The sequence below is a fragment of the Mustela putorius genome, unplaced genomic scaffold, assembly GCF_011764305.1.
Source record: "Mustela putorius furo isolate JIRA1106 unplaced genomic scaffold, ASM1176430v1.1 tig00000179_pilon_pilon_pilon, whole genome shotgun sequence".
NCBI lineage: Eukaryota > Metazoa > Chordata > Mammalia > Carnivora > Mustelidae > Mustela > Mustela putorius.
This window is the reverse complement of record NW_025421305.1, coordinates 9,283,320-9,344,267: the sequence shown is the minus strand read 5'-3', so window position 1 is coordinate 9,344,267 and position 60,948 is coordinate 9,283,320. Positions and strand designations below refer to the sequence as shown.

At 41.3% G+C, this 60,948-nt stretch overlaps 1 protein-coding gene across 1 annotated transcript; it reads right to left on the bottom strand.

Moving 5' to 3' along the window:
* Positions 1-2,897: 2,897 nt before the first annotated feature.
* TNFSF11 (TNF superfamily member 11) lies at positions 2,898-34,785 on the bottom strand. Its single transcript, XM_004759265.3, has 5 exons — positions 34,271-34,785; positions 27,246-27,413; positions 8,577-8,619; positions 8,398-8,496; positions 2,898-4,424 (listed from the first exon to the last, which is right to left on the bottom strand). Exons 1-5 carry the CDS (start codon positions 34,502-34,504, stop codon positions 4,003-4,005), a joined length of 966 nt encoding a protein of 321 aa, XP_004759322.1. The 5' UTR covers positions 34,505-34,785; the 3' UTR covers positions 2,898-4,002.
* Positions 34,786-60,948: the final 26,163 nt, after the last annotated feature.

Genomic DNA, 60,948 nt, shown 5'->3' with positions numbered 1-60,948 from the left:
AGGGGACACCTTCAAATTTTCAAAACAGAAGATTCTACAGGATTTCTCTGTAATCATTGAAAGCCAGGAGCAATAGAAATAATGAATAACTGGTTCATATCCGATAATATCAAAGAGATTGTCACCACAATGGCTGGAGTACTGGTCAAGAAGCTCCTGAAAAGAAAACAATCACAGCAAAGGAGAGGGGAGGTGGGAGTAAATGATTAGGAAATAGAATTTTTCAATTATAAGAGTAGAAGAGTTGAGGTATCATAAAAGTGTTACTAATCAAAAGGATAGATTTCTGTTTTATAGCTAAAATCTAACACGCACTGTGTACAAATTTTTTTATTGTAAAAAATGACACAAGCCTAAATCATCATAATGTGAATCAATAACTAATTAGCATTTATAAATGCAGCTTCTGGGAAACATATTTCAATTTCATAGCAAGGACATTAGAGAATCGATTCACAAAGCCAAAAGTGAAGCGAGCACATGCTTGGCATGCCCCAAATGACTCCACGGGCTAAATGTGCAACTGCAAGCTGAGTCAGAGGTGTGTCCCCAAAATGTACAGGTGGAACCCCATGCCACCTTTCTAAGCCAAATCAACAAGTAGACACAGAGAGACAGAATGAGCTATGAGGTGCTCAGGTTTCCACTAGGGTCCCTGGGGAAATGGGTCATCTTCCCTGGGAACTTTTCTACAATGGCCTGGTGGAAACAAATGAGACAAAAGGAAATAGGAGAGGGAGGAAAAAAACTCTACCGAACAGGAATTGCTGTACATGTAGTGTTTTAGAAAGATGCCAGTGTGCATGAATCTGATGTATTTGTAAAAGCTCAGGAAGACGGAGGACCTCAAATTTTGCATGCTTTCCTTCCTTCAGATTTGGCATGTGGTGGGAAGATGGAAAGGGGATGTTTACTAGGAGCAGACAATTCCATTTGCCAGAGCATCCAGTATGTGTTGGTTTCCTGACATGATCTAGTCACTCCTTTGCACATTCACTTAGTTGTTGCTGAGTGTTGACATATCTGGTTCTGTCTCAGTCAGACGCAGCAGCCTCCTTCTTCTTCAAAGGCCACCAGGAAAACAAAATGGTCCTCTTGAGACAAGGGCCAGGGATTCGGGGCAGGGGTGGGGGGGGCGGTGTGGGAAAAGGAATAGAAAAAAGAAAAAGACTAAAACCCATAAGAGTAGAAGTGGGAAAAGGGATGAATGAGAAGTAAAAGAAGTAGTGTGTGTGTGTAGTAATGTGTGAATGGGAAAGTCGGGTATTGAATCCTGCTTTTTCAATCCTTCTACTCAGATCCTGGAAAGCCTTGAGCATCACTAGAAAAGAAGCTTTTTCCATACCTCCATACCCTCGGCATGTCCACTTGTCACAGTTGACTCCTTTCAAACCCAGTTCATACCAACATTTCATTAAGTCATAGATTCATTCCAGCAAAGCTCTAAAAATGCCTCATCTACCAGGTTGCTAACTTATGCAAATTTAGTCAGGCTGAATTTTCAAGGTTTTCTATGGAGGGTTGCCCATAGCATGGCAGACCAACCACCATGGTAACTCCCGGGTCTGGCTGGTGCCACCATGTATTGTCTCACAAGATCCTGGGTTCTTTCCATCCCTAGACTTTGAATTTTAGCTCATCTTTGAGACATTGCAAGTTAGTTGCCTCTAAGTTGAAAAATAGTGATGGATATTCTACTCTATATCCACTTTGGGAGCCTTACACCCGACTCATATTCAGCCCAATTTAATTTCTAGAACTTCTGTGAGTCCCAAGGTTGGGTTCAATGACCCTCTCTCTGATGTCACAGCGTACTCTATGTACCTTGGAGCTTACCTACCACACCCTTAGGATGCTCCTCCCCACGAGAATGGAAACTCTTCAAGGTCAGGAAGAGTGCCCTAGGATCCCCAGGGCCTGATACGGTGCCTAGCACATAGTTGGTATTCAGTGAATAATGTGGAACAAATGAATGAATATCATTCACCTGCGGAAATGACAGAATCACATTATAGTAGCCAGGGCAGCTAATAAGTTTCTTTATATAACAAGATTTCGTGTCACACACATGAAATCTTGTTTTGTTTTGTTGGTTTTTTTCTTTTTTTTTTAAAGTTCTTTATAGAACAAGATTTCGTGTCAATGGAGAGTGGAGAAATTCTGATTGCATATAAAAATTCATTTTTCCTTAAGCCAAGGCTCAGCAATTGGAACATGCAATATTTTGTGCCAGTCTACCTCAGACTTACTTATAGGTTTAAAACAATAGGTGTATTTTGGACAATGATTGAGTCCTACAATCATAGCTTTGCTGTTTAAAATGTGTAATTTCTTCTTTAACATTTGCTGTTTCTTTCCTCCTTCCATTCTTCACAACCATCAAGAAACATTTATCCACAAATGTGAAGTGCCTTAAATTATGGCTTCCCGTGTCTTCGCAAGTTGCTTGTTTTCTGCTTTCTCCCTCACGTGAGTAACCAGCATGGGTTGGGACAGCTCCCCCACATAAATTCCCATGAGGTCGGGCATCTAGTCCGTTGTTAATGCTTCCCCACCATGGCAAGCTCTCAAAAGTTCAAGGGCTCCCACAGTTCAACTGTCCCACAGGACATTAGGAACTAGTGTACAGCACCGATAATTTCTCAAGAAAGATGCATAACATAAACTGTCTTTTTTGGAGTGAAGAAGCCTTTATTTCCTATCTGGCTCCATTCTTGCATACATATCCTTTGTAAATTATTTTTCAAATTTGGAGGTTCATTAATTTAATTGAATCTCTTCCGAATTTTTAATTAAATCTGCAGTTCTCCCAGTAACCTTTGGAAAGATGGAAGCCACAACAGCATATTGGAGAGAATGGGATCACAGAATAAGACAGACATGAAAGAGAAGCACAACATCACAAGGCAGGTCTTCATATAAATTTATTTTTGTACCAAAAAAATTAACATTCAAAGGCAATGTTTTTACTGTACAGTATAAAATATCATCTACCACATTAAAAATGGGATTTTTTTTGCTAGTAAGCCACTGATAACTTTTCCATAAAAAAAAACCCAACACAAAATTTACAATTTGCAGCACTTGTAGAAAAAAAACACCTGTTCAATAATTATATAAATACTCTTGACAGATTCCAGTAGCCCATTATGTATACTTTTTGGCAATGTCAGCTTTCTAAAGTCAATTAGCTTCTAAATTTGAAAGGCACCTGGTGGCCAACATCCTGCTTATTATTCAAGGCAGCCATTTTAATTTTTTTTTGCACAGACTTGACAAGTCTGAAAAATCTATTAAGTTAAAAAGAGTAAAGAAGTATAATACAGTTGATATTACCAAACAACATTTTTTTCCCCTTAGCTGCAAGTTTTCCCCAGGGGATTTACAAAGTGCACCAGTTAAATATGTATGTACATTTAAAACATTAAATATGTCAACAGCAAGACATTTTTAAATATTCTGAATCAAATACTATGGCACAAATATAATTTACAATACTTTGCACAGAAAACATTACATCTGAAATATAACTTTAGATATTATATAAAAATACATATATTTTCTCTCCTCGTTAGAAAAAGTATTTATTTGAAGGTTCCAGCATGATGTAACCATTCAAAGGAACTTAACCCTTCAGATGGTCATCAGTTGGCAATTAGACGACCCCCTCCCCACATGAAGCACATAACCACAGGCTAATCTGGTATAATTTTAGGAATTCATTACAAAATTTAAAAGCCATTATGTAAGAAAGTCTTTAGACTGTAACAATCTTTACTCCAACGTCTCCCATTGGCGGTAGATACACATGCTCGCGACAGAGTCAAAAGCATGGAAAGAGTCTCCTTGTACCATTGTGGGTCATACCCCTTAGTAGTCTCACATCTATATACATCTTTCTTGGCTTGTTTAGAACTTTTCCCCATACATCCTAGGAAATACAGAATAATGCTCCACAATATGGGACTCAATCTATATCTAGTCTTAGCCTTTTAATGGGACTCAATCTATATCTAGAACTTTAAAAGCCCCAAAGTATGTGGCATCTTGATCTGGATCCAATAGTGAAGGGTTGGATACCTCGATGCTTATTTCCTCACCAGATCGTAGCTTAAAAAATCCTCCAACATTTATGGAATAAAAATGGAATTCAGAGTTCCCTGACCAGTATTTGGTGCTACCTCCTTTCATCAGGGTATGAGAACTTGGGATTTTGATGCTGGTTTTAGTGACATACACCATCAGCTGAAGATACTCTGTGGCGAGGTCTCCTGAAGTTTCATGATGTCGAAAGCAGATGTTGGCATACAGGAAATAGAAGCCATCTTGGTTGACTATTAGTTTTCCATTGCTGAAAGTCATGTTGGAGATCTTGGCCCAACCTCGGTCATGGTACCAGGAGGACAAACTCACTTTGTGGGAACCTGAGGACAGGAAAGGCATATGATTTAAAATCCACCCCCTTCAATGAGAAGGACATCCTCACGATTCCATGAGGCTGAAGAAAAGCGTAACTGTTCTTGTTCCAAAGGTAGAATACTTTCTCAGAATTTATTTTCTAAAAGGGCAGAAATACATTAAGATGGCTTAGTGCTCTCTGCTAGGCCCCTGAGAGAGTACAAAGACAAAAACTTAGTTTTCCTTCCCTAAAGGTGCCTACAGTACATGACAAATGGGTATGGTATGTGTTCAGTTAAGAAGAAAGTCATGAACCTTGAAAATAAAGGTGCAGATAATTGCTATGAGTATTCAAAGGAAAGAGAGTTCTTCCCAGAAAAATCAAGAATGACCTTGTTGGATTGTTACGGAGCCTGAGAACTTGAAATGGAAATAGATACAGGATTCAGCCAACAGAATCAGAAAGATCATTTAAGGTTGAAGACAGAGAGTAAGCCGATGGCAGTTGATACAGAAAAGCGAGACAAGCATAGGAAGAGAACTTCCAGACTTTGCTTGATTCAAATATTCCCAAATCCTGTTCAAGGACGGTTTACTTCCTGAAGTCCAGAGGAGGTCACTAGAGCGAGCCTGAGAAGCCATTAAAGATACTGCGGCCTCCACGACCCACTTTTGCACACTTCTTTCTTTTTCATTGGAGGTCTCACCTCAGGTCATCCAGATGAAACCATCCAGAGTGTAAATATCCCCCCAAATGTAAATATCATTCCACATATAAATATCATCTCAGGGTTTCAAGTGAATCAAGAGGCGACTGCAAAATTATTCATCACAGTCCCACAAACACTAGTGAAGTAATTCCTCCAGACTGGTAAATAGCCACCTAATCCATTCACAGACCAAACAAAATTCAAGATGTTTCCCATCTAAAATTATCCCATGTTTCTCTTTTCTTACCTTCTTCCTGTATTCAGTCCTTCTCTCAACTCATGACTTGTCTTAGAGTTTATCTCCAATGATGACTCTTAACAGAGAGAAGCAGAATGACTAAGGTAAAGTCTGCCCTCTCAGTGGGTTGGATCTGTTAGTGTTAGACCAAGGGCTAAAAGGTGCAGATTGGACAGGCCAGAAAAGAATAGGCAACAGGGAGAGGAGAAAAGACAGGAACCTTGACCACATACCACTTCCACCATTAGCTAGTCAACTGGAAGGAGTCCATATTCCCTACTAAACACATCTTTATTTTTATTCATCCACTCATCCATTCACCAATTCATTTAGTTGATCAGTCATTCAGTAAATATCTGTGTGGGGGTTTCTATGGGGATTCACTCTACCCATAATTAAGAATTTTATCAAGCAGTATACCCTTGAGGCACTTAGCACTAATAGTGGAGAAAATAAGAAATAGGCATATTAATTGGAAAACATAGTATCTTCATTGCTGCATGTCCCACAGCACTTGGTTGAAGTTCAATTAGGCAACAGCTAAGTGGGCGTTGCAGAAATGAATGGAGACCAGGGGCACTGAGCCCAATGGGGGGACACTGGAGCCAGAGGATGGGGAGGACTTCAATTAAATGTGTATGAGCTGAGAAAAGGGAGAGAAGGTAGTGTCAGAGAGCAAAACTGTTGGAGCAAAAAATGGAAGGCACACGGCGTGCAGAGGGTTAAAGGGAGGAAAGCTATCAGTGCGAATGAATGTGAAAACTCAAGAACAGAGAAGAGTGGAAGACAAGGAAAGAGAAATACACTGTGATCCAGTTGAGTTTCCAAGACTCAAGCCTGGGTTTCCATGGCTAACAAGGTATGCTGACAACCTTGTACCCAAGCCCCTCATCCCCTATGATCAGTGTGATTAGGTGCTAGGGAAGAGGGGTGTCCAAATTTTTAGCCTGAGCCGCCCCCTTAAGAAAGCCTTGTAGTCTGGCTTTGCAAAATATTTCCCAATGCATTTTATTCAGGAAGATTTGCAAATCCATAAGCTAACAGTCAATAGAAGGCAGGCTCTGACTTTTTTCTTGTGTGTAAATAAATATAAAACAGAGGCCAAAAGAACATGCAAAATTAAAGCCACCTTCTTCTGAATAATCCAGTACTGGCCAGAAACTGGGAGATACATGGACTCAAGGAGCTGTTGGCTTAGCCAGAGGAGCAAACGTTATTTTCTTAAATGGAGCATACATGACTTCATTTCACTCACAAACTCAATAACCGTCGGAAAATAACTGGGAGTTTTGCCTTGTTTTTTGGCAATGACTTGATGCTAGGTGCCTGAAGAGAGAGCTTTATAACTAAAACACGCTTGCTATTGCCAAACAGACTTTGGCACACGGTGTAATGTAATATTTATCATATGCCATTTAAAATGAACTGAAAAGATAAATGCAGAGTACGTTCATAGCACAAACAGCTGATCGGTATTAATTTGATTGCATTTGCTAATATGCAAAACGGTTTTCACTCAGAAAATTAGTGTCACTTCAATGGACGGCGCACATCCACATGTGCAGAGAGAAAATCTGTTTATGAAGCAGATCTCTGGGGCAGGAGAGAGGGTGGAGGCAAATGTGCTACCAACCGAGTCGCTGGCTTCTCAATTTCCACGTCTGTAGTCAGGGAATATGGCTCCGCGACCCACACTATGAGAGTGATGGCGAAATCACTCTGAAAACTTGGGTCTTTTTTTTTTTTTTTAACTCCAAGAAAAACTAGCCTTAAACCGTTTTTGGAACAGAGTGGAATATGCATAACCATTTAATAAAACTCAAATAATAGTAACAAGTGGCATTCATGGAGTGCTTACTAGAGGCCAGCCTCCCCGTGCAAATGCTCCGACCTAGCCTTGTTGAATCTCCACGGCCATCCAGTGAATCTCCATCCCCGTCAAGAAACTGACACACAAATGATACTTGGAATCTGTATGAGGTCACACAGCCAGTATGTGGTGCGATAGGACCCCATACCCAGGCCGTCAGACTGCAAGCCCCTTCTATTAAGACTGCAGGAATTTACTTCTTACAAAAAAATAAGAACATAAGGGCTCTGAATTTTTTTCCCTCTGACAAAGCCAGCTGGCTACAGGGTAGGAATATGATGGCCTGTAGTGTAAAAACCATGGACTTGGGAATCAACTGGAGTGGAACTCAATTTCTAAACCTACCACCCCTGTGATCTTGAGTAGATAAATTATGTGGAACTCAGTTTCCTTGTCCACAAATCTGAATGATAATCACTTACCTTGCAGGGTTGTGGTAAGAGCAGAGGTAAGGAATACAGTGAAATGCCTGGTACATATTTTATGTTGAACAAATGGCACCATAATAATAATGATGACGTCAACTGACACTCTATTAAATAATGTTCTTTTAACCTTTTGGATGTTCACCTATCCCCACCTATCTGGTAGAGAGTCCCAGTGGGGATTGCATGGTGGGCTAGCTGGGACATTGGTTAGGACACAGCTGGACATCTGTAGGCACAGAGCTCTGGATTTCCTCATTTCTAAAAGATATTCAGCTCTCCAGTGCATTGAGCTAAATTCTTATCCAGAGAAAGTAATAAGCCCTTGGGGAAGGAGCGTGTCTCCTTTTCTAGAGGGCTACTGCCTCTTAAACATTACTCTGTTAAGACCCTACCTGGAATTCTGCAGGACATAAATCACACACTTCATAGGTTGGGGGTGGGGATGTACCAATGTTAGTTTGGGGAAATACAGATGAACATAACAAGGGACTGCCCTTCCCAGTTCTGCAATCTCAACCGGCACCCATTTCGATGATCTGAAAATGAAAAGCAATGACGTCCTTCCTGGCAGAGCTGACAATAACTGTTTCCACAATAGAGATCATCAACTCAGTACCAAACGATCCTTCTTCTGGTCAACAAGTTAAGGGCTCTCAAAATTTTAGTAACCAGCTAATAATAGTTTTGAGTATTTAATTGGACTGGTAAAGGACTCTTGAAATCTTTTTCAGGCTGGATGCAAACGGAACTTACCTGATGGGATGTCAGTGGCATTAATAGTGAGATGAGCAAAAGGCTGAGTATGAGGCTTGCCCCTCCTGGCCAGTTCTAACCATGAACCTTCCATCATAGCTGGAGAGGAGAGAAACCATATTAGCGCCAAGAACACTGACCCTATATGATTTCAAATATTCATGCAGAACCATGCTTACCTTTCTCTGCTCTGATGTGCTGTGATCTAATATGTTGTAACTCCTGAAATGAAAAGACAAAAATCTTTTTAAATATTCACTCTTCTAGTCAAGACATAAGAATTTAGGACTGTTGGACGTAATGATAAATTAATCTTTTTTCCTTCAATGCCAGGCATGTGTAGGCAGTGAAATTCTTTGGTGTTCTAGGTAACTATCAAGAAAAATTCAACCTGGGGTGCCTGGGTGTCCAACTCTTGGTTTCGGCTCAGGTCATGGTCTCAGGGTGGTGAGAAGACCTGTGTCAGGCTCCATGCTCAGTGGGGAGTCTGCTTGAGTTTCTCTCCCTCTGCCCCTCCCCCCACCTGTAGGCTCTCTCTCTCTAAAATAAATTTAAAAATCTTAAAAAAGAGATGTTCATCCCAAAGAGTTATGTCCGTATGCTTCACACACATACCATCTAACAAAATACTTTGGACAAAGAGGAAATAAAAGACAATGTACATGATAAAACCTAGAATAATTAAACATACTTAAGAATTTGTAGCAGATACATAAATGAAGTTAACTAGGAAAATAACAATTACCACAAAATATATGACCCTCTTAAATCTTTAGGGAAGCTCTTTTTATGTCTATTTCATTAGTGAATTCCTGCTACCACAATGAAGTTCAGTTCACAGGAAAGTGAATGATGCCTAGCTTCCAATGGTTAATTTTTTATTTAAAAAAAAAATCAGTGTATTTAAAGTACTGCACAGGAGACTAAGAGCTTTTACAGTATCAATAATTAAGTCAAAATACTTCCACCAACAGAGGTTTAGAAACTCAAACCAGGATGGGGTGTCTGGGTGGCTCAATCTGTTAAGCGTCTGCCTTTGGCTCAGGTCATGGTCCCAGGGTGCTGGGATTGAGCCCGGCCTCGGCTCCCTACTCAGCAGGAAGCCTGCTTCTCCCTCTACCTCTGCTCCACTACTTGGCTCCTGCTCTCTCTTTCAAATAAATAAATAAAATCTGAAAGAAAGAAAGAGAGAAATTAAGAAAGAAAGGAAAGAAAGAAAGAAAGAAAAAGAAAAAGAAAAATAGAAAGAAAGGAGGGAAGGAAAGAGGGAGGGAGAGAGGAAGGAAGAAAAGAGGGAAAGAAACTGAAACCAGAAAAAGAAAGAGCCCAAGTTTGAAAAGAGCACAGGTAATTGCATATCTCTATTTGAGCCCTGAGAATGAAGGATCTGATGTGTAAGTAACTGCATACCTGTTTGAATCCTGACCCCACCTACCACTAACTATTAAGATGGAGTGGGTGAAACGTCAGTTCTAACGTCAGTTCAAATCCCTATCAGCCACCTACCTGCACTAAATATATTAATAGAACCTCTATCATAAGGCAGGAGGTTAAGATTAAATGCATGTAGGCACTTAGCAGAGTGTCTGGTACTTCAAATACTTAGATACTAGAAACACTCTTGGGAGATTCCTAATTTCTCTGTTATTGGGATGGCCATCCATACTAACCATTTCCCACCCCCCTGCCCCCAGCCCCATCCTGGGATGTTTAAAAGATTAGCCATATAACCTAAGTTCTTTGAGTATCTCAAGAGAAGGGCTTTGAGATAGATGATAGATAGATTGATAGATAGATAATAGGTGAATAGATAGATGATGATAGATAGATAGGGGCAAACACAACTTCAACTGTTAACAACTGGAAGGATTCTAAAAACACCATTGATTTTTCTCCCTGCCTTCAGGACTCCCAAGAGAGCTAAGAATCTATTCTATTTTTTAAAAATTTTAAAAAAAAATTTTTATAAACATATAGTGTATTATTATCCCCAGGGGTACAGGTCTGTGAATCACCAGGTTTACACACTCCACAGCACTCACCATAGCACATACACTCCCCAATGTTCATAACCCCACCACCCTCTCCTTACACCCCTTCCCCTGTCCCCCCAAATCTATTCTATTTTTAAAGACCCTTGGAGGAGATAGCACAGCTGTTTTCTGTTACCTAAAGAAGTCACAGTGTGACTACCTTTTACATCCAGTGCTCATCCAGGGCTGCCTTCTGCCCTTGCCTTGGCCCAGGGTACTGCCCTACCAAACGCTGGAGCATTGCTTGTAGGAAATTCTAGGCAAATTGTGGCAGCCCTTTTTGAGTGGTGCCATGCAATGGCCCTTTCCAGGCCTTATTCTTCCCTCTCCATCCAAGATTTATTGTTCTCCGTAGCTGATCTCCAATCTCCCAACTCTCTTCTTGTGACTTCTAGATTTCCAGTGGTACTCTGATTTCTGGAATTTCCTGGTTTAGTCTCCCCTGTATTTATAACAGAGATTTGTAGATGCACAGTGTGTATTTATACATTGTGTGTATCCTTACATATTTGTATATACAGTGTATCTTTATATACCTGTATATCTTTACAGCTTTATATAAGTGTATGTATGTACATGTACAATGTATCTTTATTCATTATATATACATTTATAATAGAGATAAAAATTGTATATATATTTATACATTTACAGAATGTCTTTTTTTAAAAGATTTTTATTTATTCGACAGAGAGAGACACAGTGAGAGAGGGAACAGAAGCAGGGGGAGTGGAAGAGGGAAAGGAAGTTTCCCCCATAGAGCAGGGAGCCCCATGCAGGGCTTGATCCCAGAACCCTGGGATCATGACCTGAGCCGAAGGCAGACGCTTAACTACTGAGCCACCCAGGTGCACCTACAATATAGTATGTCTTTATACATACTGACTCTCTTATATATACAATGTTTCTTTACCTGATTATTATCTCTTAAAATTTTGAAATAGGATCCTTGATGACAGATTAATTCAGGAATATAAAGCTGCCCTTCATTTTTCCCTCTAGGCCTGATTTGTTTCATCAAAGGGAAGAGGGAGGAGTGGGGGAAGAAGCAAAGCTAAGTATGGTTTATGTCTCCCAATGTCTGCTTCGTGCTTTTCTATGGAGAAAAACACACCTTTTATTGAGAAACACAATGGGAAAGCTTATGTGCCAGCTCAGTAGTCCTCAGACTTGCATGCATCACAGTCTACCAGAAGGCAGGTTGAAACCGAGTTGCTAACTTAGTAGGTCTTGGGTAGGGCCTGAGATTCTGCATTTCTAGCAGGTGAGCTAGTGCTGGTGGCTTAGAGCCTCAATATGAGAACTGCAAAGCCTCTGACATCCCAGAAGATTTCAGAGATAGGCCAATCTGACACTGTGAAGGTTGAGACCCAGGCAAAAGCAGCAGCTGACTAAAGTCACTGACTAAACGAAACGGGCAAGCAAAGTTTGTTCTTTCCCACCTGATAAAAAAACTTCTCCTGCCCACTTAAGGAGTGACTCCTAGGTCAGAACTGTCACAGAAACTTTTCATTACAAGAAAATTCAATAACCAGGACCATTCAGAAGCACTTTCAATGACTGCTAAGAAAGAAAACAAACAAACAAAAAAAACCAAAACACAACAAAAAACCCAAATACCAAAAACAAAACAAAACAAACAAAACAAAAGAAACCCTAATGTGTCCTGATCAGGACAAATTAGAACTCTAACTAGAGACCCCATCATGTAATGCTGCTTTTGTGTTATACCCATTCTTAGGTACCCCAAAGTTGCAATCCCTCTCAAACTCTATAGAGAAGTTTCCTTGTGCAAAGGCAGTACATGGTATGTCTACGACCTGAGGCTACCAAAAATTGTACTCTTATTATCTGTTCCTGTATCCCTACCTCACTCCCAATTTTTTGAACTCAAAATGATATGCATAGATGTCAACCATAAACAGAACATTTTTCTAGGACTACATCTTGGGTGCCCAGGCCCCAACTCCACTTAGTCCAATTGTGACTTGGTATTTTTTTTTTTAAAGGAATCTCTCCAGGTGGTTCTAATATAGGGCCGGCATTGACAAACATTATTACTAATTGAGTTCTCCCATGAATGGCTGTTTGGTGATGTCTGTATTTGGCCATAGATTTATTATATTCTCCCAACTTATATATATATTCCACATATTCATGCTGAAAATTAAATAATCCCTTACACGCATAGCTAACAGAGTATTTTCCATTATATTAGCATATTTGATTCTTATTAGAATCAGAGGCTGGGTAATTATCACTACGCTGATTTTTCAGACTGGGAAATAGAGGCTCAGAGGACAAGGGCTCTCCCCATAAAGCTGGGACTTCAACCTCTGCCCCTGACTCCTCTTTCAGAGCTGTATGTCCCTGTCCCTTTACAAATGTCACCAAGCACATGCCTGAAAGCTGGCAGAAAAGTCTCAATGGTCCATCATGGGGCTCAGAACGTGCTACCCCAAAATATAAGGCCTCAGCCTATTGAATACTTAAAGCTGAAGGAATTTGAGGAATGGCAGGTGCAGGAAGGACCCTCTGACTCATCTTTCTCCTCTGAAGCAGGTCATAAGACCCTCGCATGAGAGGCGCTCTTCTCCTAACTAGTGGAAATGAGCATCCTTAGCTTCAAGATGGAAGGACACTAAGAAGAACTGGGAGAAACAGGCCTTGTTAAGATTTCCCCAGTTTACTAACCATAGCTCAGACTCTTCTGTCGAGTCACATTTTTCCCTGCACCTTTCCATTGTCCATCAAACCTAGTATAAAAACCAGTCAGGCTAACCATTTCCTCAGGTCTTCATTTCTTTAGGAAACATACATTCAATGCATGCATATGCTTTTCTTTCTTTTTTAAGATCTTATTTATGTATTTGACATAGAGATAGAGATTACAAGTAAGCAGATGGAGGGAGAGGGAGAAGCAGGCTCCCTGCTGAGCAAGGAGCCCAATGCGGGGCTTGATCCCAGGACCCCGAGACCATGACCTGAGCCGAAGGCAGAGGCTTAATCCACTTAGCCACACAGGCGTCCCTATGCTTTTCTTTTATTCATCTCTCTCTTGTCGGTCTAATTTATAAAGCTCCAACTGGAGAACCTAAGTGGGGAAAAGGGAAAAGATCTTTTTCCCCCTGGATGGCACCTGGATGGTTTAGTAGGTTAAGCGTCTGCCTTTGGCTCAGGTCATGATCCCAGGGTTTTGGGATCAAGTTCTGAACTGAGCCCCCTACTCAGGGGAAGAGTCTGCTTTTCCCTCTATCTCGCGTCCCTGGTTGTGATCTCTCTCATACTCTTTCTCTCTCTCTCTCTCTCAAAAAATTTATAAATAAAATCTTAAAAAAAAAAAGATCTTTTTTTTCTTCCCCTATGCCTGCCAAGAAATCCTTAGGGGTTTTTTTTCCTCCCTGAAGTAAAAAGTCTAAAAGGAGGCTTATCTTCACTGGAGATCTGACTGCCAAGTCCCTGCAGGTTGTCTGGAAAATCTGACAAAAAAGAGCCTTGACATCAGGAAATATGGACTCAGAATTTCCAGGGTCTTCAGAAAACAGGCTCAGAGCCCATGTTCAGGGTTTGGCTGCTGAAGTTCCCAAACCAGGGGCCTGCAGACCCCATGACGGGCGTCGATCTCCAACTGTGACTCTGCCGAGTCCACACCACAAGGCAGGAGCTACTCTGGTTTGTCATTTTCCTCAAAGAACAGATACTTGGCTATGTATATGCCAAGCATGGATCTTTCTTGAATGCCCCGTAATATTTTTAATTTTCAAGATTATAGGAAAACCCTTCTAAAGGAGAATTGCAACTTCACCCCAATTGACAATCCCATTTATTTTCTAAGCAGCACATTTGCATTTATTTTCATCCACTTTAGTCCTCCACTTCTGTCACACTAATTAGAGTATCTTAAAATGTACGGTTCTTTATTCCCAGATCTTATCATTCAGACATTGCTTCTGGTTTCTTTGAATTCAAAAAGTTCTGATCATCTAATCTGTGGAAAACACTACAAAGAATATCCCAACTTCTCTCCTCTGAATGAATTATTCAGATGAAAGAGATCTTTTTTTTAGAATATTATGTGTGTTTATCTTATTTTAAATCCAGTTGTAAGTTAAAAAAAAGTTCATCCTGTGCATATGTGGTCTACACGATCATAAGGAAGAACAGGTAGCTTTGCACACCTCCCAGCAAACAGCCTTTAGCAGGAGCCAGAAACAGTTTCCAAGGTGAAAAGCTGGGCAGAGTCCTCCTTGCAATTCTCTCGAAGGTCTTCGCTAAGAGCCACAAAAGAGAACCCGATAGTTGCTCCTCAGGAAGACCAGCGATCTGCCTTCTCAGAATACAGCATGCTTAGCAACTGTTACATGCAGGGGACAAAAAGAATTGCCCCCTCCTCCAGGTCGTAGGTTTCTATGACCTACCCCTGACAACTAGGATCATTACCTAGAAGTTACTAAGAAAACTCACATGAATGAATGAATTCATTTTATGGTCACACTGTAACAAGTAGTCTTCTCAGCAAAATTATGCATTTTCAGCAAAATTAAGCATAATTTGGACCTCAATTATGATGGCTTCATTTAACCCTTCAAAACAAAAAGGAAAAGCTAACTACTGATAGGCAGCCAAAGAAATTGCTGTCAATAAAATGGAAAAAGAAACCCTCTGACATATTGCCACCTAGTGGACACCGTCTAGCATTGACTAGCCTGGGATACCACAGCCCTCCTTTCCAGATTGGAAATTGCTATAGCCCCTACTCTAAAGTCTAAAAACAATAGAACTGAGGAAATTTCACAACGTTTAAAAAATCTTCTTATTGTGGTATTTTCCTATTTAAAGTGCACTAACTTTTCATCTTTGCTGTCAGAGTACATCTGAATAGACAAGAAAACAACCGATATAATTTTGTTTTTTATTTCGACTTTTATTTCACCCATAGAAAAATGTTGCGATTTCACAATTTCTCCGCCAGGAAAGAAAGCACACAAAAGATCGATGTGATTGTGTAACTGTGGTCTCTAGGATTGCTTCTTTTCAACTTCTCCCGAACTCAACATCCAAGCAGCCCAATGCCCAGAGTGTAGTAGGGTGAATTTGAAGAGTGCAGACCAGGTCTTCAGGCTATCGGCACAGGCTCTTTCGAACATCTTCTACAATGTTTTAGGGTCTTTCACCAAACATAGGGAGGTGGGAGACATCTCAGAACTGGCTCAATCTTGATAAATCAAAGGCACTTAGGAGAGATTGTACTCTATAAGAATAAATACAAACACCTATGAGTATTTTCAGCTCCTCTGGGGAGTTATGAAAATTTTGCTCCGGGTAATTTCAACATTGACAGCAAATGTTAAGCCTGCTTTTGCAAATTCAGTTGGACCACTGCCCCAAACCAGACTTCAATAGCATCCCGATTCAAGAGCGAATGTTATTAAAATGGCCTTATTTGCTTGATTGCTGTGTTTTATAATCTTACGAAATGACAGGAGTGGATTGAAGCTCCCACTGAGGACATTCCTGGCTGTAAAGATTCCCCGAAAAGGTCAAGTTGCTGGAGGTTGAGCTTCTGAGACTGAAAATCCCACTGGGTGTGGTGACGTGAATTGTGCGATCCAGGCGGTGCCTGTCAGTCGGAGCCTGTCAGTCAGAGCCTGGAAGAAGCAATTTGTACAGCCAGATGCTTCGGAAACCACTGGCACCCGCTCATGGCTGAGGTCTCAGGTAGCTGCCTCCCTCTGCAGATAGGCAGCTGCAGGGACATCTGGCTGGTTGAACAAGGTTTTAACACCCCGTTTGCCGGATATAATACAGGGTTCATTCACTTGTTAACATATGTAATGCATTCGTTTTAACATCTTAATGATACCCTTCATGTAATTCTTCTCCAACCAAGTTACAAGAATAGTGTATTCATCAGCCGAGTTAGCACATGAATGCCTCACAGGGGTTGTTGCTGAAGATGAATAGCCAGTTTCCCATTCTTGCAGAGAAGTCCTGCGGACTTGGACTTGCAGCACGTAAACAGCACAGAGAGCCTCCCCCCGACTTTCCACCAAGTGCAACTGCCTTCCTTCAAGCTAACAGGGTTTCTCATTAGGATCATGATAATAGCCTCCTCCCTCCTCTCCCAGTCTCTTGCTGGCCTCAAACGGACCCATTGCTGCTGGGGCACAAGGAGGGCATGGTCCTTCTCTGAAAATTCTGCAGGAGCTGCCCACAGGCCTCAGGAGCAAGTCCACATTCCTCCCTTGGGCTTCGAAGGCTTTGCAAGGTGTCTTGGTTTCTGCTTCAGGCTCCCTTGCTATCCCTCCCCGAGCCCCCAAACTCGACTCCTGAGGCCACTGTGGGGCACCCCATGTGCCGGCCACCCAGAGCTACTTATAGTCAGTCCCCACTGCAAGTATCCTGCCCTCCTCTTCATACCGACATGGTCTCCAAGTGCTCTCTCGGAGTCTTACTGTCTTATCGGTAGCTCGTCTTTATTTATAAAGTTTTTTATTTGCCTGGTATTCTTGGTCTGCAAGGGACAGAAAGCCTACCCACTCACAGAAAAGATACCCAGGTGTTGTGCAGCAGCTAAAGGGACAGCATTAATATAGATGTCTCGGCCCCTTACTTTTCTCCCTCCTTGTAATCCACAGGATGTGGGGGGACAGTTTATAGGCACCTGGATGAAGAGGGGACCACGTAGTTCCTCATGAACTGTCCGTGGTAACGGTTTAAAATAACCTCAAAGTGAAGAACTTCAAGAAGGGGATCCACTGAGCATGCTGTCAGCTGAACACATGTCAGGAAGGGTAGAGCAGAGCCTGCAACACTGTCCTCCAGGGCACCAGGACAGGAGAGGAGCAGTGGTGAGGTGGGGCGGCTCCTGAACATCACCCACCCCACCCCCCGGGGGGGGCGGTCAGGGAGAGGGAGAGGCAAGGGGAGGAGGACTGGCTCCAGGGGCCCAGCTAGCAGCAGGGGGAGGAGCCCACGGATGGGGCATTGGGTCCACTAATCCTGAAAGGAAGAGCCATCTTTGATTCATTTGCAACTCTACATTTTGATCCCTAAAATTCTTTATTTCTTAATATAAACTACTGATTCACAGAATTCACCCAGACTCAAAGTTTTCTCAACACAGATTCTATCCACAGCCCATAACCCCAGCACCCCACCTCTTAACCTCTTAATTTGTTTTCCTTCTTAACTAAATCAGCCACCACCAACCCATGACCACTTCTGGAAATTTCTCAGTGAAGAACTTTACCAAGACGTGCATTGGTGTCCTTCCACCCAGGCACAGTCAGCATGGGCTCGTTTCTCCCGGAAGAAGTCCACTGATTGGAAAAGACACACTTTTGCAAACAGAGAATGTACTCTCCCCTCCAAAGGGCTGAAGAAGAGCGTGCCCTTGTTTTCCTAGAACCGAGTGATGCTTTCCTGGCAGTGTGCTGGCTATGCTGGGAAGAGAAAATTAGTTTTTATTGTTTAACCTTCATGGTTTAAAAGAGAAACCTTCTGCCACAGTTAAGAGTCTCCTAGAGTTTTCGTAAAGTAGCCTTATGACAGCAGTATTAGTCTTCATAAAGAGCCCAATCTCAGAATGTCTTGCACTACAGTACTCGGTTACAAAGTTTAATCTAAGGGCCCGGTGGAGTGACTGCGGCGTGCGTCTTGCATGAGGTGTGCTATTTACCCTGTCTCTGATTTCTCCTGCCACTTAAACAGTAAAGCCCCCTTACACTGGCAGAGCTCTGACCTTCACAGAACCTTGTAGGCTCTGAAAAAGGCTCACAAACGCTCACAAACCCTCCCCAAAGTATTGAATTGCTGGGAATACGATGCTAAGGGGAACAGAGGTACCAGGCCAGCCTCTGTGGACAAATGAGGCCAGGAAGGAAGGGACAGGGTGGCCAGTTAGGGTCCTCTAACCTTAAGATCCTTTAATGCGTTCATGCCCCAAAGGCAGAAACTCACCCCTCCAAGAAGCAGGACAAGCATCACACTTGGGAGTGACCTCCAGCCCTCTGGGAATCTTTCTGGCAGTAGCAAACAGATAGCCATCGGACAGCACCAAGAGCAGGCATGAGCAGAGCTCACTACTCTTTAAACCGGTTCTTCAAACTTGCACTGAGCACCCACTGCATGCCTGTCACAGGAGAGAAAAACTAAACCTCTCCCAGTCCTGGAAGGCTCACATTTGAGTGCGTCAGCCCCACACCAGGCTCCTGCCATGGATGCCCTGTGTGACAGGACTGAATAAAGCTCTGAGCACACACAGGAGAAGCTTTTAACCCAAAGGTAGGCAGGCAGGCATCAGTGGGGTGGGGGTGGGGGTCTTCTTTAAGAAGTAATGCCTGAGCTGAATTTTGAAGACAGAGAATCAATGACATGGGAAAGGCCTAGAATAACATATAAAGGACCGCATGCAAATGCCCATTTTTCATTCACTCATCCATCCATTCCACAAAGTTTACTGATGGCTGCTGGGTGGGGGAGAGCAGGCATCCTACGGGGGGTGCTAAAGATGCTGTGTTTCCAGGAGAGATATCATCTTTGCCTTCACTGTGCTTTGGGTCCCAGCAGGGAAGCGGAGTGGGGAAGGGCGTAGACCGGTTAGAGAACTTCTAGCATTTTACCATGGTAGGGCCACTGGGCACAAGCTTGTTGTGTGATGGAATGGCACACAACATAATGAGCCTGGAGAGGCAGAGAGGCTGGAATGAGGGCTTCCAGAGCACAGAAGACTCTGCATTATATGTTCAGCAGCTCAGACTTTATCTTGTTGGTTACCAGGGTCCACCAAAGGATTATTATTAAGCAGGAAAGTAAGGGACATGTTCAGATTTACATTTTAGAAGTCACTCAGCTGTGCAGAGAATGGACTAGAGGTAGTGAGACCAAAGATGGGGTGGCCACCTGTAGTGACCCAGGCAACAAATGGTGCTAGTGACTCCTGCATTAAGGTGACAACAGTAGGGACTAGGTAGCAGGAGCTGGAGGTTCTGTGAGGAGGCAGAGTTCACAGGATGGGAGCCAAGTCAAGAGTTAGTGATGGAGAGTGTGAGATGATCTTCTAGCTTCTGGTTGGGGTGATGGAGATGATGGTATGGTCCTTCACCATGAAAGGTTCAAGCAGATAAGAAGCAGGCATAGGCACCGAGAGAAAGAGGTTCCAAGCCCACCAAAACTTTGGATGAATAGGAGTCCCCTGATTTATAGTCATCATTATCATATTTACCACCACTGCCACCAACACCACCAATACCACCACCACCTAGTGTCCTCGAAGGGCAAAGACTGGGGAGTAGGGCAGCAGCCTTATGATGAGGAAGCAAAGTGAGATCAGAACTCTCTCAGACCCTGAATCTCAAAAGGTTCAAACAAACATCTGTCTCATCATCTGAGCTGTAGACAGCTCTCTGCAACTTTCAAAACCCACTTTTCCATACCACAGCCTTGTGCCTACTCTTCCCATCCACCACTAAATTCACCAAAGGCTTCCCTGTACCCTGCTGGCTCTCACATCTTCTTAGGATGCTTCGTATACCTCCTTGGTCCCAGGGGCTCTCTCCTTCCCACCCTGAAGCCTTCCTTTAAAAACAGACTAGTCTTTCTCAGAGAGGGTTTCTGAAATCACAAAGTCTACTCCTGAATTACCAAAACTTTTGTGACCAATCTGGTTTATTTGCTTATTTTTTTAAGCAAGGTCCCCAAGGGATTCTTAAGATCAAGCAGGTTTGGGAAACACCATTCTAGGGAATATCACTCTCCAGTTCCACACGTTCTATCTCCCCTAAGATGAGCCACTCTGTGGGGAGCAATCCAATCTCACCTTTGCTACCTTCCCTTCCAGCCAAGGACCCTGAGTTTTATTCACTCCTAAAACTGTAGGTCAAGATCCCCAACCACACAATTAGATGCTCTCTTCCAGGTATGTCTTTCCTTATCTCTACCTCTTTAAGAATGTTGATCCAAAATATCTTTTCTTCCATCCTGGGATACTTCTAGCACACAGATAAGCCCGTCTCTGATGATGCCACTCACTGTTACTTTCCTCTTGCAAACCCTCCTACCTTTTGCCCTCGGTCTTCCTAAGATTGAGCATATCACAGCCAACAGCCTATTGTTGGGCCAAAGGCAGTAGTAGATGGCCTTGGTTTTGTAGGAAAATTCTGTGGGTCTTACTTCAGCTTTCCCATAAAGATAGTTTTCATAAATGCTAAATATGATTGGGGTTGATTGAATTGCAGTTTCCAAAACTGTTACGGCGCAGAAGAAATCCCATTGGAAAACCACTACATGACTAACATCTTGATTTGGGAACACCAGTGTCCCCAAACCCCAAGTTTCCTTGTGGGTTTACAAGAAACTTGCTTGGGCTACATATGCATATACAAAGGAAAAGTGATAATGAATGGGGTTTAATTTTCCCTCTTGTGTTTGTTATGTGTATATTTAACTAAAAAGCAAGTGAGAGATAATGGTATATAACAACTCTAGAGAAATGACGCTAATGATTACAATTCCATAAGCAGTTAAGATCTACTCAAATTTTAATTGATTTCTTATGTACTTCAGTTTTTAAAATGGGAATAGTGTCCTTGTAATAATTGACATGAGAATTCTAAAGGATCAGCTCTCTGTATGGAGAACACAAGCACTTCATCAGATAAACTTTTTGGCTTTAAATTAATGTTCTTGAATCCATAAAACCTACTAAAAACTGGGTAGGTGACAATCAAGTTTCATTCAGAGGTCCCATATGTGGATCTAAACAAACCCTTGAAAGCTCCTTCATAAAATGCATGCCGTTAAATCCACTTTTAAACTTCTCTCTCGCTCTCCTGGAATCCAAATAATCCTGAAGCACTTTAACCCTTAGAAAACAAAATCTTAGCCGGCCCAATTATTCATAGACTTATGTATTCATGGAGTTAACTCTGCTCGAATGGTGAGCCTGCTTTCCTGCCTAAACAGGGTTTAGTGAGTATTGGAGACTGGCCACTGTCCTCCAGAATGCAGCCTCTCCTCTTCCCAGTGAATGATGGGCAAGCCCCTTCCTCAAGCCTTGGTGCAAATGGCTCCTCAGCCCAGAGATAACATTTTGTTGCCCCCCTTACAGCCAGGTGTGGTCTTATGAGTTACTTCCAGCCAAGAGGATGCTACTAGTGGTATCTCAGCACCCAGGTAACCCTCTTGGCCTTTTCTATCCCTTGTCTCTGTCTGGAAATGGCAACAAATGGAAAAGCCAACTTGGGCCAAGAGATGGAAGGTAGGAAGGTACCAGCTGATAATAGAGGAGCCTCCCTGTTAGCCCTGGCCAGCTAACCCCCGGATTCTTGCACAGGAGAGGAAAAAACTCTGCCTAACTTAGTTCATGAATCAGGGTTCTCTTGTTACAGCAGGTAGACTGTGACTAATTCCTAAGGGATCAAAGCATTGAATATCTTTGGGCACACCATTCTTCATAGAAGGAGAGAGTTCTAATTTACACTGTCAATCCTGTAGGAGATGGGACCAAATATTTACTGGTCCCCAGAGATTAAAACAAGAATTCCAGGTAAGCATTAATTGTTCAATAACGATGGCTTTGGTTTTACTCCCCATTTTCCAGTAAGCCTTTGGAGGCTCGGAGGCTTCCTGAGTCCAGAAAATGATGAGTCAAGAATATGCCAACAAAAGATAGCTATTCGCAGTCATTATCATCTTTGGCTTTTCATATTCTATAGTGAAACTGCAGAGACCAGAGGAAAACGTGCCTAAAGGGAGAAGTCTGGATGGAGAAAACTTTCAACAAAAATCATCTGTACTTTTGTATCTATACTGAGGCCTAAGTGCCTCACGTTACAATATTAATTATAATCAATCATAACATTGGTGAAGGCATCAGATGAATGAGAACCAGGCTAGTGGTTGATTGACCCAGTCTTCTTTAAAAATAGAAGTTCACAGAGCTCCATAAGTCATCAATCATTTATTTGTTCTTTTCCTTCATTCTCGAGACTATGTTACGTGTGACATATTCAAGTGTGAGCACAATAGCTGTAGTTCTTGTCCTGATGGGAGTTTGCAGATTCATTCTGTGACCTCTGTGATTGTATGGTTCTTTCAGGAAAAAGTTGTAATGCTCCCAAGCATTTGTTACCACTAGATGGGTTTTGATCCTTCAATAATGATTGCGACCTCACATGTAATTTTGTTTTACGGGTTCACTCGATATCTATATTAACTGAAGTATTAAATAAGATATTCCTGTATATTAAGTACATTATAGAAGAGTCACAAAAATATTTTAAAAGCTAATATTAAAAAATCCACACACATGTAAATCTTTATGCTGCCTTCCCACATCCAGGGGGGCAATCTTGAGTATCCCCCACTAATCTCTCTCCTCCACATCATTCTTCAAAATACTTTTCATAGTAAGTTTCAGGAAGTTTTTCACCGACAGGTACTCCATGTGAAATCAACAAAACAGTATCATAAAATCACGCCGAGTCACAGCAAGGAGTGCTCAGAATGTATATTTAGTGCCTAAACACATGGTTTTTCACCGAGACTGGCCGAAAGATCTAAGGGTCAAGTACCCCTAGCTTGAGCCTGAGCTCACCACTCCACTCTTCAGGCTAGCAGAGGCCAGAGAGGCTGCCAAAGCTGGAAACAAGAATTGCTTTATAAATTGGACACCATATTTGTGCTAGTGTTTTCTTTATTGCCATAGACTGTTATGATAGACTTTGTAAATTGTGGTTGGTAGGACTGGATCACTAAGAGGCTTTCAGAGTTCTGTGCTAAAGTGGAAAAAAAAAAAACAAGAAAGCCTAGCCACAAACAAAAAAAAGGGGGAAACACAGCATTACTTGTCTGACCAAAGACAGGCTAAGTAAACAGCACTTTTGCACACATATAATGTAGTATTGTGCTTATGTCTAGCATTTGTTACCACTAGATGGGTTTGATCCTTCAATAATGATTGCGACCTCACATGTAATTTTGTTTTACGGGTTCACTCGATATCTATATTAGAACTAAAACTAAGATACAGACCTACTTATGAATGCCAGATACATCCATTCTATTTTCAGCATTGGCAAGAGAAATGTGAAATCTGATTATTTTGGCAAGATGTAGAGAATGTCATATTAACCGATAATTCTCATCAAAGGACAACACAGCTGGCAAATCACTATTTGGCGAGAGTAAGAGAAGAGTAAGTCCTTGGATATAGGAGAAGTTATGGCAACAGGCCTAGCACAGTAAGTGCGTTTAATAAACACGGCTTGATTCTAATGATAAGGTATGGGTAATATTCGTCTCCTTCCTAAAGATCCTCTTGTCTGGGGGAAAAAGTGACATCTTCTACCTCCAAAGACACATGGATATATCATGACAACTCCTTACTCCTGGAAAAGGATTGCCTGTATGTAATGTTATTACCAATGAATAATGGGTAAAATCTTATAGCTCAACAACAAAACAATGTGCTATTAGCAAAATAAAGTTCTCCTCATCCTATGAGTCATACTAATCTGTAAATAAATAATACGAATTATTATTAATAAACAATGCTAATCTGTAATTAAAACCGTGTGTCTTTGGGGCACCTGGGTGACTCAGTGGGTTAAAGCCTCTGCCTTCGGCTCAGGTCATGATCCCAGCGTCCTGGGATGGAGCCCCACATCAGGCTCTCTGCTCAGCAGGGAGTCTGTTTCCCTCTCTGCCTACTTGTGATTTCTGCCTATCAAATAAATAAATAAAAATTTAAAACAAAAACAAAAACTGTGTGCCTTTAATGAGAAGAGTTGATTATTCTTGTCTGCCCACAGATCTTTATCCTTTGTCTGGCCAGGTACTGAATCTCTTATAACGGTGTTGCTTATTTGGAACGAGGCACCAAATCTGCAACATGCTCCTAAAATAGTGAAAATTCTGCCGTTATTGCTCATTTTAAAGACAAACTGGTCTGTCATCCTATCTAGACAGTCACTTAGAAAGTGCATAGGAAATGGGACAAAGACCAGGTGTTAAGTTCTGATCAGGCAGGTAGGGGCAGAAACTGAGGCAAGAGAAGTGGCCCCAAATACTCTCTCTAGCTGGGCTTTGTCTTCACTTAGGACATGAGGTATGTCTGTTACTTCTTAAAAATGGTAAACAAATCCTTCCAGTGCCATATTTGAATCATTCAGACTATGCCCACTGATTTAACATAAGGTTATACTGTACTAAATTACATGCACACACACATTCACACCCTTTCCATAAAATCTACTCTGTGGTGTTTGGTCTCCCACAGATCAGGGCTTTGCATAGGTACGTCTTTACTTTGTAAATGTCTCTGTAGATTTTTTTAGTATTATCTCCATAAGCTTTTGCCTGTGCCTTGTTCAGTTTATTTTTAGGGCTGTTTAAAAAATATGAATGGAATTTTTCATTTGTTTTCCACTTGTTTGGAATGGGGACAGCTAGTGATTATTACTTACTAATTTTTACAAATGGATTGATGTTGCTTCCAGTCTTTTAGTTCTTTCGAGTTTACCCCAGTATACAAGGCAATCTTTGTATGCAAATCTTGTCTTCTCCATATATGTGTGTGTATATATACACATATTTTCTTATTTTATTTCCTTGTGTGATTACATTAGCTAGTATATTCTGAGCAATGTTAATGTGGGGGAACTAGGCATCTTTGTTGTGTCCCGACTTTAAGAAAATGTTTCTGTTTTTCATCATTAGCTAACTTTTTGTTTGGGATGTTTAGAAAAACATCAAGAATACATCCGGTTCTGTTTTCTAATGGATTTTAAACATCAGAAATAAATATGAAATCTTGTCATTCTCTTCTTTGGTATCTACGAGATGCTAATATTTTTCTCTCTTGACCTGTTCAGATGAATTACTTTTGTATTCCCCTAAATAAAAGTTGATGATATCTGTTTTTCTTAATATTTTTTTATTTTCAAATTATTTTGGCTGATTCTGCTTATCCAGAAGAAAACCTGGAGGATAATTTTTAAGAATGAGGACACTGGTGAAATTAACAACTTATCTCTTCATTGTAAGGAGGTACAATGTGGGACACAGAATATTAGGAGATGGTCATTTACTTAACCAGAATTACCTGAGTTAGGGGTTCAGTTTTTAACTACTAGATTATCTCTAGTATATCTAAATCATTGTTTATAGATAGATAACGCAGTATTTGGGAGATGGGATAAGAAAGTAGACCAATGAAAATGAAACATAAAAGAATAAAAATGAATAGATTAGCAGAGTTGCTGTTTAAATAGCTCAAATATTAAATAAATACATTAAATAAATAAAAAGATCAAATTAAGCCCACAGTTTAAAATATGTATTTGCTGCATAAAGCTAAGCACCTATATACTAAATTATAACAAAAATGTAATATTTATAACCAATATGCTCTTATAGATATTAGAGCAATATATATTTCTTGATTCTCTGATGCATTTTTTAATATTTTAGTAACTCTGAAATTAAGATGCAAACAGAATCTATGATGATCATGTTTAATATATTTTTTAAGATTTTATTTACTCATTCATTAGAGACAGAGAGACAGGCAGAGGGCGAGGGAGAAACAGACTCCACACTAAGCAGGGAGCTCGATGAGGGACTTGATTCCAGGACCCCAGGATCATGATCTGAGGCGAAGGCAGTCGCTTAACCCACTAAGTCACCCAGGCACTGCTGTGTTTAATATTTTTGTCAACTTTTCTTTCTTTTTTGTGATGCATGAAATACTAATGTAAGTTGAAAATTGGTGGTATCTTAGATTTGACAAAATACAGCAAATATCAACTTCATATACAAAACAGCTTCATCTCCCAATCTCTACCTCTGGCACATACCCTTTTAAAAAAAAAATGCTATTATTATCTGCAGATTTTTAAAAAATAAACTGAATTAACATGTAATTTAGATTTAACAAGTTTGACAACTTTAGGATTTACCCTAAGATGATCAGAGATAGCCCAGAGAGTTGCAAACTAGAGGCTGGGATAAAGGAGTCGATACAAGAATTCACACACAATGTGTGTGAGCAGACACGCACTGGAGTCACTGGGTTCTACCCAGCTTTTGGTGGAGTCAGTAAGGAAAATAATTCCACCGCTGCCAAATGCTCAAGTGATGTTATTCAGAAAAGCAGAACACACAGTTATTAATTGCAGTGTTTCTCACCTGGAGCTGTTGGTGTAGGAGGAGTCACAAGTGTCCCTCATCCCCACCTCCTCCCTTCTCACTCAGCTCCCATGGAAAATGAGAAGACGGACACAGAATCTCCCCTTGCCCACCACATCACTTCCTGCCCTGCTTGCTAACATCCTCACCACGGGCGATAACAATGCACCAGTTCCAATTATTCTGAACAGGGTCCTGGACCAACACATGTGGAATAGGAGATCCCACCTTTACAAAACCAAATGTCAAGGAAATAGCTATGAGTCTTGTAAACTGAGGGAATGGTTTCTAGGGCAGGCAATTCACACCAGCAAACTGACCCAGTGAATACCACCAACTATCGTTGTCCTCCTCCACTGTATGGATTTAAATGTCTCCTCTTAACAAAAAAGAAAAAGAAAAAAAATCTTCTGCCAAGAATATGTGCATGAAAGTCCCCGGTCCCCATAATAAGCCATTACCAACTTCAAAAGAATTCTACTAATCTCTTACAAAAATTCTCTGCAGCTCTCTTACAAATTATTAAAATGAAAAAGAACAGAGTCAACAACACTCAGCCAGTATTAATTTTCGTTATTAGCAGGGTCACTGCGGCCCTTGACTTATATTCCCATGTGGACTCACCTTTTGTACAGCTGCTCGGAAGGCCTGTTTAATGCTCTTACACGAATCAGGTATTAATTTTGTGTCTTGACTCTCCAGAGTTGTGTCTTGCAAATCTGGGTTTTCGTGGAGTTTGAAAATTCTATTAATGCAGTGAGTGTCATCTTCGGATATTCTATTAGGATCCATCTGAGGAAAAAAAAAAGTCACAACGTAGAGTAATTATCATTGATCATTCCGTTCTTTAATAAAGCGTGACCAACTTAAGGACAAAAAAATTCTTTCTTGCAAGAGTCTTTATGTCCTCAACAATTAATAGTGAGTACAATTACCCTCACGTTGGTGAAACATTGACTTCTAATTCATTTTGATGAAGAGCGATGATTCACAACACAAGTGTATATGTGTGAATTGTGAGGAAATGATCAAAATTGTCTGCCAATGTGTAATTCTCATTGGGGGAGGGTTGAGGATAATCACATGGGGCCAGTGCAGGTAGAGTAAGCTTTTTCTCTTTAAGTCATACCCAGCATGCTAGATAGGGTGATGAAACTCACTTGGATACTCAAAGCATGAAGCCTAAAAAACAGGTGAAATAAACACCATCGTTAGCCACCATGTTTGTCTGGCTTTTTTTTTTTTTAAACTAAATATTTTATTTATTTATTTGACAGAGAGCGAGTTCACAAGTAAGCAGAGAAGCAGACAGAGAGAGAGGAGAAGCAGGCTCCCCACTGAGCAGAAACCCCCCCAATGTGGGGCTCAATCCCAGGACCGTGAGACCATGACTTGAGCTGAAGGCAGAGGCTTAACCCTCTGAACCACCCAGGCGCCCCTCGCCTTTTTTTCTTAATCAATGTATATTTTAATTAGCCAAAGAAGGGAGGGAGAAATCCATTTCCTAGGGAGCCCCAAAAGCCTAAAGCCAGAAGCATAATTTCCCTTTTTGTTGAAACTCTCATCCATGTTTCTTAACCTGGTGTGGGACGTCTATTGGAGGTGATAGTTAGTGTTACACGGGGTGAAGAGGGCTGCATGGGGTGAGCAGGCCATATGGACAGATACTGGTGGGGGGGGTGAAAATTCCTCTAATGTCAGGGATTGTTCCACCCAAAATATCCCCATTGAGTTGTTAGCTAGTTGTCTGCATACACATCTTTTTTTTTTTTTTTTTAAGATTTTATTTATTTATTTGACAGAGATCACAAGTAGGCAGAGAGGCAGAGAGAGAGGAAGGGAAGCAGACTCCCTGCTGAGCAGAGAGCCCGATGAGGGGCTCCATTCCAAGACCCTGGGATCATGACCTGAGCCGAAAGCAGAGGCTTATTAACCCACTAAGCCACCCAGGCGCCCATACATACACATCTTTTTAAGTATTACTCTTGAAATTGTCTTCCCCCTCCTCCCAAGGTTCTGAAAAACCCTTGTAGCAGTTTTAACTGCCAAGTAAAGTGTAGAGATAATTAACTACCAATTGTCTTAATAATAATTGTTTAACTGATTGTCATCTTCTTTCAAAAATTCAAGGTACCTCATGTGTGTTAGCTCATTATTAGGTACAAACCAGATGAAGAAAGGAACAATTGTAGAAGTTTATAATATAAGTTCAGTGAATTAATACCAGCTCTCTCAGTGCCTGGTTTATCTTAATGAAAGTAATCAAAAAGATGCACAGGTTTATTAACCAACCATCAGAAATAAACTTGTAAGTACTCTACCTATATCTGAGATTCTCGAAATGAATGATAACCTTTCAACACATGTGCACCCACTAATACAGATTCTCTTATTTCAGTCTTGCATATGGGAGAGGTGTCCTTCACAAAGCAAAACTATTTGCAATCCGTATTTATTTCTCATATTTTCTTTAAAATAATCAGCATAATTCAGAACACGAGAGTTTTTATATTAGGAAAGATTTTCGATCACACTTTTTTTTTTTTTTAAGCTCACTTAAGCCACTAACTTTCCCACAAAATCAGAGCAGCCTGGGCAGCTGATATGAAGGGTCACTGGGTTCAGACCTCAAGAAGGAAGAATCGTGCCAAGGCCTCAGTTGGCTCACCACCAGAAATTTCTGAGCTACAGGAACAATGCGGAGATTGGAGGGAAATGCCTGGGGACCCTGAAATTGGTTGAACTCCAGGCCTGCTGACAGACTAAGGGCCATTAACCAGAAGCAGTGTTGTCTACCATGTTGTCGCTACTCGAAGTACAGTCTGAGTACTTGTAGCTTCACAGGCTCACCTGGAGCTCCTTGGAAATGCAGACTCTGCACCAGAGTCTTGGAAAGGCAGGTCCCTGGCATGCTGCTTGGGAATCTGCATCCTAACTACATCCCTAGTCCTCTCTATGTACATGAAAGTTTGAGAAGAAATGCTTTCAAATATCAAAGGTACAAATAGAGATTTTCTGCTCGTAAAATGTCTCGAAATTTCTTTGGAAAACAATTTTAATTTTTTTTTCCATAAGCAATAGTAGTTAGTACAAAAATCTTGTGACAATCATGATGACTAATGATCTGATCCAAAGAAATGTAACACAAAGATTTTGTCCCCTCTCTCTTAAAAAGTCTCCATACCCAGAGGCCACCTCCGGCCAACAGAACCCACATCCCTGAGGGCAGGCGCCAACTAAATCTCTCTAGCCAAGAGCTTCAAATGTGCGCTGGAGAACCATTGTTTAGGAAGGTAACATGAGAACTAAAACATATATAAAAATCATCAATTGTTTTCCCAAAAGAAATCATGAAAGCATGGCATCATTAATTTCAATAATTTATTTTGTCTACTTAAAAGCCATTTGTTAGAAATGTCTTGTTAACCTGCAACCAAACATCTTTCTTGCTCCAGTGTTTGTAGCTCCCCCTTCCCAAAAATGGAGACCAGGAGAAAAGAGAGGAGTTGAGTGGAAACCAGCAGACCACACACAGCAGTGGGAGTGGGGTGGGTGAGGGGACTCTGCTCTGCTCTTGTCTCCATGCTGGGAAGACCCCAGGGCAAGGTGTGGGGCATTCCATAGTGCTGGTCCAGTAGCTGAACCAAGGACTCTCCTGTCCCACACCCTCTCCCCAGAAAGGGAATTTGCATGACTGAAAAATATGCTACTTTTTAGTCTAGTTTAGTTACTCATTAGATAACTTCCACATTGCAAATTTCTAGTGTTGTAAATCATTTGAAAAGTTTCTTCAGTAAATTGAACATGCCAGGCCCTGGGCTTGATGCTGCCAATGATATAGTGAGCAAAACAGGCAATTCTTCCATCCTTGAACTTACTGTACTCAACAGAAAAACGAAGAAGCTCATAAAAAAAAATTCACTGTAAACTTAGTTACAAATGAGTTCATTTTACCTAGAAATTTCTGAACATCTATAAACCTTGAATATCTGATTTAAAAGACTTTAAAAATGCATTTATCAGATGATGCAGTTCATACGAAACTAAAGTCTTTAAAACAAAAAAACTTCCTTGAAATGTAATCATGTGTAGGGTTAAATGAGGCAGGATGCTTGACATTTGTGCTACTTGGTTATCTGTATTCTCAAACAGGCAGCCTGCACATCAGAGTCGAAGTAGTGACTGCTCTCTGGTTGGGGGAACAAACAGCCAGGGAGGTTGGTGTGCATACTCGGGGTTTAGGGGAAGGAGTTCAAAGGGGCAACAGAGATTGAGTTTTCTGAAAACCTTATCATGTAGCTAAACTCCAAACTTTGAATATGGTTATTTGGATGTTAAAAAGAAAAGAAAGAGAGAATACTACACGCATACATTTTACAAACAACTTTTTGGAAGGTTTTTTTTCCTTCTTCTTCTTTGCAAACCAAAGTATGAATACTATGTGGTAAATATATAGCACAAACCGCATGCTATTTTTTTCTTTGGCAAGGTTGGTGGAGGAAAAGCCAATCTACTTTAGATCTAGTACTTTTTTTTTCTTTTCAATCTGGGCACAGGCGATCTGCAAACATTCAGGAGGCTGATTCATTTTTAACTACTCAAACAGGAGTTGAGAAGGGGAAACATTTTTTGAAGTCACTGCAATTTTTACACTATCCTGGACATTCTTCTAAATGCATATAAAACTAAATAAACCGTTTTTTTTTTCTTGAAAAATTATATAGCACCCCCCCCCCAAAAAAAACAATAAAACAGGCTCCTTTTTCTCATTTGTTTACTATAAACTGCAAACATATTACTAGATCTTAAATGATTTTACTCTAATCTAGATGCATTTAGAAACCCCAAGTAGTTGATATAACTTCAGTGGAACTTAAAAAAAAAAAAATCTCTTATTTGGTACCAAGTTCTAATCTAAAGGAGTTGATATGAGTAAAAATGAAAAATGTTACATTAGTGATGGCTCAAAATGAGTGTATTCTCTTAGGTAGAAGAACTTTGAAAGGCATACATAAAACTAGAAAGAACTGTAGAATGAAATCCCACAAACCTATCACCAAGCTTCAACAATTATCAACCCATGGCCAATCCTATTTCATCTATAAGCAAGAACTTCCTACCCCGAACCCTCCCCACCTATTATTTTGAAACAAATTCCAGACATCATAGCATTTCACTTGTACCTACTTCGGAAGGTATCTGTAAATGATTAGGACTCCTTTAAGTATCAAAGGTAGATACTATATACTCAGTAAAACGCAGCCTCATTATGTGTCTTCCAATGAACACACTGCTCCTGATATTACTTCTTCCCTAAAGAAGACACCCCTTTTAAAATGCAGTACAAAAACGGGTTTTAGGAGTCATGGCTAACATATTTGGCACAAGCCTTAGAGAAACCCATGACTGTATCTGTAAAATCTGATGACATTAAATCTGTAAATGAGGGTGCCTGGGTGGCTCAGTGGGTTAAAGCCTCTGCCTTCACTCAGGTCATGATCCCAGAGTCCTGGGATGGAGCCCCGCAGTGGGCTCTCTGCTCAGCAGGGATCCTGCTTCCCTTCCTCTCCCTCTGCCTGCCTCTCTGCCTACTTGTGATCTCTGTCAAATAAATAAATAAATAAATTTTTTAAAAACCTGTAAATGAGAATTTTCCAGGTAGGCTTACTAATTGGCCCATTTAGTTTGGAAAGAACTGTTGAGCACTTCATTACTACTCATATAACGTCAAGATGGCTAAATTATGGCAAGTGATTATCAGACAGCCCCCTCGAGTCTACCAGACCATGAATAATGCCCTGGAGAAGCAGAACGTCTGTCCTAAGTGTCCAGCACACCACTCTTTTTCTACATGGCCACACCCGTTTCCATGGTTCCCACCAATCTAAGCTGTTTATCTTCCCTAGAGCTCATTCATTTCCCCACTGCTCTTTCGCTGCCGAACACTTACTTTACCATCACTGCTACGAAATGTCATATCCCTAAGGTGTTAGAAAAGAAAAAAGGAGTAGAGAACACTTACATCTTCTGTCCTTTTTTTGAATGCTGCTCTCCTGTTTGACTAAGAATTTTACGTCTTTTGTTATAGGTCCCTCCATTACCTACCACTGTGCGATGCACATAGTAGGTAGACATTGTATGTTGAGTTCATGATCCTTAACTCACATCCCATAGCACTTAATAGTCTCATCTGCAGTGTAGACCCTCAGTATATACAGATTGTACATGGGAGGAGAAAACTGGGTGGGAACATGGGTGAACCACTCATTCCTGACGGAAGCAACCTCTGATGAAAGAAAAACATTTCATCACTTTCATATAGAAGTGTGTAGTCTTTGTTACAAAAGTTTTTTTTTTTAAGAAAAAAATCTCCATAAATAGAGATTATTTTAATTAAGATGCAAATACAAGTGTCCTAAAGTATTGCTCATAGTATTTCTACCTTTTTAAGATGTAGGTAATCAGATTTGCTCTGTAAAACACAAAACAGTGGATAATAAATATTTAACAAAAAGCCTATGATTACAAGTAATGGAGTTCAAGACTCTGGACTATGTCAAAAACCCATACAATCCAAGCAATGCCATATTTTGATGCATCCAATTTGGTTTAGTAATCACCTTTGAATCTGAAAACCAATGGAGTCCAAACCCAACTCTCTTTTCCCATAAAAAAAAAAAATTTTTTTTTTTTTTTGCACAGTCAGCCCTCCACTTCCTCTGAGAAAGAGTTCACAGCACCAGACAAGAACATTTGAATGAATCCAACCAACTGCACTGCAATTTCCAAGAAAACACAAGAGCATAAACCACCAGAAAGCATAATATTACAGATTTACCCCTTCCTTTCTACTATCTTTCCCTGCAGTTTCCCAGCCCTCTTTCTCATCTCTTAGCAGTTTACTTACTTGCTAGAGGGCAGCGAGGCTGTGTCAGGGGTGAAAACTTCACCACCATCACACACACACCTTGCTTCCTTCTTCCGCCCACCTCAGTGGGACGGCACAGGGTCCTTCCCTCTTCTTTTACCCCTGACCCACCACCAGGCTGCTCTGGCCGCGCTGTGTCCCTCGGCCCATCTGGCGCCCTGGGCATCACCACCGGTTGCTTCAGGGGCTGCCTGCAGTGCAAGCACCGCACACGATCTTCCCTCCAGCGCCGCTGCCCGGAGCCCCCCCCCCCCCCCGCCACCGCCACCACCACCACACACACCCCTGCAAAGCAGCCAGCCCCAGGACAAAACCCTCTCCAGGTGGTGGGCGGGAAGGGAAAGGGTCGCCGCCTAAGCTCTCGATTTTTTCCCCAAGTGGATGTTCAGTTCATTCTTAGCTCCAAATTAATGGAAGGGTCTGTAGGGGGAGCGTGCAATCATCCATTAGAGGTGAGCGGCCAATGCTGCATCGCGGGGGAAATTCAAACGTAGCAGGAGCCCAGCCTCCGCCCGCTGCGGGGCAAGGGCGGGAGCGGACAGTGGAGGCAAGCGCGCCGGGCCCCGCGCGGGGCTGTCCCCGAGTCGGACGCACCCTCTTTGGAGTCACTTTCCCCTCCGGCATATGCAAGATTGGGGGAGCCGAGCCGGCGTCCAGACTCAGTTTCCCACAGGCGCGGGAGGGATGAGGTGGGCGGACCTCCGGGGAGGCCGGCACTCACCTGAGCTCTGAAGTAGAGGAACAGGGCGACGCTGCAGACCACCTGGCCCAGCCCCAGTCCCAGGAAGGCCACGAACATGGAGCGGGAGGCGGCGGCGGCGGGCTGGTGCGGCGCGGGCGGCGCGGGCGGCGGGGGCGCGTGCAGGGGGCCCTCGTGCTGGGCGCCCGAGCCGCCGCTGCCCATCTCCTCCGAGCCGCGCAGGTACTTGGTGTAGTCTCGGCTGGCGCGGCGCATGGCGCTCGGCCGGCTGGCTGCGGCGCTCGCCTCCCTGGCTGGCGCCCTCCCTTGCCTCTGCCCGCCACCAACTCCAAAGACGGCGCGGAGCCGGCGCGGGGCCAGACGGGCCTCGACGTGGGGCGCTCGGAGCCGGGCGCAGCTCGGGGGGCGCGCGGGCGAGCGGGCAGGGCGCCCGGCTACCCCAACTCTTATAAACCGCTGGCGAGGGCTGGCCTCGGGAGCCAATCAGCCCCGGGCGAGGCTGCCTCTTCCACTCCCACCTCTGGCTCCCCTTCCTTCCTTTCTCCTCCCTCGCGTTCTTACTCTCACTGAATGGCCTCCTCCCCATCAGCGCTCTCAAGGGGAGAGGGCTGTGGGTTGTTCTCGCGGAGCCAGACGCCACTAGCTAGCTCATCCTGAGCTGCCAAGAGATGGGCCGGGGGTGGTGGGGGCGGGGGGGAGATGCAGAGGGGCCTCGGTATAAGGATAAAGGTTATCCTTATCCTTATCCTTATCCTAAGGATTAGGATACAGGCATTGTGCCAGGCAGTCAGCCTCCCAAAGCTTCAGTTTCTCCTATAGAATTAAGAAAGCTGGACTTGGTGATCTCTTGAGGGATCTCTTCCTACTTTCCATCACCCCGAAAGAAATTCAGCCAGGAATATCCTTGGGGATCCTGAGACTGCAGCCTCTATCATGACTCTAAATATAGGTTCCAAATTATCTTGGCAACCTTAGAAAACCAGAACTCCTGCACCAAACCCTTTTCTGCACCCTCGTAGAGGCTTTGAGTAGGGCAGTTTTGAATGTGGGAGCAGAGAACCTGTAGGCGCCAACTCTGAGCTAGGAAATGGAAGCAGTACAGAGAGCAGGGTAGGCTCCAGTAGCTTCCTATATAGGACCGTCTATTACATTCCGACAGGGTTTGTCACATGCCATTCCTATTGCTTGACGGTTGTTTTCCTTCAGTGTCCTAAAGATAAGAGGGGTGTACACCAAGATGTAGGGAGCCCCAGGAGAGCTCATAACTGTGAATGGAGAAAGAGGAATGTTCCACAAGTTTGAAAGTGTAAGTGACATGTTAGTTCATCCCTAAAGAAAACTTTCACGGGTTTTTAGAAACCCTCTTTTCTCTTTCCGCATCCTTCTCTAGTGGGCCATTCTCCAGGCAAGATTTCTCACAAGTGACACAACCCTGGGTTAGTAAAGCTCATGTGCTCAGGTGAACACTTATAACACAGCACATGTTGAAGAAGAGAAACTGGGTTGGAATTTAAAAAGCATCTGTACAAATGAAATGGTTTGTTCAAATTTTTTAGAAAATGCTTTTAGCATTTATAGGTGTATGTATAACAAGTTTGGTAGGAAAAGAAGGGAAAAAATTTTTTCAAACTCCAGTGTAGAATAATTAACATGATTCTTCTACTCCATGCAGACCTGGGCCTCTTTGCTGCTTTTTGTTTGTTAACTTTGAGGATAAGATGTTACTTTTCCTCCTCTTTTTCCTTTTTATTCTTCTTTTGGAAAACAATTCTGTATTTCAACTTTTTGGTAAATCTTTATTAGGATCAGTGAAATTTAAAGTGCATTATAACAACTAAACCCCGGGGCTTATGGGTGGCTCCTTAATTTCAGCTCAGGTCATGATCTCAGGGCCCTGAGACTGAGCCTTGTGTCAGGCTTTGCAATCAGAGTGGAGCCTGCTTGGGATTCTCTCCCTCTCCCTCTCTCTCTGCTCCTCCTCCTTCCTCGGGCAAGTGCATGCGCACACGCTCTCTCTCAAATAATAGTAATAGTAATAATAACAACAACAACTACTAAGCCCACATGACTTCTCTGTAATCCCTTCGATTTTTTCCAGTGTTTTACACATTTTTATTTCTTGCCATCATGATCCTCAGATTACAAGAGGGACCCTCAATCTCATGTTCGGATATGTTTGATGCAGTAGCTTCATATATTAGACCCATGTTATATTTGTACAGAATTCTTCATGTGATATTCCTACTGCTTGGGACTTACGTTCCTTTAGTACCCAAAAGATTCCATCTCACTGTATTCTGGCAATGCATAGGCTGGAGTGGAAATTAATGACATTCCCCTTGTTGCTTCTTTGAAGGTAATGGACCTTTCTTTATTTGCTTGTTCATTCGTCAGCATTCCACATCTTAATCAATACATAAAGCCCACATGCTCAAGAACTTTATCTGTACTATTCATCTGTATATCCCCATGTCCTAGAATGTTGCCTGGTATATAGTAGGTGCACAGTAAATATGTGTCAAGTAAAAATATGATTGATGGAGACTCTGCTACCACCCCAGTCTAAGCCACATTGCTCTGTTTTGTTTGTTTTCCTAATTAATCATGTTACCTAACTGGTCCCACTTCCTCCAGACTTGCTTGCCTCTCAGCATATCTGCGCACACTGAATGGGATTCCCTTTTAAAGCAAAAATAAATATAATTTCCCTATTTCCAACCCTCTAGTGGCTTCCAAGTGTCTTTGGTATAAAGCCTAAACTCTTGAGATAGACACGTCCAATGGTCCTTCACAATCTGACCCAAGACTCCTGTTCTATATCAGCTTCGAAAATTACCCTTCACTGTGGTGTGTCTCCCTTCTCTCCACGACTGGGTGATTCTCCTACTCATCCTCCCTCTTTCTGCTCCAGTATCATTGCTCCAGGAGTCCTCTCCATGCCCCTGACCTGGGTGGGCTCCTTCTGTTTTATGCCCCCACAGCACCCTTAACTCCTCCTGTTATGACACTCATACACTCACTCAAAGATACATTCCTGGAAACCCACGATACACCTAATGACGCAGTGATCAAGATAAGCAGGCAGCTTACAGTCTGGAGGGAAGGAAACATATCAAACAAATCATCAAATAATTAACTAAAACTATGATGAGGGTTCCAAAACCAAAGTGCAAGAATGATGAAAACATTTTAGTAATGGTGGTGGCGGGGGGTGCCAACCAATTATCAAGAGTCAGAACAGACTTCCCAGGCAAAGATAATGATTAAAACTAATCTCTGAATAATAGCTATTGAGGGAGAGAGTGACCAGGGATCTATCTTAGGCAGAGAATCGTTATGTTATTATAATTCTTCGTTTAATACATCTTCCTAATTGAACATGTCTGTCTTACTGTGAATTCATATATAGATTTATTATTACCTTAATACATCAATTAAGTAGTTACTTTGTTATTAAGTTGCAAAATAATTAAGTCAGAGCCCTAGTGAACTAAGGTATTAAGAGATGTCAAGACCAAAAACACTAGTGAAGATTCAAGTTTATGACAATACTCAGCTACATTCAACACGACTACATCAACATTTTTCTTGCTGCATTTCCTGGTACCCTGGTGTATTAAGACGAAAATCCTTTGGAGTCAAGGGATGATTTATTGGTGCATGTAGTTGAAAAATGTAGCATTAGGTCTAGATTCAGGCATGGTTGGACACAGGTCTTCATCAGATGCCTTTCCCTTGAGCCAAGGGATTGAGTTAACCCAATTGGAACCTATGGGCTGAGAGGAGAGGAGAGACAACTCCCAGAGGAAAATTAAATTGCAGAGATCAAATACAAAGAATTGATGCTGTGTTACTGGGCAAGCAAAAATACCAGTTACTCATGACCAGTGACTCTGCCAGGTCAGTGGTGTTCACGTCCTTTGGTTTCAGGACTGCTTTCTATTCTTAAAAGTAAATGAGGACCGCAAAGGACATTTGTTCATGTGAGTTGCATCTGTGAATATTTGGCATAGTAGAAATCCAAACTGAATGGTTTTTTAAAAATCTATTAACTTGGGCGCCTGGGTGGCTCAGTGGGTTAAGCCACTGCCTTCGGCTCAGGTCATGATCTCAGGGTCCTGGGATCGAGGCCCGCATCGGGCTCTCTGCTCAGCAAGGAGCCTGCTTCCTCCTCCCTCTCTGCCTGCCTCTCTGCCTGCTTGTGATCTCTCTCTGTCAAATAAATAAATAAAATCTTTAAAAAAAAAAATCTATTAACTTGTTAACACAGTAGGGTTTTATTTTAAAAAGTCATTTATAGGGCACCTGGGTTGGCGGTGGTGCCTTCACTCAGGTCATGATATCATGGGTCCTGGGATCGAGCCCCGCATTAGGCTCTCTGCTCAACAGGGAGTCTGCTTCCCCCCCCACCCCGACGGCCCCCCGCCTGCCTCTCTGACTACTTGTGATTTCTCTCTCTGTTAAATAAATAAATAATAACCTTTTAAAAAAGTCATTTATATTTTTTTAATTAGGGAGAAAAGTGGCACTGTTTTACATTTTTTAAAATCCCATTACTATCTGGCTTATCCATTTCTGTATTTAATCTGTTTTAATACTGGACATCCAATGAATCATGGAACACTACATCAAAAGCTAATGATGTACTGTATGGTGACTGACATAACATTAAAAAAAAATACTGAACATCATAGAGCCTCTAGAAAATGCCACTGTACCTTCTTGGGAGAATGAAGAGGAAAAAGGACCATAATGCTGTAGTATTATTAGGAAATACTTGTCTTTTAAAAAAGATTTTATTTATTTATTTGCGAGAGAGAGAGAGAGTATGAGCAAGGGGGGAGAGGGAGAAGCAGACTCCCCGCTGAGAGGGAGCCCAACATGGGGCTCCATCCTGGACCCTGGGATCATGACCTGAGCCAAAGGCAGACACTTAACCAATGGAGCCACCCAGACAGCCCACTAGGAAATACTTCTGACTTCACAGAACCCCTAAGAGAATCTCAGAGACTCTTAGGCATTCCCTAACAACACTCTGAAAATGACTGCTCTAGATGTTATTGACATTCCCTTAAATGAAGGAGAAGGTCCCGTGGTCAGATTAGCTTGGAAATAAAATCGGTTGGCTTTTGTTTAATGCAGATCTTATCAGTGGCAATAATGTACAAAAGCATCTTGCAAATCTCCAGAAAAGGGATTTGACACTGATTTTCTAATTTTCTAGTTTTGCCGGGGAGGAGGATGGGACGGGGTGGAGCACTTCATATATCAAGGGTTTAATGAACAAGATGTGGTAAAAACTTGATGAGAGGCATCTGTGGGACCCAAGTGGTCAGTACAATACAAATGGCCCAAGTGCCAGTACAATGGCCAGCAGGCAGGGGGACATCCAGAGACTTATGGAACAGGATAAGGAGAGAGAAGACACAAGACCATAGAGGACGCAGAAGACTGGCAATTTGGAGAAGAGCATTCCTATCCATTTTAAGGCTGCATGCTGCCCACACAAAGCATTCCCACAGACCTGAAGCTTTCAGTCCTTGCTAGGGTTTTGTGGAGTCCCCTTCAAGTCCACTGGCTGATCAGATGGCGCTCAAGCTCCTTCCCGTGTACCTAGCAATTTCTGTTCCTCCTTCCCTCATTGCTTCTTTCCACCCTCCAGCCTTTCACCCTTATGCCTCAGCAACACAGAATTGCTTGCACCCTCCTCTCTCTTAATTCTCTACCTCGGGTCATTCAGTCTCTTCTGTCAGGATTGACATTCCCTGAATTTTTATCTGATTACAGGCTTATCTTCAAACACACAGCCAAACCCCTTTGTCTTTATGAAGCTTTTCTTACTACTTTTCCAGAGGCCGGGCATCACTTCTCTATGATTCTTTGTTACACTATGTGTATAGGTCGTCATAGCTCTGAAACTTTTTTATAATCCTTGATTTACTTCTCTGTCTAACCTACTAGGCCGTTAGCTCCTGAGGGAAGTTATCTTTGTTTTCCTACGGTCTTAACACGCTGCCTCAAGAATGTTTGTAGAATGAATGAAGAGATAAAGAAAAGAATATGCAGGACAAATACCATATGATTTCACTCATATGTGGAATTTAAGAAACAAAACAAGTGAATAAAATGAAAAAGAGACAAACAAACAAAAAACCAGACTCTTAACTATAGAGAACAAACAGGTGGTTGCCCGAGAGGTGGGTGGGAGCATGGGGGAAATAGGTAAAAGGGATGATAGGCCCTGAGTAATGTGTAGAATTGTTGAATCACGATGTTGTACACCTGGAACTAATATAACTCTTTATGTTAATTATACTGAAATTTTAAAATCATAATTTAAAAAATAAAATAAATTTAAAAAGAGGAAAAGAATATGCAAATGATTTGGGCATTCTAATAACAGAGGGCTGCACTGGGGAGAAGACTGAGTGTTAAAGAGGAAAGTCCCCAAATAATGCCACTCTCTCAATCTCTGTAAATATTTTGATGACCTAATCAGATTAGGAAAATGTACACAGCCAACTTACAGGTATAACATGCCAGCACAATAATGAAGAATGCATTTTTTACTGCTAATTTTGTAAAATCTTTATATCAAGCTTATAGGACATAATGAAACTTGAATTTGAGTGACTTTCAGATTTTATGTAATTATATAGCAGCAGTTCTCAAACATTTTAGTGTCAGAAAATTTTACTCTTAAAAACCAGAGACCATCCCCCAAAGCTAAATTTATTTATTTTTTTTAAGAGAGAGAATGCATGCTTGATGGGAAGGAGTCAGAGGGAAGGGGAGAGAGAGCATCTTAAGCAGGCTCTAAACTCAGTGTTCAACGTTGAGCCCCACACGGGGCTCAGTCTCCCAACTCTGAGATAATGACCTGAGCTGAAATCAAGAGTCAGACACTTAACCAAATAAGCCACCCAGGTGTCCCAAAGAACTGAATATTTTAATGTAGGTTATAGTTATTAGTATTTACAATGTTAGATATTTAAACAGGGACTTTTTTTTACTCTTTGTGGTAACAACATGTAACATATTTTATGAAAAATGACTATCATTTTAAGAATAAAAGTATTGGCAAATAGAGTTGCATTGTTTATGTTTACAATTTTTTTAAAAAGATTTTATTTATTTAACAGAGAAAGAGATCACAAGTAGGCAGAGAGGCAGGCAGAGAGAGGGGGGAGAGCAGGCTCCCTGCTGAGCATAGAGCCCCAGTGTGGGACTCTATCCCAGGACCCTGAGATCATGACCTAAGCCAAAGGCAGAGGCTTAACCCACTGAGCCACCCAGGCACCCTACAAATTTCTTTAATGGAAGACAACCTTATTCTGTACACTCCTGCATTCATTCTGATGTGATACATTGTTTTTCTTGAAATGAATGAAAAATATAGTTTCACACAAACATATAATTAGAAAAGGGAGGAATATTTTCATTGCCTTTCCTGATAATTGCAGAGTTCTCCTTTTCTACTATACTAAAATTCAACAAGTGGTCATTTTTTAGCCAATATTTGCACTGTGGCATCTAAAATCTTCAGTGAAGTTTTCTTCCTCCATTACAATAATATCCATTGGTCTATTTTTTTCTTTGAATGCATCTCTTCCCCAGGAATGACTTTGTAATATCAGGCATGGCCATTTGAAAAACATTCATTCACTGAATTCCACAGATCTTCCCAATGTTTACATATTTCATTATATAATACCCCAAACTCACATTCAACTAATATCACCACTGATGTCATCAGAACATTTTTTATTATTGGGAAGCCATTAAGTTCACAGTGGCCATTAGGACTTTTTCAAAATATTGCTGGAGAGAGAGATTTAGAATAAGCACAAAGCAAATATAGCCTTCAAGATATTTGAAGCAAAAGCTGCACTGAAACTAAAGCTACAACCCAGTTTGACTTTTGATTGGATGGAAATCCTTTTCACCTTAGCTGCCTGTTAATATCTACATTCGTTCTTTTATACGTAATGCCTATTATGCAATTTTAAAAATTACATGACATGATAGAAAGCTGGACTGTGGGTTCATAATCAAGAAGGATGGAAAGCATCCAATAGAAGTGGACCAAGAGATGACCCAAGTATTGGAAATAGTAGGCAAGGATTTTCAAGTAACTATAATAATTATGGTAAAGAAAAAGAGGGAAAGGGTAAAGAAAATACATAAAAAGATATAAAATTTCAGCAGAGAAATGGGATGGTTTAAAAATAATCAAGTGAATTTCTATAAAATAAAAATAAGACATCTGAAATTAAGAATTTGTTGGGTGAGCTTAATAGCACACTAGATACAAAAAAGGAAAAAAGGGTTCATGAATTCAAAGGCTGTTCAACAGAAGATTGCCAAAATGAGGCACAAAAAGGAACAATAATTAGAAAATAAGACAATATGTCATTAGAAATATGTGGAACTTCATCAAATGGTCTAACATATGTGTAATTGGAGTTCAGAAAGAAAAGGAAAGAAGAGGGAAGAAGCATCTTACGAGGAGATTATGTAGAGAAATTTCCAAACTGAATAAAGACAGCAACTCGTGGATTGAAAAAGTCAGAAAATCCCAAACAGGATATACACAAAGAAATCCACATTTAGGGACACAACATTCAAACTGCTAAAACCAAAATATAAAGCCAGCCAGTAATCTGTATTTTTCTTCTCCTTTTTCCTGGAAGTCTCATGTGAGTCTCATAATTTCCTTGTTAACATTTATGTAATAAAAAAGTTCTCTGGTTACAGGTCTTCAAAACACACTGTTTGCTAATTAGATGAAAGAATTGGTCTACTAATAAAATTTTTGATGCCATTTGAAGTTGAATCTTCTTCCCTCTCTCTGCTTAGAACTACCAGTGTGGAAAAATGTCCATGGGCTAAAGGAGCTGTTGTGTGGGTGGTGTGGAGTGGGGAGTGGCAAAGGACAGGAAAGGTCTTATTTAGTACAGTTATAACCTAGGCTGGTGCTCTTTGGGCATGGTGAATGAATATTCAGAGCTAATTATTTCATGGTGCACTCTGATGCTTTCTTGAAAAAATTCCGACCAAAATCATCTAACCTAAGTTCCCTCTCCCTTAGATAACTATCCCCTCAGTTTCTGCAGCTAATAGTATATCCCCTTTTCTTTCTTCTGGCCACAGCCTGTGTCTGGCTAGAAGCCCTCTTGGATAAAATCTCTTTAAGTATTATCCTCAGACTGTCTCCTTCTTGGCTGCCCACATCTTGTCCCCAGTACACACTCCTGCCTTGTTGTCAATGAAAACATATTTTGCTCCCAGGACAGCTTCATCTTAGCTCTGCCAACAGACAGGCAGCTCCAACCACAACCATTTACTTTTAGTCTTCTTAGACATCGGAGAAATCCCAGTCTCTGTCATCTCATACTTTAGAACAAATATCAAACTCTCCAACTGGTCCCTCTCAAAGCCTTTCTTATAAAATCTCTAAACAAACAAACAAAAAATAACAAAAAATAAAAAAATAAATCTCTTGATTACTTCATCCTCAATCATTTCTATCCTTAGTCTAGTTTCCAGGTTCCTTCTCTACAAGTATCTTCTCTCAACTAGTCTTGTCACCAAGTATTTTGGTCCCACTTTAACACACTGTTGCTCAAGGAAAGAGCCACTTAACCATAGAGGGTAATTAGTAAAATGTGCTCTGGGAGCACAGAAGAGAAGTTCTTAACCTAGACTAGCGAGTTCAGGAAAGACTTTTTTTGGAGAAGCCATATTTAAGATGAGACTTGTGGGATGAGTAATAGTTATCCAAAACTAGTGAAAACACACATATAAAGGCCCAGAAACAAAACAGGATGCATTCAAGGAACTGCAAGAAGTTCAATATAGCTTGATCACACTGTGAGGAAGGGATAGGTAAGAATGAGACTAGAAAAATAAGCAGATTGAATCACCAAGCTTTTGCCAGTCATGATAAAATTTTTAATTTTATTCTAAGAGCAAGGGAGAGCCATTGCATTTTTTTTTTCCCCTTCAGAGAAATGGCATATTCTGATCTGCAATTTCGATGCCTTGGCTGCAATGTGGGGAATGAGTTTGGAGGTGGGTAGTGAAAAGAGATGGACAGAGCTGGCATGGAGGCAGGGAGCTGGCTAAGAGACCATTGCCAAATATAGGTAAGAAGAAACCACGGTGGTGGCAGAAGTGGTGGGGGGAAGTGATGGGTCCCAGAAGCATTTAGGAAGTAGAGTGCATGGAGTGTCGTAGCTGGCTGGCTGTGGACGGTGAGGAAGAGGAAGGACTCTATGATGCCTCACAGGTTTTCATTTTCTGCAGAGGGATGCCCTTTACTGAAGGGAGAAATCCTGGAGGAGGAGCAGGTTGGATGAGCCCCATGTCGCACCTTAGGTCTGAGTGCACCTGTGAAGTTTTCTCTGTCCCTTCTGTTTGCTCTGTTGACTCTTATTCAACCATCAAGTCGCAGTCCAGGTAATATCGCCTCCTGGCTTTTCCCACATCCCTGGATTTTTCTAACAGCCCTTCCTCTCTTATTCCTCACTCACCTTTAGCTTGTCATCTTCTTCATTACTTCATTACTTCATTTCTTTAGTGATTTCATCTGTTTACAAATGACTGTCCTCCCAGTAGACCACGGGAGCCTTGAGGACATTATTGTATTCATTATTGCATACTTATCACCTAGCAAAATGTCTGGCAAATATTAGGCACTTAATCATTGTTATTGAATAAAGTGGTCCTTTTAATCTTAAAACATTGAAACAGCAGCACAGATGCAAAAATACATATGATGAGATGTTTCTGGGTGAATACATTTCAGAAATGACCAGTATGGCAGATACCATCTTTATCACCACCATGATGAAGGTTCATTGCATACTCACATGCAAATCGGGCACTGTTAGCCTTCTAGGAAAGGTGGAACAAAAGGACTAAAAACTAAAGATATTCAAATGGGACTTTGTTCAAACTAGTATGTATTGGATGCCTGAACAAATGTCATATCCATTCTGAGTGTAGACTTTATGTTCTTTGTTATACCAAACTGACTCTCATGGGTTTTGTCAAAGGTCCCCCATGCAAAACAGAGGATAGAAATAAGTGGTTATTTAACATGCTTGCATCCGTGCTATATTATAGAGTGAAAACTTTAAAACTCTGTCCTAAAATGAAATGGTTAAAAATAGGGACTCTGGGGCCATATGTCCTGGGATTAAATCCAGGCTTTTCCATTTACTGGCTGGGGGACCAAAGTAATCTTATGCCTTTATTAGGCCATTGAAAAAATAAAGAAAGAAATGTTTACCTTATGTTATGAATACAGTTTGAATCATTGTATAAAAATCCTTAGAATGGTGCATAATGTATGCATGTTACATTCTTTTCATTCTTCTTTTTGTCCTTGTTATGACTATGACTATTGCCCAGCATCACTTATCAGCCATTCAGATTGTTGTCCACATAGATGCACTCTACTTAATAGTAATTAGAAATTTTAGAAGAATACTCATTTCAGATTCTTTTCTTTAAACAAATCCTGTATGTATGAAAAGAAACAGCTCAGTGGGTTAAGAATCTGACTTCAGCTCAGATCATGATGATACCAGGGCCCTGGGATGGAGCCCTGCATTGGGCTTCCTGCTCAGCGGGGAGACTGCTTCTCCCTCTGCCTCTGCTGGTTGCTCTCCTTGCTTGTGCTCTCTCCCTCTGTCTTTGTCAAATAAATAAATGAAATCTTGAAAGAAAGAAAGAAAGAAAGAAAGAAAGAACAGAAAAGAGAAGAGAAGAGAAGAATCGGAGCAGTAAAGAATATCACCCAGTAAATATTATCCAATTGCAGCTAGAGGTGCTCAGCGAGAGCAGTCAAAAGAATGATCAAACAAGGAAGGCAGGCACAGTAGAGTGACAATAGGGTCACACATTAGGGCAGCTGCAGAGTCACACAGCCTGTGCACCTCAGTGGTGCAAAGACCTGGCTCAGTACCGTGGTGCTGGCAAGGCCAAGACCTTTAGAAAAGGTTGGAGTGCATCAGTATGCCTGCTTACTCAAGCAGAGATACTCCACGAAAGTATTTCTGTCATGAGTGATTATAATTCTTGACCAGTGGTGTTATAAAAGGTAAACCTAATTATTTATCTGGAAAATTTGCTCATTTTTCAATGGCTGAAGTATTTTGGAGAAAGAAAATCATTGAGAAACATTTAAGATCACTTATAGGAAAGAAGTCATCTATTTGGCTGTGTTAATTCATCCAGACTTAATTTTTAAAATATTGTAGCAGACTGCAGGACAAATGGGCAGATGACATCAGAACTTCGTTTTATTTTTGACATTTGCATTTACATTTGATAATTACTCTTTCTATACACAACCATAATGGAAATTGTGTGACTCTTCTGCAAAGGCATTTGTAAGAATATGGAATTTCTTAATATTTTCAAAAAGCCTTGTACTAAATTTTACTAACCATTTTGGACTAGGGGGAATTCACTGAGAACATCCACTGCCTTCAAAGGCAAATGTCTGTTGCTGACATTTTCAAGCCCAACATAGAGGCTTGGTGGAGATGTTGTAGAGTGGACTAATTATCAGACAGGTGGTTAATCTGGATAATCTTCAGTAAGTTTCCAGTCCTGAGATACACATTAGCAACCTTAACAGGTCTTTCCAGGTGCTGTATGTTGAATTTTACAAAATGCTTTCAAATGAAAAATATCCCACGTGAAACCATATGCATTTGTTCATTATCTATATCAGCACTCTCCAAGAGAACATTCTTCCATGATGAGAATGTTCTATACTGGTGTTGTGCAATATGGTAGCCACCAGGCATGTGCAGATATGGAACATTTGAAATATGGGTAATATGACTAGAGGACTGAATTTCCTTAGTTCCTCATCAGTCTCTGAGGCTGGTGGCTGCCATACTGGAAAGCACAGATCTATATATACTTTTCTTTATTCCTGATTTATATATGCTTATTAGTAGTTTGCATTTAAAACATTGTTTCAGAGAAACAGGATCAGTGTTGCCCACTGAGAAAGCCTCAGTGAATAGAGCTCTTGATAGAGCTGAGGAGAAAATTCAGTTTCACTCTGATCCCAGAGCCTAGCACAGAGCCTGGCACAGAGTAGTGGTCAACAAATATTGTGCAAATTTATTTGAATTCCTTGCATCTCTTAATTTGAAATCAAACATTCACTTCATTCAATCTCATAGGCTCCTTTTCAAAACAGTACCCGTTTCTCATTTCATGTTCACTGTGCCAAAAGTCCAAGGATAATAAAAGTTCAAGAACTTCATGAACCAGCTCAGCACATGAACTCAGAGATTAGTCAACAGCTTAAACAAACAAGGCTGACCAGCTGGTCCCTGCTCTATTTTACCACAGTCTGGGGCAGGGACAAAAGACAATTAGGAGAGGGCTTGAGAGTGTTTCTCTTGCCTCATCACCCATCCCCCTCATTCCCAAGACATCACTTTAATCTCTACAACATTTGGTTAATGATAAATGAGATGGCGGCTGGTCCTGGGGACGCATAGCTATACTCGGGATAATCTCTCTCTGTGGGACCCAGGTGAACCCACATCATGCAGGGCCTCTCCCAGGGAGAGTCAGCACATGTGCCTCCCTGTGCTGCCCCCCATAGACCTGAGCCACAGGAGAGATGACTAGACTGGCATGAGTTCTCACTTTTTTGTTGTTTAATGTCCAAGGGGTGCAGCTCTGCAATACCAAGAAGAGTTTAGACAAATAAACACGATCAGGACACACTATAATTAATGGGCTCCACCACACAGCCAAACTGCCCAGCTTCATAGTTTTGGACTATTTTGGATTCACCATACAATTTTGCTTTTTCGGCAACTGCTCCATTTAGAAAGAGAACAAGGTCCAGTCTGGGCTGGGATTGAAGAGGTGGCTCACCCAGTACCTTCTGGAAGAGCGGAGTCTTGTATGCAATGTTTGCTGGTTGATTATCTCTACCCCTCTCTCTCCGGTGTAAAGAGTTGGGGACTCCAGACCTATAGGCAGGGAAGATTGGAGAATACATCTATTCCAGAGTATTCCATGATCAGAAATAAACAGGCTTCGTTATGATGAATTGTGCGTCCCCCAAAATTTGTATTTTTTTTTCATTTGAGATCTTTTTGGATTTTTTTTAAATTTTTTATTTTTTATAAACATATATTTTTATCCCAAGGGGTAAAGGTCTGTGAATCGCCAGGTTTATACACTTGTATTTTTTTTTTGAAGTCCCAATCCCCAGAATCTCAGAAGGTGACTGTATTTGGAGATAAATTCTTTACAGAAATAATTAAGTTACAATGAGGTTCTAGACTGGGGTTCTTATAAGGGAAATTTGGATACCAACACATATAAAGAAAAGACAATGTGAAGACACAGGGCACCTTCTATAAGACAAGGGAAGAAGCCTGGAAAAGATACTTTCCTCAGGGCCTCCAGAAGGAACAAACCTTCCCAACATTCTGATCTTAGATTCTGAGCCTCTAAACCTGTAAAAACAAACAAACAAATTGCCATTTTTTAACCTAGCTTATGGTACTTTGTTATGGCATTCCTAAGCAAACTAATACAGGCTTTTTTCCAGCTCCTTCTCTGTAGGACCACAAACTTCTTAGGAGAGGTATGATCTCTTTGCCTGTTAAGTTCTTTTACTATCTTGAGTGGGAAGATAGTAACTTCCCACTCTTTTACTATCATAGAGTGGGAAGAAACATCAGGGCACTCCTCTGTCCCTGACTGGAGTCATTTTTCCTCCCCTAGATACTTTTATACAAGATACAATGAGTAAGTTATAGCAATTCATTGATATCTCTCTCTCACTGGTCCCTCTTTTCCCATTGTCCAGAATGAATTGGTCTTTAGAGCCCCAGAAACAATTTCCAGGATCTAGCCTATCCCCAGGGAAGACAGAGAAGCTCAGAGAGGTTCCCAAAGTACACAAAGCTAGCTTAGGAAAACCCAGCTGCCATGGAAAGTAGATCTGATCCAAATAGTATTTTGTCAAGATCCATAGGAATAAAATATGTTCTGTACAAACACACTCTTCTGTGTACTGCACCCAAATAGCCAAAGTTATTAGTGAAATAAACAGTATTACTTTTAATTTTACTCAGAAGATGAGATGTCTTTATTTTCTTTCCCATCACAAGTATGAGATCCCTTTTGCTATTCACTATTGTCCTATTATTATCACTGTATTAGAGTTTGCCATATATCAAGAGCCCTAAAGGCCACTACAGACCATTCTTGCCCTTTCCTGAGGCCTATCCTAGTCTGAATTTATACCCCTGAGAGAGCTGGACCTCATGGATTGAGACTAGGGGTCAGAGTCAAGTGCAAGGTAAGAAAACACTCATTTGGGTTACTTCCAGGTTTGTTATCCAAGTATGTTATTGAATCCACCAGCACCTAGCTAAATACTGGGAGACCCAAGCACCAGGGTCTGCACAATGTGTAGGAGGCCATAGGAGGAGTAGATCAACGACAGCCTTCAGGGATTCCTCTGGCTGTAGTGGGGGTCCATTCTGAAAAGGGACTTGAACGGGGAAGGAGTGTGAAAATAGGGAATTACTAAGAGAGGTGGGCCATTGGGACAGGTATTCAAGCACCTCCTTGGTAATGCACTTGCCAGAAAAACCATGGCCGTTTCTTGTGGCAGCATTTAACTGTCCTTGTTCTATTTTCATAATTTAACAGATATTTAGAAGACAAAAGGTGGCCCATGGGTCCAGATAACCCATTCATCAGATTCACTAACCCTTCCAGGAGAAAGGGGAGCACCTTTCCACAAGACTGTCAGGGAGGAAGCAGCCATACATTTTACGTGAGGAGCTCTTTTTAAGTATTTGAAAACAGTTTTCATCAATCAGTTCTTCTTATTGTGTATGGTGACAAGTGTTCACTAGACTTACTGTGATGCTCATTTTGCAATATATAAATATATACAAATATCAAATTATGAGCAATATACTCGAAACTAATATAATGTAATATGTCAACTACACTTCAATTAAAAAAAAAACTGTTCAAGCGGAGAAAGACAACTGTCATATGATCTCCCTGATATGAGGAAGTGGCGATGCAACATGGGAGCTTAAGTGGGTAGGAGAAGAATCGATGAAACAAGATGGGATTGGGAGGGAGACAAACCATAAGTGATTCTTAATCTCACAAAACAAACTGAGGGTTGCTGGAGGGAGGGGGGTTGGGAGAAGGGGGGGTGGGGTTATGGACATTGGGGAGGGTATGTACTTTGGTGAGTGCTGTGAAGTGTGTAAACCTGGCGATTCACAGACCTGTACCCCTGGGGATAAAAATATATGTTTATAAAAAATAAAAAATAAAAAAAAAAGCTGTCAAGGTCATCAAAACCAAGGAAAGTCTGAGAAACGGTTACAGCAGAGTATCCTAAAGAGATAGGACAATAAATGTAGTGTGGTATCCTGGATGGAATCCCCAAACATGAAAAGGACATTAGGTAAAAAACCAAGGCAATCTGAATAAACCATGGGCTTTAATGAATACTACTGTATCAGTGATGATTCATTAATTGTAACAGATGTGCCATGCTAATGTAAGATGTTAATAATAGGGGAAATTGAGTGAGGGGCATATGGGAACTCCCTACTATCTTCTCAATTTTTCTGCAAATTTAGAACTTTTCTAAAAATGAAGTGTATTTCCAAAGAAGACATCCAGATGAATAACCGACACATGAAAAGATGTTCAACATCACTCATCGTCAGGGAAATACAAATCAAAACCATGGTGAGATACCACTTCACACCTGTCAGAATGGCTAAAATCAACAACACAAGAAACAACAGGTATTGATGAGGATGAGGAGAAAGAGGAACCCTCAGACACTGTTGGTGGGAATGCAAACTGGTGTAGCCACTCTGGAGAACAGAATGGAGTTTCCATAAAAAGTTAAAAATAGAACTACCCTACCATCCAGTAATTGCATTACTAGATATTGACCCAAAGGAAACAAAAATACTGATTCAAAGGGGTACACGCGCCCCACTGTTTATAGCAGCATTATCAACACTAGCCAACTTATGGAAAGAGCCCAAATGTCCATTGACTGAAGAATGCATAAAGAAGACATAGCATACATATACAATGGGATATTACTCAGCCATCAGAAAGAATGAAATCCTGCCATTTGCAGCAATGTGAATGGAGCTAGAGTATTATGCTATGCAAGATAAGTCAGTCAGAGAAAGACAAATACCAAATGAGTTCACTCATATGCAGAATTTAAGAAATAAAATAGATGAAAATAGGGGGGGAAAGGAAAATGAGGGGCAAACTAGAAAACAGACTCTTAACAATAGAGAACAATCCGAGGGATGCTGGATAGGAGGTGGTTGGGGGATGAGCCAAATGGGTGATGGGTATTAAGGAGGACACTGGTGATGAGCACTGGGTGTTGTATATAAGTGAAGAATCACTAAATTCTACTCCTGAAACCAATGTTACACTGTATGTTAACTGACTAGAAGTTAAATAAAACTTGAAATACACAAAATAAAAACAAAAACAAAATAAATATAACATATAGACACATCACATTGTAACTTTAATTACTTTTCAATATTTTATTATAATATTTTAATTCAATATAAAAGCAATATACATCTATATAAAATTATTAAAATATAAATACTAAATTGTATATATTAAAATAGTATTATATGATGAAAATCAATGTAAATAACTTAGCACATACATTATATACATAGGTAAATAAATTGTATGTATTTATTTATATAAATATGTTTATATTATTTAGATCACACTGTACATGCACATTTGTGTCCTTTTTTACTTGATATTATTCTAATATTCCTTTTCATCAATAAATACTCTTTATAAATATCACCCTTATAAGTAAAGGTTTGACCCTCTTATTTTAGTTGTCATGTTTATTTTAACACACACAACTATTTGGTGACACTAAAAAGAAACAATTAAGTTTTGATTTTAAATTATTTGCTTATGCAAACTATTTGCATCAGATTATTATGCAAATTATTTATGCATCAGCTAACTTTATCCTACCCTTAAAACCCAGCTAGTTGCTAAAGTTCCTGGGGTGAGAGTCAAAGATAGGAAGAAGTAGGGTTCCAGGGATGATGCATGTGTTACGTACATCACTTTTTTCTTTAACTTACGAATTCAGTGGTTTGTTCTGAATTCAGTGGTTTGTTCTTTAGGGCCATTAAGTATCTACAGTACCAAAGCAGCCACAACAAGGTGTCCTACTTTCCACTTTAATGAAAATACCTCATAATCTACTTAGCCATTGCCCATTGCTGGACATTAATATTGTTTTCAACTTTTGGTTCTCAAATGCAATAATATGGTGAATTTTACTGGCTATGGATCTTTTGCCGATTTCTGTGCTGTCTTTAGGCTATATTCCTAGAAGAATTACTAGATGAAAAGGTAAAATTTTAGGCTCTTTATTTATATATTAAGGTATAATTTATACTCCTTCAGCCAACATCATCTTCAAAGAGCATAACCTTTCATAATCTTAAAGTGTGCCATTCAACTTCCTCCTCAACAAATCCAGTAACTTCACTTTCTTTAAACTTTTAGCTTCTCTCAAAGGAGTGATAAAATCCTGTACTCCCAAGGAATGTATCATCTGTCTCGGATGGAGAAGCTTACATACTATAAGCCTCTTCAAATATGATGGAAGAGCCTTTGGAGTCTATTCTCCATGGAAATCACATACAGCCTTCACAGACTGATCTCAAATATATTCTCTCTGCAGACCTGGAAAGGTTGCTCTCCTTATTTTAACAAGAAAGAAGGAAGGAAAGAGAGAAAGAGCGAAAGAAAGAGAGAAAGAAGAGGGAGAGAGGGAGGGAAGAAGGAATAAAGAAAAAAGGGAGGAGAGAAAAGCATAAAGTAACCGTAGACTAAACAAAACACTGGCATGATATGAATACAATGGGACTAAATATTTTAAATCCAGACTATATGAACTCCTATATATTTGCATCTATTAGTAGACATTTATTTCATTTATTTATTATTCAACAAATATGCACTAAGAGTCTGGTACGTGCCAGGCACTGTGGTAGATGTGGGGCATACAGTGGCAAACAGCATAGACACAGCTTTTAGCCACATGGAGTTTAGTTTATGTGGATAAGTAGGTGTAAGAGGCACCATGATGAAGTCAGATGGGGAAGCCTGTGGAGAGTGCAGTGCAACCTGACCTTCCCATTGCCAGCCCAACCAGCCTCACTCCCAAGCCCTCCCACACTCTCAGGAGAGAAGTCTTTGGGAGTTTATCTTACTTTTCTCTGCTTTGCATGGTGCAGAGAACAATCAGAGAGGCAAAGCCCTGGATTTAACTGCGACACCAAATCTGGAAAGAGGAGCGGAGATGGTCCTCTGTAGCCCCTTTCAGTCCCGCATTCAATGTTTCCCTGAAGGTAGACGGTAAACAGGTAAACAGGAAAACTCATCACCACCCAACCTCCTATCTGCAAGGCCAGACTGGCAGGTTTCCTTAAAGTTTCCATAAAGCCTCCTTGCTGTGTGTCTCAGGCAGGTTTTCTTTGCGGAGCAACTGACCAAATCCTGGGGCTCTGGTATGAGCCCAGGACTTCATGGACCCCGGTGATCTTAAGCATGTCTGCTCATAGTGCTCGTCTGTCCAGGGGTGTTTTCTGTACGTTTCTTTGCTTGTCTGTTTGTTCATTTGTCTTCACTCCAAATCTTTAGCAATTCAACAATAAACATCAGAAACCTAACTCCACTCAAAACATTCACAAATGCATTGCAACCATGCTAATGGCATTGAAGTGAAGGAAGTGGGGCGGGGGGAAGCAGGGTGTTGGTGGGTGTTCCCAGTTCCTATGGTCACAGTCGTAGCCACAGCCTTAAAACAGACGGTATCGGGTTCTCGGCTAGCCCCCTCGGCGGGAAGAGCTGGGAGTTTCTGACCTCCTTTGGGGTTAAGGCTGCTGGTCTCAGTCTGTGCGTAAGCGAGTGGTCACAGTCCTTAATTGCAAAGGGGAAGTGGTCAGAAAACACACTCTGTCCTGGCGAGATTGATAACTTGTAAGATATCTTGGAAAGGCGCCAGGAAGTAACAATGAGGTTGTATGTGAAACTAAATATACATGCATCACTTGCATGTTTGCTTATAATTTCCAACATAGTCTGAAAAGGAAAAACAGCAGAAGAAAAAGAGTTTGAGATGGAACCCATAACAGAAGCTAGTAATGTTCTCAGCAGTTTCCTTTCTTTGGTGAAGAGAACACTTCAAAATAGTAATGGTTAACATTAAATCCAGCCCTGACTATGTCCTGGTTACTGGACAATGCATTTTCTATATATTGACTCGGTTAATTTATCATCAAAGTCCTCCAGAAGAGCCCCTTGTCCCCATTTTACAGACAATGAAACTGAGGCCCAGAAGGTTAAGTCACATCCCAAATCCCTAACTCCTAAAAAGGCGTAAGGATTTGTCCCCAGTCAGATGGTTCCGGGTTCCATGCACTTAACAATCACACCCTGTTACCATTTAGAAATGAATAATTTCCATCACGTTCAAAGAGAATTTATCCCAGGGAAAAGAATGTAAATTTTGGATCATGCTGCTGATGAAGTTGTTGCTGTCATGACCAAGGTACAGGGATCAGGACTGGTGTTACCCTGGACAGTCACCCTCAGTGAGACCTGTGAACTGGGAGGCATATTTCATTTGTGCTGCCTTCACATTTCTTAAGAAGAAAGCAATTTAGAGAAAAGAAATAGACTTTGACCATCTGCAGCTTCTAATCTGAGATCGTGCGTTCCTTCCGTTTGGGCCCTCCATGTGACCTGAGCTGCCATTTTGTCTCCTGACATAAGGCGGAGGAATTGTTGCTGTATGTAGAAGAATATGCTATATTATCAACTCCTAGAGTTCAAAGTGGTTCAGTTTAGAAACAGAATAAAACCTTATAAGTGAGTAGACAATGAAATTGAGACCACAAAGCACACTTAGCGATCATAAGCCCACGCTTTGTCTTCCAGGAAAAACATAAGAAAAAGTTTCTCTGCCCTTATGAGTTGGCTCTGTTTAAAATGAAAGCTGAGGACAAGACTCCTGTTCTTTGCTTCTTATTCCTGAAGGTTAGTGGGGGTTTTTGGAGCCTATTTGGAAGGCTTCAGTGAGGTATCCTGGAGACTGCATTAGAATCTAGCAAAAACTTAGTGAATACCAACTATATAAAGATCTTTCTAGATATTGTTGGAGGACACATAGAAATTGAAAAGACATAAGTCCCAGCTCCCAAGAGCTCATGGGGATAACAATCATAATTACCTCCATTTGAAGGCAGGCTGGGAAATAGGCGTTGGGACTTTGAGTGAGAGGAAAAATAATTCTACTGGAGGGAAGGGAGACATGCCTTTGGGGAATGTGAGGTTTGATGAACGTTGCAAGTAAGTAGGATATCAGTAGATGAACAAGAGAAAAGAAGGTAGTTTCAAGTCAAGGAGACCCCTAGAGTAAAAGCCCAGGTGTGAGGGAATACTGGGCCAAACCTGGCTGCAGCAGGCGAGCCAGGCTGGGGGTGAGCCTGGAGTGTGTCTGTGAGTACACGTGCCTGCATTCGGGGAGGAAAGTCCTGGGCCTCTAGGGAGGCCTGGAAATAGGCTAGGGAGATGCCGTGTGAGGAATTGCATTAGCAACTTTCTTCTGCACGTCAAGACATGGCATATGGATATGATAGTCATTCAAATTTCTGAGCAGTGGAATGACTCAATCAGGACTTTAGGGAGCCTTGAAATGGCTTCGGAAAGTGCACCCTGTTTACAGTCATGGTGACCCTAAGCATCAGGCCTAAAGGATGACAAGGGCAAAAGTGTCCTTGAAGTCTGTTTTTGACTCCAGTGTGAGCCTACCACAGACTACAGAACAGATGGGCAGGGTCAATTTGGCCCTGGCTTCTCCATGGGGTATAATACTATTTTCAATATTTCACCAAGGGGCACATGGGTGGCTCAATGGGTTAAGCATCCAACCCTTGGTTTTGGCTCAGGTCATGATCTCAGGGTCAGGAGCTCAAGCCCTGTGTTGGGGTCCATGCTGTGAATGTAGCCTGCTTAGGATTCTCTCCCTCCCTGTCTCTCTTCTCCCTTACTGCCTATCTCTCTCTCTCTCTCCCTCAAAAAAAAAAAAAAAAAAATTAAAAATTAAAAAAAAATTCTTAAAGAAATATTTCACCAATTCACCAATAGTATGACATAGCAGACAAGTAGTTACTATGTGATATTATTAAAATTATCTAGCAACCACTAACCCCATGTGGTGGACCCATCCAGTTTCATGGAGCAAGAAGCCCAGGAAAAGATTCTATTATTACTCAGTAGGGACTGTAGGGCATGGTGCTAAGCAGAGCCCACATTTTTGACTCAGACACCAAAGTACACACTGAGCTATGGACCCCATTCTCTGGCTGATCCTTGGCAAATTGCATGACTTGAGTGAATTTGTCGCTAGGACTACCATAACAAGTATCACAGACTGGACGGCTGAAACAGAAACGTATCATCATCTTACAGTTCTGGAAGTCCCAGATCAAAGTGTCAGCATGGCTGTTTTGGGTTGTTTTGTTTTGTTTTTTGTCTTCTTCTTCTTCTTCTTTTTTTTTTTTTTCCTGAGGGCTGTGAGGGAAGAATCCTCTCCAGACCTCTCTGTTTGGCTTATAGATGGCGGTCCTCACCTTCACACCGGTTTTCCCAGTACACCTATCCCTGAGTCCAGAGTCCAGGTTTCCCCTTCTTATAGCAATACTGGTTTATTGGACTGGACCCCACCCTACTGGTCTCATTTTAACTTGATGACCTCTTTAACGAGCCTGTTTCCAAACATAGTCACATTCTGAGGTCCTGAGGGTAGGACGTTAACATATTATTTTGGGGGGAAGGACACAAACACATAAGGCTCTATTCCCTCATTTGTGAGATGTCATTAGTAATGTCACCCATTGTATGTGTTATGAGATGTGGCTCGAGCTTCTGAATCGTCACAGTTCATGGCACATAGTAAGGGCTCAGAATTACAGCCACTCTTACACCAGTCAACAGAAGGACGCGGAATGTTCTCCACCCCACCCCTCTGTCGGGCTGCCTCATACCTTGCTCCAGAGGGGAAGCTGCGCTGATGGATGTATGAGCAAGCCACCACAGTTCCATGACAGCTCCTTATGAAGGTGGCCGTTCTGAAGGTATCCCTTCTTCACTGAGCATAATTCCCTAGTATCAAATGACAAAAGGCAACAGGAACTACTTTTTATCTCTCTCTCCAGGAAAGTGTCAACCCCACTGCACTTCGAAGTGCAGACTGATGGTAGTCTGATGGATGAGCTTCTCGGGCCAAGGCCGGTGGGAGTTTCAGCTGTGGCCCTGGCCCCCTGAGCATCCGCTGGGCCGGCCGGCAGAGCCAGGGCCGCCCTGGGAAAGAGACTGTGTGTCTCTGCCAGTGCCGACTCAGCAGCAAGCGTGCAAGGATGGTTATTTGTGGGAGGCACGAAGAGTGGCTATTATTTTAAAAGAAATTCTCATAGAAAGAATGTTGGATTTAAAATAAATAAATGCGCTCATGGAAGCCGGATAAAACTGTAATGTCAGTCAAATGCCGAGCCTTAGACCATGGTCACAGGAAAACAGCTCTTCCACGTTCTGTGCTCTTGGTCCTTTCTGGATTCACATGGAAATGACTATAGCGAAACAAGAAAATTTTAACTTGTTCACAGAAATCGAGAAATGACCAGTCCTGTGCATATTATTGCTTCCTTTAAGCGAGTGACTCTTGACTCTTTTTAGTCTCTAACAACATGAGACAGACACAAACCTATTTAAGACCAAAAAGGAAACAAGCATATTGTAAAATAGAGAAAGGAAAACACAGGAAAACAGCTCTTCCAAGTTCTGTGCTCTCAGTCCTTTCTGGATTCACATGGAAATGACTATACGAAACAAGAGGCTTCTAAAAGAACAGTTTGCATAATGGGTGATGCCTACTTTATAATTCCTGCAATGTAGCTTGGACATGGCACAACGCAGATTTTATGGATCGGTAAAATGCACCTATGTGCTTTGTCAAATTGTTTTAGACAATTTCACATTTCCAAAATCGATTATGTCTCTTACAACCGATGTGATAAGAAAGCAGTGTCATAGTTTAATTAGTGGCACATTTCTGTTTCTTAGTGGTACATAAGTAGCTCTGGGCTAACAATCCATGGTGACACAAATTCAAAGAAACAGATAGTAATTGTGAACTTGAGTTTCCTTTGGGAATAGCAACATGATTTGTTCCGCCTCCTTACATCTTCCTGCATTGCATTTCTCCTTCTTGACCTGTATCGGGGCATTAAAACATCCTCAAGATGCAAATGCAAAAAAAAAAAAGGACCCAGAGAGATTAGTGATCTGAATGGTATCACATTGCTGATCAGGACCCAGCAACTTCGACGTGGAGACAGTTGAATGGTCTGTTACATCAGGTAGATAAAGGTTGTGAGATTGTAAAGGAATAGCCACTGAATTGGTTGTTTGTGTACTGGGTCCTGGCCAGTTTGTATCTGTAGAGTCATGACATAGCCTGGGAGCTGGAAAAGAGAGGGAAGCTGATGCAACATGAGCAGGAAGTCCCAGATGTAAGAAGCTTTGTCCACAGAGTTCAGCTCCACAAAGGGGACCATGCATTTTCTGTTCCTTACGACCTGAAGAGGTGGGCATCTACTCAGCGCTTACCATCTCTTAAGAAAACCTTGTAATTAAACCTGTTATGATGTCTCCCATAGGCTGGTGGAGAAGGAGAAAGAAGGTGGATACTCTTCCATCCTGAAGCTCCAGGAAAATTATCCCAGCAGCACTAAGGCATCCAGCATCATGGAAGGTTAAAAGAAAATTTTAACTTGTTCACAGAAATCGAGAAATGACCAGTCCTGTGCATATTGTTGCTTCCTTTAAGCGAGTGACTCTTGACTCTTTTTAATCTCTAACAATGTGAGACAGACACAAACCTATTTAAGACCAAAAAGGAAACAAGCATATTGTAAAATAGAGAAAGGATCGAGTAGATTCACCATATGACCCAACGGCATCCATGCCTTGTGTTCCTTCTCCCACTATGCAAAATGGAAAGAACCATAACCATTTAAGAAGATGTCTTAATGTTAGCCTAAGAAGGACAACATCATTGAAGAAGAAATAGTTTAAAAGAGAATAACATAAGTTCATTTGTTGCCACTTTTCCTCATTTTTCACATTTTCTCCTTCCTATTTCCCACCTGTGGAGGAGGCTTCCCATCCATTCCCATATCGTGTTACTTATCACACACACAGATCAACAGATATTCACTGGGGACAGCAAATGCCAAGCACTGTGCTAGGCTCTAGGGATACAATGCTGAAGAAAACAGACACAGTCTTGAAGCTTAAGCCAGTTGCTGGGACAGCAGCCCAGTTTCCCCATCCAACTCTTCGGTGAATTTTCTCAGTGAGCATTTTTCCTTGAGTCTGTAACACAAACAAGAGTGTGGCCCCTGATATTTACAATAGAAATCCTGGTAAAATGGAATTTTGAGTGGAGAAGAGCCTCTCTGATTTCTGCCTAGGGCCTAGAGTTTTCTTAGCATCCTTCAAGAGTCTCTGTGATGCAGTTATGGCGGTGAAAAGTGCGTTATGACCTATTGAAATCTGTAGCAAGTCCCACTGTTATTATTACGATTATTATTGTGACTTTTATCTAGATCTCCAGCCCAGTCTTGTCAAGACTGGAAGAGTTCATGTTTTCATTATTTGGTATAACATGCTTTATGAAGCTCTCATCTAGAAATAAATGGGGAATGTCAACAGGCTAGGGACAGAGGGGGAAGAAAAACTAAATGGAAACATGAGCTTAAAGCAGAACCATGTGGAGAAGGAGGTTTAAGTTAAATGTGAGGTGTGCGTTCTTGCATTAGGAGCAGATCTATTGAATGATGAACACTGTCACTCGCACATTCATATCCTGTAAATTCCATGGATTGTCTTAAGAAATGTGATTTGCAATGAGAAGGAAGGACCAGGAGAAGCGGTCTATTATTTTATATGTCATTACAGACTTGGGATAGAACCACAAACCAGAAACAGAGGAGCCAGACAAGTTCACGACCCATCAGCCATACCGCTATCAGCCCTTATCATTAACTATACTTTCTCTTGCCTACCGCCAAAAACCCCGCTAAAGGAGAGTTTGCCTGAAAAAAATCACGCAATGAGTTAGAGTTTCTGTTTTGCTACTGTTTGACTTCTAAATTTAAAAAATGTTTTTTATCACCAGCTATAAAAGCTGGAGCCCTGGGCAGCCTTGTGGCTGAGATATGATTGGAAAGTGCAGGACTCCTTCTTTTGAACAAAACACTGGGGTAATTCTCATCATCTTAGAGGGGTTTCACAAAGAGAGCTTTGGGTGGTATGTTTTCAGCAGCTTGGTATTCCTTCAAAAGACCTCCTTACCCACAGAAACGGTGGGAGGGTTAATGGTAGGTTGCTAGAAAGGGAGATGGGTTGAAAGATAAATAACAGGAAGAAATGATGCAGTATTTTAGAGACCCTGGGGTGGGGGTTGGCAGACCAGGTTCGGCAGACTCATGGGGAATTGTGTCCAC

Coding starts and splice junctions, on each gene's coding strand:
- TNFSF11 (XM_004759265.3), bottom strand. CDS start 34,504: ATGCGCCGCGCCAGCCGAGACTACACCAAGTACCTGCGCGGCTCGGAG. Junction 27,414..34,270: donor TCCTCTACTTCAGAGCTCAG/GTGAGTGCCGGC, acceptor TTTTTTCCTCAG/ATGGATCCTAATAGAATATC. Junction 4,425..8,397: donor TGCCACTGACATCCCATCAG/GTAAGTTCCGTT, acceptor TCCTGTCCTCAG/GTTCCCACAAAGTGAGTTTG.